The sequence below is a fragment of the Dryobates pubescens genome, chromosome 37, assembly GCF_014839835.1.
Source record: "Dryobates pubescens isolate bDryPub1 chromosome 37, bDryPub1.pri, whole genome shotgun sequence".
NCBI classification, from domain to species: Eukaryota; Metazoa; Chordata; class Aves; order Piciformes; family Picidae; genus Dryobates; species Dryobates pubescens.
The window spans coordinates 2,684,757-2,745,704 of record NC_071648.1 but is presented as its reverse complement, the minus strand read 5'-3'; the positions used below and the strand labels follow the sequence as shown (position 1 = coordinate 2,745,704).

The 60,948-nt window shown below is 50.2% G+C and overlaps 2 protein-coding genes across 3 annotated transcripts; both read right to left on the bottom strand.

The window, feature by feature from the left end:
- Positions 1–1,878: 1,878 nt before the first annotated feature.
- ACADL (acyl-CoA dehydrogenase long chain) lies at positions 1,879–26,774 on the bottom strand. The gene is made up of 11 exons (XM_054177044.1): positions 26,637–26,774; positions 22,307–22,468; positions 21,799–21,936; positions 20,660–20,824; positions 18,633–18,699; positions 17,655–17,819; positions 16,248–16,349; positions 13,563–13,676; positions 10,019–10,146; positions 6,748–6,834; positions 1,879–2,572 (listed from the first exon to the last, which is right to left on the bottom strand). Exons 1-11 carry the CDS (start codon positions 26,708–26,710, stop codon positions 2,479–2,481), a joined length of 1,296 nt encoding a protein of 431 aa, XP_054033019.1. The 5' UTR covers positions 26,711–26,774; the 3' UTR covers positions 1,879–2,478.
- Positions 26,775–38,358: 11,584 nt separating this feature from the next.
- On the bottom strand, positions 38,359–60,766 carry MYL1 (myosin light chain 1). Of its 2 annotated transcripts, none has more exons than XM_009898472.2 (7): positions 60,609–60,766; positions 48,447–48,474; positions 43,527–43,670; positions 42,311–42,484; positions 41,611–41,688; positions 41,020–41,075; positions 38,359–38,578 (listed from the first exon to the last, which is right to left on the bottom strand). In XM_009898472.2, exons 1-6 carry the CDS (start codon positions 60,726–60,728, stop codon positions 41,047–41,049), a joined length of 573 nt encoding a protein of 190 aa, XP_009896774.1. In that variant the 5' UTR covers positions 60,729–60,766; the 3' UTR covers positions 38,359–38,578; positions 41,020–41,046. The 2 variants fall into 2 exon arrangements, with proteins under 2 accessions (XP_009896774.1, XP_009896776.1); XM_009898474.2 differs by lacking the exons at positions 48,447–48,474; positions 60,609–60,766 and adding exons at positions 48,766–48,790; positions 49,667–49,767 and having other exon boundaries at positions 38,380–38,578.
- Between the last annotated feature and the right edge of the window lie 182 nt (positions 60,767–60,948).

Sequence of the window (60,948 nt, the reverse complement as noted above, 5' to 3'; positions counted from 1 at the left end):
CTGAAAGGTCCACACCAACGTTTCAGTTATGCTTTCGAATCACGGTGTTTGAAGAGAGTGCCATAAACCCCTGGTCTTGAACAACACCCATTCAGGCTCCCAGACACTGATTGAGTGGAATTTTAACTCCCCCAAACATTCAGAGGATTTCACAACACGGACCAGTAAGGACACAGATCTTTCTGAGTTGGCACATCTCCCCAACGTGACCATAGCTTTACCTGGTCTGATTTTTAATATTTCTCCTTTTACTAAATCAAGCAGGAAAAAAACTGAAGTATTTACCTCTTGACAAAACCCCAGACTTTGGATTTTCTCTCATTCTGCATTAGTTTATTTTGCTTGCTATTGCTGACAGATTCCAAGTACCTCAGCCACTGCTACATTTCCTTTGGGGAAATGCCTCAGCACTTTTACAACCAGGCAGCTGATGCACCAAAGGGGATGAGAAACCCAAGTGCTCAAAACCACACAGGAAACCTCAGCGAAGGCTGAGGGACACACCTGGATGCTAGCTGCTGTCCAGAGCTTTGCTAAGCCACTTTAGAGTATGCACTTTAGTGGGAAGCCAACTTGGTCAGAGCCACTTCAAGGTAAAGGAATCTGAGGCAATCTGATCACCCTGATTATCAGAGAGAGGTTTAAACCCAGAAATTAAAAGAGATTCACACATGAAGCTGCAGGCTAAAGTTTTCCACCTAAAAAGTCAAAGTCAAATGAGAAGAACCAGGCAGGAGGGACCCTGCAGCCGCTGCGCTGCAAGGAACCGAGCGGCACCACGTACCTCCCGCGCTCGGACCCCCGGGCACAGCGGGGCGCGGCCAGAAGGGCCGGGCCGGCAGCGAGCAGCCCTCACACGGCGCGGGGCGGGAGGGGACGGGACGCTGCAGCGCTTACGGGCGCTGGATTACCCCCGTGCAAAGCGGCAGCGCTGCCGACCCAGCCCTGCCCGGCGGCTCTCGCCGCACCCCCGCCTCACACGCCTGCGTCCCGCCCCCGCCTCAGCCCCGCCCCGCGCCCAGACCGTTAGCCCCCCCCCCCCGCCCCGCCCCCACCCCAATCTCCTCCTCACGCATGCGCACCAACTCCTGGCGGCGCCACCGCCGCTCCCGCCGCGGGAACCGCAGTCCGGCTCCGTTTTTTACCACCCCCCTCAATCCCGCGCCTCAGGGCGGCGCTCCCCGCTGCCCAGTGGCGGCGGCCAGCCGGCGGCCTTGCCGCCCTCCCCTGTCTGCCCCACGAAGCCCCGCGCTTGCCTCCGCCCGCCGGCTTCTCCACAGCGGCGCTGCCGCCTCCCGCCCGCGCGGCACAGCCCCCGGCGCGGCTCCCACTGCCGCTGTTGAAGAGTCCACGCCCAGCTAAAGCGCAGCTGGGCGGGCTGGGCGGAGCCCGCCCCGAGCGGGGGCGGGGCCATGCCGCTCAGGGGAGGAGCGCGGGCCAATCCGCCGCACCCGGGGGCGGTGCTCCGCGTGGGAGCGACGGCTCGCCATTGGCCGAGCGTCGAAGGAGGAGACCGACACCCCCCGGCCCCCCCTCTGGCCTCCCCCGCCGCGCGCGTATCCGCGGGGCGCGGCGGGAGGGGGCCGGCGGCGCGCGGGGCAGCGTCCTGCAGTCCTCTCCCCCTGCTGAGTCGGTGAGGGGTAATGCGCGCCGGGCTCCCGCAAAGCCTGAGCTCTAACCCTCACCCTGCGCAAAGAAGTAAAATGCAGTAAAAATTGAGCGCGTTCACGGGAGATAACAACTTCGAAATACCCGCAACTGTTCGCGTTCCCCTCCTCCAACCTCCACCTCGAAGCACGGCGGGGAATGTGAGCAGGGCGGAAAGGTCCCCTTTCTCCCTCAGGCTTTGAAGTCATGCACACAACCGTGAGACTGCAGAGAAATGCTTTATTACGTTTGTTTGAACAAAGTAATTAAAATAAGGCATTCTGGCTTACATGTAAACATCGAGGTCACCCTCCCCAGGCGGGGAAGGGAGGCTGCTGCACAGTAAGCAGGTGTAGGGCAGGAGGAGAGAAAGTTTCAAGTCCTGCTCTGACACAGTGCTAATTGTCGAGGGAAAATACAAATTCAGTGTTAATTATTTAACATTGAACTTCTGTTTAGTTAAGAACGTGGCTTCCCTGGAGAAGAGATTTGATTCTGAAAAGCAAGGGCTGGATTCATTGTCAGGGCATCAAGTCTGGAAGACTGAGCTGCTCGTAACGTTCCAGACAGAAAACTGCATTTCACTACACTTTTCAGAGCCCAGAGAACTCCAGTTTGGAAGTTCTGTTGTCCCAAGGATATTTAAATTGGAAGTGCATTAAGTATTAGCCAACCTACACATCAGTGTTGTTCCTCACACTTCTTAAGTAGTGCCACTTTCTTGAAAGCATAGGATACACCACTGTTATTTTACTTACATTCCGAGGATGTTGTGCCATCTATTAATACAAAAGGATTCTAGAAGACTCTCCAAAGTAGTAAACATCTGCCCTACTTGTCACTGACAATGTCTCTAGCAATAAGTTCTTTCATGATTTCATTGGTACCACCATAGATCGGCTGCACACGGGCATCCACGAAAGCTCTGAGGGGGAAAACAAAACAGAAGATTACAAAGAGCCTCCTCAGAAAGGCCAGACAAGCAAAATAAAAAGATACCAAGCTTTATCTTTGAAGATCCCTCTCCTCAAAGTACACCATTGCCATTTTTGAAGAGGTTCAACTTTTCAAAGAGGTACATTTTACCTTTCCAAGGTACGAGGAATTTGGTCAAGCATCTTTGCCCTGGTTTGTTTACACTGAGTTTTCACTACCTGTAGGTAGTTTTAGGCTGTGCCTAGGAAAATTTTCCACAGACTGAGGAGGAAAGTGGTAGAATGTTAAAAAACATTACCATTGGATGGAAAAGGAAAATAATGATAGGGTCTAAATATTGACAGCTGCCTAAACATGAGCCAGTAGTGTGCCCAGAAGGCCAATGGCATCCTGGCCTGCATCAGGAATAGTGTGGCCAGCAGGAGCAGGGAAGTCATTCTGCCCCTGTACTCTGCACTGGTTAGGCCATACCTTGAGTCCTGTGTCCAGTTCTGGGCCCCTCAGTTTAAGAAGGACATTGAGAGACTTGAAGGTGTCCAGAGAAGGGCAACGAGGCTGGGGAGAGGCCTTGAGCACAGCCCTGTGAGGAGAGGCTGAGGGAGCTGGGGTTGCTTAGCCTGGAGAAGAAGAGGCTCAGGGGAGACCTCATTGCTGTCAACAACTACCTGAAAGGTGGTTGTAGCTAGGAAGGGGTTGGTCTCTTCTCTCTAGCAACCAGCACCAGAACAAGAGGACACAGTCTCAAGCTGCAGCAGGGGAAGTTTAGGCTGGAGGTGAGGAGAAAGTTCTACCCAGAGAGAGTCATTCATCATTGGAATGTGCTGCCCAGGGAGGTGGTGGAGTCCCCATCCCTGGAGGTGTTCAAGAGGGGACTGGACGTGGCACTTGGTGCCATGGTCTAGTCCTGAGGTCTGTGGTGACAGGTTGGACTTGATGATCTTTGAGGTCTCTTCCAACCTTAGTGATACTGTGAATCCTCTTGGTCTGATTACTAACACAAAGTCAGTTGTATAAACTAACTCCTCCTCTCTTTTTGGCTCCTTCACTCTAGTAGATACCAGCTGGTATATTTTGCTTGGCTGTTGCTGCCCTTGGCTGCGTTCTTGTTGTGGCAAAGTACTAACAAGCTACTCTCTGGTCTTCTCTTTTGCCTTGTATAGGGTGGGGGAAGGGAGCAGGGAAGGGGAAGCTGTTAGCTCCCTGGTTTTGTCCAGGGGGGGTTCTGGTGCTGGTTATAAATTGTACATACAAGCAAATATTGTGTATTTTGTGCACATTCACTGCATTCCATGTTTCTAGATTTTAGTGTGCTTGTACATATAACTTCATTGCCTTCCACTGAGCCAGTCTGGCAAATTTTATTTTGGGGGGGAATTTCAACCCAACACACTACACTGTCCCCCAAGTCTTGTTCCCTCCTACCTCAGCTCTGGACACCAGAGCCCCTCTTTTGCCCACCACACATCCTGCAGAAGGGCAAGACCCAGGTGTCTTGATGTGAAGCAACAGCTGCTGCAGAGCCAAACTGATAGTTATCGTGGTAATTTGCTCTAATGCCCCAGCCTGTCTGATCCTGTCCAGAGGACTGCTAATGGTGCTGTCAGCTCTCTGAGGTGGGACTCCCAACGCCTTGGGAGGAACTGAAAGTGCCAACTGGTTTAACATCAGCTGCCTGGCTACAGCCTTCTCCTGACACCGCCTTCAGCAGCACGCAGCCAAACCATTTCCATCCCCGCGCTGGAACTGGCCCCAGAACGTGCCCACAGCTGGTGACAGCACACATGACAATGACAGTGTGCTTTTCCATCTTAATTCTGCCTCATTACACAGAGAGGAGCCCAGGAGCAATGCAGCACTCTCTACAAACACACATGTTGCTGAACCATGGGAATAATAAAACCTTACACGGAGAGGTGTACACCAGAAGGGGCTTGAGGATGTCCTGAGCAGGGCTTGCTGGTTAGGCTGCACCTCGAGAGGTGTACACCAGAAGGGGCTTGAGGATGTCCTGAGCAGGGCTTGCTGGTTAGGCTGCACCTCGAGAGGTGTACACCAGAAGGGGCTTGAGGATGTCCTGAGCAGGGCTTGCTGGTTAGGCTGCACCTCGAGAGGTGTACACCAGAAGGGGCTTGAGGATGTCCTGAGCAGGGCTTGCTGGTTAGGCTGCACCTCGAGAGGTGTACACCAGAAGGGGCTTGAGGATGTCCTGAGCAGGGCTTGCTGGTTAGGCTGCACCTCGAGAGGTGTACACCAGAAGGGGCTAGAGGATGTCCTGAGCAGGGCTTACTGGTTAGGCTGCACCTCGAGTCCTGTGTCCAGTTCTGGGCTCCTCCGTTTAGGAAGGAGGTCGACTTGCTGGAGCGTGTCCAGAGAAGGGCAACAAAGTTGGTGAGGGGCTTGGAACACAGCCCTGTGAGGAGAGGCTGAGGGAGCTGGGGTTGCTTGGCCTGGAGAAGAGGAGGCTCAGGGGTGACCTTATTGCTCTGTACAACTACCTGAAGGGGGGTTGTAGACATGCAGAGGTTGGTCTCTTCTCCCAGGCAGCCAGTAGCAGAACAAGAGGACACAGTCTCAGGCTGCGCCAGGGGAGGTTTAGGCTGGAGGTTAGGAAGAAGTTTCACACAGAGAGAGTGATTGCCCATTGGAATGGGCTGCCTGGGGAGGTGGTGGAGTCACCATCACTGGAGGTGTTCAGGAGGAGACTTGATAGGGTGCTTGGTGCCATGGTTTAGTTGGTTGGGTGGTGCTGGATGATAGGTTGGACACAATGACCTTGAAGGTCTCTTCCAACCTGGTCTATTCTATTCACTAAGGCAGGGTAGTGAACACTAACAAATCACACTCATTACAAACATGTAGGAAAAAGTTATCTCAAAGCAATACTTCATACTCTTAATGCATTCTGAATTAGAAAAAATAAATTCTAAACCTACTCAGTTAAACAAATTCCATTCCTGTACTGATGACAACTGCACAGCAAACCTCTTTGTCCCACTATCAGATTGCCCCCTTTTGATTTAAAAAACAGCACCAAAAACTCTGCTTAGTGTGGCCAAAGGAACACACATCAATGGAAAACACATCTTCACAGATAATAGAAGTAAATCACAGGCTCACAGGATGTTAGGGGTTGGAAGGGACCGCTGAAGACTGAGTCCACCCCCCTGCCAGAGTAGGGCCATGGAATCCAGCACAGGTCACACAGGAACACATCCAGACAGGGCTGGAAAGGCTCCAGAGAAGGAGATTCCACAGCCTCTCTGGGGAGCCTGTTCTAGTGCTCTGTCATCCTCACAGTAAAGAAGTTCCTCCTCATGTTGAGGTGGAACCTCCCATGCTGTACTTTCCATCCATCACCCCTTGTACAGGACAAGTGAGCAGAGGCTGTCCCTGGCCCCTCCCTCTTGACCCCCAGCCCTCAGCTATTGATAGACATTGATCAGATCCCCTCTCAGTCTTCTCCTCTCTACACTGAACAACCCCAGGGCTCTCAGCCTCTCCTCCCCAGGCAGTTCTCTATTTCCTTCAGCATCCTTGTAGCCCTCCCTTGGACACTCTCCAGCAGATCCCTGTCCCTCCTGAACTGGGGAGCTCAGAACTGGATGCAATATTCCAGGTGGGACCTCACCAGGGCAGAGTAGAAGGGGAAGAGAACCTCCCTTGATCTGCTGAACACACTCTTCTTAACACACATGGAGATTAATTCCATAGATGTCCTTAAATTCATAAAGTAAGGAAAAGAAGAATGGCAAATTTGCCTTTTAGTAGAAAGGGGGAAAGGAGGAGGAGGAAAAAGGGGGAAAGGAGGAGGAGGAAAAAGGGGGAAAGGAGGAGGAGGAAAAAGGGGGAAAGGAGGAGGAGGAAAAAGGGGGAAAGGAGGAGGAGGAAAAAGGGGGAAAGGAGGAGGAGGAAAAAGGGGGAAAGGAGGAGGAGGAAAAAGGGGGAAAGGAGGAGGAATACAGTAAGAGTTGTGCAACAGCTTATGAATTATTTGGAGAAGCAAAGCAGAGCCCTCCTGCAGCCATCTGGACAGGAGGCTGCCTTTCAATAAACACGATGAGAACAGGAACAGTAAATGAGTCCTAACTAGCAGCCCTACAGGAAGTGCCTCTGTTTACTCTGCTGGTGATCTTTCATCGTTGGAGTCCCAGAGATTACACTTACTTGGCAATGGGATACTCCCACATGTATCCCCATCCTCCATGCAGCTGCACACACTGGGTAGCTATGCTGTTTTGGAGATCAGAACACCTGAAATGGTGAAAGAGAAATTGGGGGTTAGAAGGGTGTCCTGCTGTGAAACTCTGCTAGAGATACAGGGAAGTAAATAAACCCAAACCAAGCAAAGTATTTTACTCCACAACTTAGACACTGGACATTAGAATGCCTCCTGTTCTCAGGATGAAAAAAAATACTGCTGTCTCCTTATGAGGAGAGACTCAGGGAGCTGAGGGCTCTTTAGCATGGAGAGAAACAGGCTAAGGGGTGACCTCATTCATGTTGATTAAGATGTGCAGAGTGAGTGTCCAGAGGATGGAGCCAGGCTCTGCTGGGTGATGCCCAATGCCAGCACCAGGGGCAGTGGTGGAAGTTGAGGCAGAGGAAGTTCCATGGAAACAGGAGGAAGAATTTTTTCCCTGTGAGGGTGACAGAGCCCTGAAGCAGGCTGCCCAGGGGGGTTGTGGAGTCTCCCTCTCTGGAGATCTTCCAACCCCACCTGGATGTGTTCCTGTGTGACCTGCTCTAGGTGCTCCTGCTCTGGCAGGGGGGTTGGACTGGATGAGCTTTCAAGGTCCCTTCCAGCCCCTAACATTCTGTGATTGTTCAACTTAACATACTGGAGATCTGTTCTCCTTATGGAAGAGCTTTCAGAGAAGGAAAGCTTTCAAAACAGACCAACTTGTTTACCTTTCTCACAGGCCAAAAGATTTCTTTTGTAAAGCTGGTTGGTGTAGTCTCTTTTCCTACCAAATCCTTCAGTTTTGGCAAAAATAAACAGTATCACAGGCACCCCACCCTCACTCCCCACCCCAGGATGTTCTTTGAGTAAAACCATGACCTGAGGATAAGTTATTTTTCCTCAGTTTTAGAGTTTTTTAACTCCAGAAAGTACTTTAATCCTTACACAGGATTTCTCACTGCAAAATGTGGCTTTAACTGCAAAATAAGATTTTAACTGCACTGGAAGTTCAAGATAAGGTTAAAAGACATGAAAAAAACCCACTTTCTAATCATCCAACTTTCAGAGTGGCAACAGAAGTAAAGAAAATGACCATTCTAGTTAATTGCTTCTGCAGCAGGGGAGGTTCAGCCTGGATGCTAGGAAATATTTCTTGCCAGGGAGGGCTCTCAGCCATTGGAATGGTCTGCTGAGGGCAGTGCTGGAGTCACCATCCCTGGAGGTGTTCAAGCAGCCTTGGAGCTGGTGCTTAGGGACATGGTTTGGGGTTGACCCTGCAGTGCTGGGTGGAAGGTTGGACTGGATGAGCTTGGAAGTCTCTTCCAACCAGATGTTTGCTGTGATTCTGGGATTCATCTTTATCAACATGAATGAGGTCACCCCTCAGGCTCCTCCTCCTCCTCTTCTCACAGAAGAATGTAAGAGTCCTTTTCCTCAAACCAACCCCCTCATCCAGTTAGATCCTTTACAGTTTATGACACTGTCCTGCAACTGTCTCCCCTAAATATACTTTCAAATTAATTTAGGTACAGAATAAAAACCTGTCCCCACAAAATAAAACCTACAGAGCTTTCATCAGGTATTAGAAGAGAGGCAGAAACTGCCTTGAAATCCTTCAGAGTTCTACACAAGTAACTGACTAAGCAAAAGTTTGAAGAAAACCAAACTGGAGATAGTCTCCTGAAACAGAGAATAAAGCAATTCTCCATGCAAGTGTGTTTTCTAGACCTCCTAAGAGAGTTTTTTGGAAGGGAGCCACAAGGGCTGTGCTTGGGACAAGTGAAATCCACTGCTGAACAGTCTGGAGGGCGAGGGAGTGTCAAATGCCTCGCTCTGGGAAATCTGTTGAGGAAGTAAGGCTGCATATCTGAGCTGGCACTAGCTCTTTCCTCCTCCTCCAAACTCAATGCCTCTGCTTGTGTACCTGGTACTCCTATGTAATCAGTGCCAGGAATAGCACTCAGCCAAAATCATTCCTCTTCACTGCAAATAATCTCTCTGCTCATTTTCTTTGTACTTATTTTTCCAAAGTCTGCAACCTGTAAATCTCTCCATCTGCCACAAAATCCTTTGTCTGTGTCTGATGTCCTTTTTTTTCCCCCCCATCTTTGCAAGCAAACTAAAACCAAATTCATATGCCATCACCTTAGCTGTCTCTACTCATCCAGCTTTCTCTGGGTCGACCCAAGCTACAGATAACAGCACCAAGTACAGGGAGAGGGAGGAGGAGTTCTGGCCAGTAAATGAAAGCACTGTTTAGATTCAGTCACAGCAACAGCTGTAGCAAACTATTTCTTCCCCAAACCAGACAGCTTCAAAAATTGGCTGGCCCAAACAGCTATTGCTGAGAGGCAGTAACTAAAAAGTACCCTCTGAGCTTCAAATAAATCTGGGTGTTAAAACCAGAAGCCAATAAGCAAACACACGCTCCCTGAAAACAAGCAAACAACAAACCAAACAAAAACACACACCCAACAATTTGCCAGAGTAAAATGCAAATGCTTGTGGCCAGGCACCAATCAAGTACTCATTTTTACTTGAAGCTGAGTGCTGATCTTGTTATGAATGAATGGAGGCCTATTTTAAAATCATGCTAATTATTTTGAAGTCATTGATCTGTTTAACCAACACTGGGATTCCATGTAAATAAGACCTCTGCTACATGACTGAACTGAGAGCCAGTAGCCCTCCCCCTTAGAAGGCTCAACTGAAAGCCAGTGGGCCCCCCTTTAGAAGGCTCAACTGAGAGCCAGTGGGCCTCCCCCTTAGAAGGCTCAACTGAGAGCCAGTGGGCCCCCCCTTAGAAGGCTCAACTGAGAGCCAGTAGCCCTCCCCCTTAGAAGGCTCAACTGAAAGCCAGTGGGCCCCCCTTTAGAAGGCTCAACTGAGAGCCAGTGGGCCTCCCCCTTAGAAGGCTCAACTGAGAGCCAGTGGGCCCCCCTTTAGAAGGCTCAACTGAGAGCCAGTGGGCCCCCCTTTAGAAGGCTCAACTGAGAGCCAGTGGGCCTCCCCCTTAGAAGGCTCAACTGAGAGCCAGTAGCCCTCCCCCTTAGAAGGCTCAACTGAGAGCCAGTAGCCCTCCCCCTTAGAAGGCTCAACTGAGAGCCAGTGGCCCCCCAGTGTCTGCCAAAGCTATTATTAATCAGGCAGTAATTTTCTCTCTTAATTCCATCAGAGCATTCTAGTGTTATCATCACTGAGGCTCCTGTTGAGACCATGCAAGCAACACTGCCCAGTGATTCCCCCCCCACATACCAATACTTTGCCATGGAAGCTGTGGCAGAGTCCAGACGTTTCTCTGCGTGCAGCTGCAAACAGTTGTCCATGAAAGCTCGGCCCACGCAGATCTGCGTCTTCATCTCTGCCAGCTTGTGCTGCACCGTCTTGGATGTCGATGGAGAAGGCAGAGGAGAGAGAGAGCAGAGGCAGCACAGTGTGTAAGTGATAGCTGAAGCAGCAAACACAGCGTTCTCTAGAAAGATTTCTGTTGGACATCACCACTTCAAACAACTTTGGCTCTGGACACCACAAGACAGCTTATTTCCCATGCAATTGTGTCTGTACCGTAGGATCACAAGAACATAGGATGTTAGAGGTTGGAAGGGACCTTTGAGGATCATTGAGTCCACCTCCCCTGCCAGAGCAGGACCATAGAATCCAGCAAAGATCACACAGGAACTCAGCCAGACAGGGATGAAAAGGCTGCAGAGAAGGAGACTCCACAACCTCTCCAGGCAGACTGGTCCAGTGCTCTGTCACCCTCACAGTGAAGAAGTTCCTTCTTGTGTTGAGGTGGAACCTCCTGTGCTGTAGTTTCCATCCATTGCCCCTTGTCCTATCCCAGGGTGCAACTGAGCAGAGCCTGTCCCCTCCCTCTTGACACCCCCAGCCCTGACATATTGACAGACATTGATCAGATTTCCTCTCAGTCTTCTCCTCTCCACACTAAACACCCCCAGGGCTCTCAGCCTCTCCTCCCCAGGCAGGGCTCCAGTCCCTTCAGCATCCTTGCAGCCCTCCCTTGGACTCTCTCCAGCAGATCCCTGTCCCTCCTGAACTGGGGAGCCCAGAACTGGATGCAATATTCCAGGTGAGGTCTCAGCAGCACAGAGTAGAGGGGGAGGAGAACCTCCCTGCATCTGCTGGACACACTCCTCTCAATGCCCCCCAGGATCCCATTGGCCTTCTTGGCCACCAGGGCACAATGCTGTCCCATGCAGAACTTGTTGCCCACCAGCACTGCCAGGTCCTTCTCCATAGGGCTGCTCTCCAGCAGATCCCCTCCCAACCTGTACTGCTGCAGTTTCTTCTTCCTTCCAGGTGCAGGACTCTGCACTTCTCCTTGTTGAACCTCATCAGGTTCCTCTCTGCCCAGCTCTCACTCTGTCCAAGTCTCTGAATGGCCACACAGCCTTCAGGTGTCTCAGTCAAGCCTCCCAATTAGGTATCATCAGCAAACCTGCTGAGCAGACACACTGTCTTATTAGAAAGAATTACTGCCTTTTAGTTGTCAAGACCAGCTCCAAAGATAACCTGCAGAGAAAAACCCCAAGAGCCTAAATAAACTTCCTAGAGAGCACAGAGCAGGAGGCTCTGTCTGCTCTGTCACTCTCAGCTCCCTCTCGTGGGCAAATGTCCTTTCACTCTGCAGAGCCACTGATGACCCAAAGCAGTAACATTTCATCATGCTCTGAAGGCTTTTTCTGTGCATCCAGTTCTTCAGAGTTTAAGCCATAGAGAGACACAAAAGAAATCCCAGACTAACTCTCTGAACGTTTTTCAGGGCTGACTTCTGTCACACTGTAAAAGAGTTTCTAGACAGAAGAAATAAAATCCATCATTAAGGTTTTGTAAAACCAGGCCAGGAAAGCACTCAACCATCATCATGCAGTCCTGGTAGCAGGGAAGATAAAAGTATCACCCACTTCATAAAGCTTTTTTAACCTTAGAGCTCCAAAATTGTACAGACAAGCTCATCTTGATTCTCTTGACAATCAATAGACCAGGTTGCTGTTGCAAAGCAATGGGTTAGCCCTGTGGAGAAGGAGCTGGCAGTGCTGGTGGACAACAAGTTCTGCATGGGACAGCAATGTGCCCTGGGGGCCAAGAAGGCCAAGGGGATCCTGGGGTGCATTGAGAGGAGTGTGTCCAGCAGATCCAGGGAGGTTCTCCTCCTCCTCTACTCTGCCCTGGTGAGGGCTGCCCAGAGAGGTGGTGGAGTCACCATCCCTGGAGGTGTTCAAGAGGGAATTAGATGTGGCATTTGGTGCCATAGTTTAGTCCTGAGGTCTGTGGTGACAGGTTGGACTTGATGATCTTTGAGGGCTCTTCCAACCTTAGTGATACTGTGAAAGAGCCAGGAGAGTTTCTGCCTGAGTGCACTTCTCAGAGCGCTGCTGAGAAGTGTCTAACTGAACTGTAACACACATACATTAAGGCTTCTGGGGGGGGTGAGGGGGGAGTGTTGGGGTGGGTTTGTGGTTTTTTGGTGGTTTTTTACTATTTTTGCTTCTCAAAATTGAACAATGAGCATGGAGGTAAAGTAAGCAACAGCTACAGTCCAACAGTGAAAACTGTGCAAACAGTCCTTGGAAAGCAGCCCAGAGATTTTAGTTTGTTCACCAGTTCACAGATGTCCCAGAATCACAGCATCACCAAGGTTGGAAGAGACCTCAAAGGTCATCAAGTCCAACCTGTCACCACAGACCTCATGACTAGACCATGGCACCAAGTGCCACATCCAATCCCCTCTTGAACACCTCCAGGGATGGTGACTCCACCACCTCCCTGGGCAGCACATTCCAATGGCTAACAACTCTCTCAGTGAAGAGCTTTCTCCTCACCTCCAGCCTAAACTTCCCCTGGTGCAGCTTGAGACTCTGTCCTCTTGTTCTGCCATCGGTTTGGAAGGGACCCTCAAAGGTCATCTTGTCCAATCCCCCTGCACTCAGCAGGGACATCTCCAACCAGATCAGGCTGCAGAAGTCCCCAGCAAGTTTGATCTTGAATGTCTCCATGGACAGCCTCAACCACACCCCTGGGCAACCTGTTCCAGTGTGTCAACACCCTCATGGTGCAGACCTTCCTCCTGATGGCCAACCTAAATCTGCCCTGCTCCAGTTTCAAACCACTGCCCCTCCTCCTACCCCCCACAGCCCCTCCCTAGCCTTCAGATAGGGAAATGCAGTTCCAAGGTCTCCCTGGAGACATGAAGCAAATTCACACTGTGTGGCAGTTTTAGGCTATGCCTTTAAAAGATTTTTTTTCCACAGATCTTGAACAGAACAGTAGTAAAATGTAAATCAATCACTCTTGGGTGTAAAAAGGAAACTAAAGGTAATCCTAAACAACCCCACTGGAAGAGATAAGGGACTAAAACTGGTTGTGCCAAAGCAATCTTTCTTCTCTTCTTGCTTCTTCACTGTGGGAGAGATACTCACTCACTTCTGCTTGACCTTGGCTGCACTGCTTTTGTTGTAACTGGCATTAACTTCTCTGCTCCTTTCTCTTCTCATTTTTGTACAGGGGGGGTTAAGGAGGAGGCAAGGAGGGAGAAGCTGGTAGCTTCCCCTGGTCAAAGACCAGGGGAGGTCCTTGTGTTGTTTATTAATATTGTAAATCCTGTACATTTTGTACATACTCACTGCATTCCAAGGTAGATTGCAGTTTTGCTTGTAAATACAGCTTTCACTTGCTTCCAACTGAGCTGGTCTGGCAAACTGAATGGTGGGGGGTGGGAGGGGGAATTTCAACCCACCACACACTGAAATCTTACCCAAGTCTCTCAGTTCCAACTCACCTGCAAGTGTGCAATTGTCTTCCCAAAGGCTTTTCTCTGCTTCACGTAGTTCCTTGTTTCCTCAAACATGAACTCACAGCCAGCAAGAGCCATATCAGCAATCAGCAGCCTCTCCTTTGGAAACACAAAGGTTGGAATCCAGCTCAATTAGTCCTGCATGTCTCTGCATCAGCTGCACAATTGGGACACAGATGTTCAGTGTTGTTCATGAAGGGGGGAGAGGGCAGCAGTCATGCTAACCATCAGCCCAGACACACTGCATTACTGAAATTAATGAGTGGGACAAATGCTTTGCTGCCCTACAGCTCACTTCTAAGTCTTTTCTGGGGCAATGTCCTACCACAAGGGCTCAACAAAACAGCTACAAGTCAACAGCAAGATGCTTACTGACTGTGAAATTCCCATTAAATTGTTTCAATTATTGGTTTTCACCATTCAAAAACCTGCATTTAACAATTTCCAAAGGACTCCTCTGGAAGAAAAACAAACAACACAAACCTACCCAAAAAAACACCCCTATTTTTGTGTCCTTTCTCATGCCGGAAACCAGAAACTAGACAACAGTTAACTTCTAGCACCATTAAAATCATCTGATGCACCACCTTCAATCCATTCATAGAATCACAGAGCTGTCAGGGTTGGAAGGGACCTCAAGGATCATCCAGTTCCAACCCCCCCTTCCATGGGCAGGGACACCTCACACTACAGCAGCTTGCTCACAGCCACATCCAGCCTGGCCTGAAAAACCTCCTGGGGTGAGGCTTCCACCACCTCCCTGGGCAACTGTTGCAGTTTGGGCTGGGTGCCCTCTGCTACATGAGGTCCTTCCTGTGTCCAGAGGTCCAGCCCAGTGGGTGGACACAGGAAATTAGGTATTTCCCACCATGTTCCCCTGCACCACTATAAAATCCACAGCAGGGTCTGGCACTTCCTCTTTCCTTCCTCTCCGCCAGCCGGTAACTGGGGGAGATGTCTGCCGGCCATGGGCCTGGCCAGGCCCAAGGCCACAGGGAGATGGGCAGTCTCAGATCTGGCCAGCTGAGACTAGCCTTGCCGGGGGGGGGGGGGGGGGGGGGGGAGATAGGAGGAGCCCTGGGGGTCTTGGGTGCACCCTCAGGTGGGGATGGGATGTCTCTGGGGGTTTCTTTTGTCACTGTGCTTCTGGCTTTCTGCACACACTCACTGCTTTCTATTTAAACTTTCCACCACTTTTGCAATCCCTTTGTCTGAGTCGGCATTTCTGCCCGTGGTGAGAAGGGGGTTTGCCCCAACCCATTACAGCAACCTCTGCCAGTGTCTCACCACCCTCATGGGAAAGAATTTCTTCCTAACATCCAATCTCAATCTACCCATTTCTAGTTTTGCTCCATTCCCCCCAGTCCTGTCACTCCCTGACACCCTCAAAAGTCCTTCCCCAGATTTCCTGTAGCCCCCTGCAGATACTGGAAGGCCACAAGAAGGTCTCAGAGCCTTCTCTTCTCCAGATTGAACAGCCCCAACTCTCTCAGGCTGTCTCCATAGCAGAGCAGCTCCAGCCCTCTGCTCATCCTCGTGGCCCTTCTCTGGGCACCCTCCAGATCTTTCTCATAATAGGGACTCCAGAACTGAGCACAGCACTCCAAGTGGGGTCTCAGCAGAGTGGAGCAGAGGGCATCTATTTCTTTAAATCAGTCCAAGATTCCCTTTGATCAGGTCTTGTATTTCCCCACAGTATGAAATTAAATAACCATGATCCCTCCCAGATGAGGCCAACACAGAGTTCTGACAAAGCACAGTCACGTTTGGAAAAACCCACATTGGCTCTTTGTCCTCCCAAATCATTCCCAGACTTTGTGAATGAAGTTGTAAACTGTTATTTCCACTAGCAAGATACTTTGGCAACTTAAAACAATCTCTCTATTCTGCTACATGGACAGAGTTCCTTTTAATATGCTTCTGCTGGTGGTAGAGTGCTGCCTTGTTTCTTTAAAGTGAATACCAAAAGTATTGGAGACCTCCAAGCTAGACTTAATTTACTAAGCAATCTGGTTCCATGCTAGAAGTGTACAAGAAAACCCTCAGTAGCTGGGTTGCTGATGAAGAGATCTGGCTTTGGGCTTATGGGCGATCAACATTTTTACCAATGCTCAATGAATCATAGAAACATAGTCAGGGTTGGAAGGGACCTCAAGGATCAGCCAGTTCCAACCCCCCTGCCATGGGCAGGGACACCTCACATGAGAGCAGCTTGCTCACAGCCACATCCAGCCTGGCCTTCAAAACCTCCAGGGATGAGGCTTCCACCACCTCCCTCTTCCAGTGTCTCACCACCCTCATGGGGAAGAACAACTTCCTAACATCCAATCACAATCTACCCATTTCTAGTCTTGCACCATTGCCCCCAGTCCTATCACTCCCTGACACCCTAGAAAGCCCCTCCTCAGCTTTCTTGCAGGCCCCCTTCAGATACTGGAAGAACACAATAAGATCTCCTAGGAGCCTTCTCCTCTCCAGACTTGCACCCTCAGCAGTGGGACTGTATCGTGTGGTGACAAGGCAGAAGTGTCACCACAATGCTGCCTATGGACATCCCAACTCTGAGCCTACAATGGGCTCATGATCTCCAAGATTACCACAGATTCTTGCTGTGGCAAAACTTGTCTCTGAATTCTTCCTACAGAGAGCAAACACTCACGTTCCTCTTACCTGAGGGAGCTCTGCCATCAAATAATAGAAGCCTCTGTTCTCTTTTCCAAGCAAGGCACTGGCTGGCAACCGCACATCTTCAAAAAACAGCTCTGCTGTGTCCTGAGAGGATTTGAAACACAACACTTTGTAGCCTTACTTTATTCCAATTATCTTGACCCTTTTTTTCCCCCCCTCTCCCCCCCTCTTGCTATTGTACACTTGAACTTAAAATCATAGAATCACAGAATTTAACAGGTTGGAAAATACTTTTGAGATCATCGAGTCCAACCTACCACCCAACACCATCCAATCACCTAAACCATGGCACCCAGTGCCTCATCCAGGCTGCTTTTAAATACTCCACCACCTCCCTGGGCAGCACATCCCAATGGCCAATCTCTCTGTCTGGGAAGAATTTCTTCCTCACATCCAGCCCAATCCTCCCCTGGCACAGCTTGAGACTGTCCTCTCCTCCTATCTCTGGGTGCCTGGGAGAATAGACCAACCCCCACCTGGCTACAACCTCCTTTCAGGTAGTGTTAGAGAGCAAGAAGGTCTCCCCTGAGCCTCCTCTTCTCCAGCCTAAACACCCCCAGCTCCCTCAGCCTCTCCTCATAGGGTTGTGCCCCAGCATTTGGGCTGGAAGGGTCCTCCAGAGATAATCTAGTTTATCCTCTCCTCAAATTCAGCTCCAGCAAAGCAGGCAGCTGAGGGATTTGTGCAGTTTTACTTTTTGAAGGCAAAGAAAGGCTCCACAACCTCTCTGGACCTCTGTGCCAGTATCTGACCATTTTTATGGCAATTATTTTTCTTAATACCTACTTGGAATTTTCCTTAAGTAACTTGTATCCCTTGCCACTCTCCCTCTCACTGTGCTCCAAGACATCTCTACAGCCAGCTAGCTGTCAGGTAGCTAAAGACATCAGTAAGCTCCTGTCCTTCCAGACTTCTGCAGAGTGAACAAAATTCAGCCTTCTCAGCACCTCCTTACACATCATATGCTTCAGACTTCTACAGGCAGACTCAGTGTATACTTTGTATGTACATTATCAGTGCTCTAAAGCCTAAGAACCAGAATAGCACCACAGTTCTGTTGTGCTAATCACAGAATGTTATAGGTTGGAAGGGACCTCCAGAGACCATCCAGTCCAACCCCCCTGCCAGAGCAGCACCACCCAGGGGAGTCTGCACAGGAATGCATCCAGGTGAAAGGCTCCAGAGAAGAAGACTCCACAACCTCTCTGGGCAGCCTGCTCCAGGCCTCTGTCACCACCACAACTGCAAAGAAGTTTCTCCTCACGTTGTGAGCTGAAACCTTCCACACTCAAGCTTGTACCCGCCGTTCCTTGGCATACTGCTGCCAGGCAGGGAGAGGTTTTAGACTTCCTCTGAGTGTGTGCCACATGAAAGGTTGTATGGACTCACCTGAGCTTTCAGGCCGATTTTGTGCAGCTTGCGCCCCTTGATGAAGCCTTTCGTTCCGTTTTCCACCAGGAAAAGGCTGATGCCGTGCGCAGGCGACCGAGCTTCCCGGTCCGTCACGGCCACCACGATCACCACGTCGCTCATCCAGCCGTTGGTGATGAACACCTGCGGGCAAGCGCAGCCTGGGATGAGGCAATGAGCTCGGTGGAGAGAAGCTGGAATATGTCATCAAGAAGGTGCTCTGGACACGGGCAGGCAGGGTGAGCTTGCAGCACAGAAGGCCAAGGGCAGCCTGGGCTGCATCCAAAGCAGCATTGCCAGCAGAGCCAGAGAGGCAATTCTGACACGGCGCTCTGCTGAGACTTCACCAGGACTACTGTATCTGACCCTCCCTCACTCTTCCCCCACCTCACTTTCCCCATTGCCATGCCCCTCCTTCCCTTCCTCCCTCTCCCAGGGCCCCTCCCTCCCTCCCTCTGTGTCCCCCCCTCCATGTCCCTCCCTCCCCCTTCTCCGTGTCTCCCCCCTCCATGTCCCTCCCTCTGTCCCCCCCACGGCCCTCTCCCCGTGTCCCTCCTTTCCCCCAAGGCCCTCTCCCCCTCCATCTCCATGTCCCTCCCCACCTCCCTCCCTCTCTCTCAATATATATATAGCTATTTAACCTCAGCACTGCTCCTGCTTATACTGTGGAGGACTTCTTTGACCCACCTCCCCACTTCTTCCCAGTTTAAGGGATAGGAAGCCTTTTCAGAGGGGTATTTAAAAAAGGCAGCAAGAAAACCCCAGACAAGCCCTTCCATAAGCTGCCAGCAACACAAGTTATCTTAAACCTTATAAAACCAAAACCAAACCCAAACCCCCACAACCTAACCCAGAAAACCCACAGAAGTGAAGCAAAAGGACTGGAGGAGATGCATCCTTCCCTGTCTAAATGCATGCAGCTCCCAAAGCCTGTGGGCAGCGTGGCTGTCCTCTTACCTTGCTCCCATTGAGAATCCAGTCACTCCCATCCTTTCTTGCATATGTTCGTACTCCCTGCAAGTCACTGAAAAGAAATCCAAAAGGTCCTTCCAGAAGCCACCTCCCTCCTTGGGCAACCTCTGCCAGTCTCTCACCACCCTCATGGGGAAGAATTTCTTCCTAGCATCCAATCTCAATCTACCCATTTCTAGTTTTGCTCAATCCCCCCCAGTCCTATCACTCCCTGACACCCTCAAAAGTCCCTCCCCAGCTTTCCTGTAGTTCCCTTCAGATACTGGAAGGCCACAGGGAGGTCTCCTTGGAGCCTTCACTTCACCAACTCTCTCAGTGTGTCCTCATAGCAGAGCAGCTCCAGCCCTCTGATCATCCTCATGGCCCTTCTCTGGACACCTTCCAGCACCTCCAGATCCTTCCTGTTATAGAGGCTCCAGAACTGGACAGTGCTCCAGGTGGGGTCTCAGCAGAGTCAGGCCCTCTTCACCCAGGTGTGTCATTTCCTCCTGACTACATTTCATGCTAAATTTGTGTTCATGACAAGCAAGTTAGGGACTATGAAAGCAAGCACAAAGCGAATCTGCCCCCACAGGAGAATACCAACGTGGATTCTGAGCAAGCCTCTTGAGATGACAACGTTGTGATAAATTAATCTGTAAGTAACAGCTGGTTTTGAGGGACTAACTGTTCTAGAATACTGTCTAGTCACTAAGAGAACCAACCTTCTGACCAGGAGGGGGTGGCAGTTTTAGTCTGATGCCCAGGAAAATTTTCCACAGAGTGGATAGAAAAGTGGTGGAAGGTAAATAAGACCTTTAATGGGGAAGGTCGTGAGTTCAAGCCTGCAGTGGGCACTAGTGTCCTCCCTACTCTAGTCATGAGGTCTGTGGTGACAGGTTGGACTCGATCTTTGAGGTCTCTTCCAACCTTAGTGATACTGATACTGATCTTCCTGAACTAAATAAATTACCATTGGATGTAAAAAGGAGAATAATGGCAAGGCCTAAATAATCCCATGACTAACAAAGTTAGTTGTGGACACTAATTTATTCTCTTTTTCATTTCTTTGCTCTGGCTGATACTAACTGATGGCTTCTGCTGGCTTGCTGACCTTGGATGCATTTCTTGGTTGTGGCTGAGTACTAACAGCTACTCTCTACTCTTCTCTCGAATTTACCTTGTACAGGGAGGGAGAAGGGAGCAGGGAGGGGGAAGCTGTTGCTAGCCCCCTGGTTATAGAATAGAATAGACCAGGTTGGAAGAAACCTTTGAGATCATCAAGTCCAACCTATCATCCAACACCACCTAATCAACTAAGCCATGGCACCAAGCACCCCATCCAGTCTCTTCCTAAACACCTCCAGTGATGGTGACTCCACCACCTCCCTGGGCAGCACATTCCAATGGGCAATCACTCTCTCTATGAGGAATTTTTTCCTAACATCCAGCCTAAACCTTTGCTGGCACAGCCTGAGACTGTGTCTTCTTGTTCTGGTGCTGCTTGCCTGGAAGAGACAAACCCCTGCCTGTCTGCAACCTCCCTTCAGGTAGTTATAGAGAGCAATAAGGTCTCCCCTGAGCCTCCTCCTCTCCAGGCTAAGCAACCCCAGCTCCCTCAGCCTCTCCTCACAGGGCTGTGCTCCAGACCCCTCACCAACTTTGTTGCCCTTCTGTGGACACCTTCCAGCAACTCAACATCTTTCCTACACTGAGGGGCCCAGAACTGGACATAGCACTCAAGGTGTGGCCTAACCAGTGCAGTCTACAGGGGCAGGCTCTTGTCCAGGGTGGCTCTTGTGTTGCTTATAAATATTGTGTAATTTGTACATATTCATTGAATTTAGATTCACAGATTTTAGTGTGCTTGTAAACAGAGCTTCATTTGCTTTCCAACTAAGCTGGTCTGGCAATTATATTTCAGGGGTAATTTTAACCCAGCACAGAGGGTCAGGCATTTTTTTTTTCCCCACTTAGAACATTATTATGTGCTGCCTAGTGATTTAAGAGCAGTGGTTTAATACTCTGCTTACCTGCCAGCCCCAGGTTCTGTCATGGCAATAGCTCCAATGCACTTGCCTGCCACCATCTGAGGGATGAAGCGTTTAATCTGCTCTTCGGTGCCATAGTTGGCAATGTAGGGCATGACTATATCTGAATGAAGGCTGAATCCTGGGCCAGTGCAGTTAACATACATCCTTGAGGAGAGGGAATGCAAAGGAAAAACATTCAAACAGAAGGGCTACAAAGATTTAAACCCTGAACTTTGCACAGTTACAACAGAACCTACGATGAAGAAAGCCCCACCATGCAGAATGGCAGACATAAGCTGAGCTTGGGGCACCTGCAGAATGTGTTTTCACAGCCAAATGGCTGTATAACTTGCTAGGCTAAAATGCTTCCCACAGCCACAAAGTCCTAACAGTGGAGTGCAATAACATTTGCAGGATCATAGATCAGAGGATCTTAGGGGTTGGAGGAGAACTCTGGAGATCGAGAGCAGGACCATAGAATCCAGCACAGGTCACACAGGAACACATCCAGACAGGGCTGGAAAGGCTCCAGAGAAGGAGACTTTACAACCTCTCTGGACAGCCTGGTCCAGAGCTCTGTGAGCCTCACAGTGAAGAAGTTCCTCCTCATGTTGAGATGGAACCTCCTGTGCTGCAGTTTCCATCCATTGCCCCTTGTCCTATCACAGGGGAGCAGAGGCTGTCTTCACACCCAGTACTCAGATATTTAGAAACACTGATTAAATCCCCTCCCAGTCTTCTCCTCTCCACACTAAACAGCCCCAGGGCTCTCAGCCTTTCCTCATCAGGCAGTGCTCCAGTCCCTTAATCATCCTGGCAGCCCTCTGTTGGACTGTGCAGCAGATCTCTGACCCTCTTGAACTGAGGAACCCAAAACCGGATGCAGTATGCCAGGTGTGGCCTCACCAGGGGCAGAGCAGAGGGGGAGCAGAACCTCCCTGGATTCATTACTTAACCATCTGAAATGCTCACAACAGTAGGGATTTACATATATCCAAATTACTGTTAGCATGGGGAAGATGATCACCATTTTCTCTCAGCAAGCATATTCCATGTTCCCATTTGATGGAAAAAATAGTAATAAATACAGTCTCTTGAGAACAGAACTGAAATTCTTCCCAAAGCTTCTAAGTACTTACTGCTCCTCCCAGACCACAGCTGAAGAGAGAATGTCTGCTCCAATGCCTCCATGCTTTTCAGCAATAGCAACACCCAGCAATCCCTGCTGTCCAGCCTTTTCCCAGAGCTCCCTGCTCACCTGGCCGTCCTTCTCCCACCTGCAAAGGGAACACAACAACAGAGTTGCACAGCGATTCCCCAACGTGTTGCCATTTATTTGTCATGGCTGCTACAGCACTTGCAGCCAGATTTCACTCCAGAATAGGAGGGGAAAAGATCTGGTTTTATGGCAGGGATGCCAGAGTATCTGGAGCTCAAAGAATGCAGTAAATTGATTAGGTGTGATTTCCCCCCACATATGATCATCATAGGCACACTTGTTTCAACTGAGCAAGTCTGCAATAGAAAGCTTGTAAATGGAAACAAAACCCAGCCTGTTTATGCTGTCAGAGTAATACCTCAGAACAGCATTTTGGGGGTGAAAACATCCATTATTTGGCAAAGCAGAAGGTTCAAGAGGTGTCTTACTCTGCATGGAAAGGCAACACTTCTTCCTGAAAGAACTTCCTGGCGCTTTCCCTGAAGATATCATGTTCTGATGAGAAGATCTTCCGAGTGCCTATATCAACCAAGGTTTTAGCAGAAGACGGCTCCAGGCGCTTTGAGCCATGCTGCTCAGTTTGCAGAGGGCTAAAGAAAGAGAAGGGAAAGCATTTGTTACAACACAGGCACCTCCACCTACTGACTCTTCAAACAAAAGAAGCATCTGGATGACTGGGGAGTGAGGTGGATGGGAAGTGGTTGCAGGAAAGAAGCCAGAGAGTTGTGGTCACTGGGACGGAGTCTAGTTGGAGGCCTGTGTCTAGTGGAGTCCCTCAGGGGTCAGTATTGGGATCAGAGCTGTTCAATATATTTACCAATGACCTGGAGGAGGGCACTGTCAGCAAGTTTGCTGATGGCACCAAACTGGGAGGAGTGGCTGACACAGGAGGCTTGTGCTGCCATGCAGCCAGACCTGGACAGGCTGAGAGCTGGGCAGGGAGCAATGGAATGAAGTTCAACAAGGACAAGGGGAGAGTCTTGCACCTGGGAAAGAACAACCTCATGGAGCAGGAGAGGTTGGGGATTTCTCCTTCACTGCTCTCTGGCAGGTCAAAAGATGTGGGGGTCCTAGTGAATGGGAGGTTGACCATGAGCCAGCAATATGCCCTGGTGGCCAGGAAGGCCAAAGTCATTCTGGACTGGATTAGAAGGGCTCTGGTTAATAGGTCGAGAGAGGTTCTCCTCCCCCTCTACTCTGCCCTAGTAGGGCCACATCTGGAATAGTGTCCAGTTCTAGGCCCCTCAGTTCAAGAAGGACCTCAGTGAACTGCTTGAAAGAACCCAGTTCAGACCCACAAAGATCATTAGGGGAGAGGAACATCTTCCTCATGAGAAGAGCCTGAGGTAGCCTGATGGCTCTATAGCTTAGAGAGGAGGAGCCTGAGAGGTGACCTCATCGCTGTTGATAAAGATGTGCAGAGTGAGTGCCAAGAGGATGAAGCCAGGCTCTGCTGGGTAATGCCCAATGCCAGCACCAGGGGCAGTAGAATAGAATAAACCAGGCTGGAAGAGACCTTTGAGATATCGAGTCCAACCTATCACCCAACACCGTCTAATCAACTAAACCATGGCACCAAGCACCCAATGCCAGTCTCTTCCTAAACACCTCCAGTGATGGTGACTCCACCACCTCCCTGGGCAGCACAACCCAATGGCCAATCTCTCTCTCTGGGAAGAACTTCTTCCAGCCTAAACCAGTGGTGAAACCTGAGGCATAAGAAGTTCCATGGAAAGAGAAGGAAGAATTTTTTCCCTGTGAGGGTGGCAGAGCCCTGGAGCAGGCCGCCCAGGGGGGTTGTGGAGTCTCCCTCTCTGGAGATATTTGAAACCCAGCTGGATGTTTTCTAGGTGACCCTGCTCTGGCAGGGGGGTTGGATTGGATGATCTTTTGGGGTCCCTTTCAGCCCCTAACATTTTGTGATATGTATAGTTAAACACAGTATCCAACCCATGTTTAGTGTACCATCAGGTCCAATTGATACCCACAAAAACACAAGAAGTAAACAGTAAAAGTAAAGACTTAACACACACTGAGCTTCAATAGGAGGCAAAGCAAGACAGTCTTGGCATTACAAAACAAACACACAATAATGGTAACACATAAGAAGATAGAGGTTCTGCTCATTAGAGCTGCTGAAAACCATCACTACATTCTCCCCCTACTACACAAAATGGAATTTAGTTCAACTTAAACTGAGGGCTTATGTATTTGAACAAGTTAATTCTTTTGGGTGTTTTGTTCATTCTGCACACGAACTCTCAATTCAATCCCCAGTTCAAGAGAGACAGAGACCTGCTGGAGACAGTGCAAGGGAGAGCCACAAGGATGCTTAGGGGACTTGAGCATCTCCCCTGTGAAGAGAGACTGAGAGCCCTGGGGCTGTTGAGTCTGGAGAAGAGAAGGCTGAGAGGGGATCTGATCAATGTCTATCAATAGCTGAGGGCTGGGGGTCAAGTGGAGGGGGCCAAGCTCTTTTGGGTGCTGCACAGCAATAAGCCAAGGAACAGTGGATCTAAACTTGACCAGAGAAGGTTTCAGCTCAACATAAGGAGAAACTTCTTTGCAGTGAGGGTGAGAGAGCCCTGGAGCAGGCTGCCCAGAGAGGCTGTAGAGTCTCCTTTGCTGGAGCCTTTCCAAACCCACCTGGATGCATTCCTGTGCAGACTACCCCGGGTGTCTTGGCAGGACGGGCTAGAGGGACGTGGTGGAGTCACTGTCACTGGAGATGTTTAGGAAGGGACTGGATGAGGTGCTTGGTGCCATGGTTTAGTTGATTAGATGGTGTTGGGTGATAGGTTGGACTCGATGATCTCAAAGGTCTTTTCCAACCTGGTTAATTCTATTCTACTCTGTTGAGCTGAGCTGTATTAAATGGAAAAGGCCTCCACTCTTCCTTTCTCAATCTGTTTCGTTCATCTCTTCTCAGTTCTTCAGCACAGGAACTGTGTGTAGTCCCACTGAGCTGAGCCAACACTTATTTACTCCCATACCACGATGAAGGCCTTTATTTACAGCCACATGAAGCTGCTCACATGCTTCCTGGCATGCAGGATTAAACACCCCTCAAGCACACACTGTTTACTTCTGCTGCTATTTGGAACTTCTGTAACTTGTTAAAGAGTTCTGTATCTTGGACCCTCAAACACAGGCTACCCGTGCCAGGCACACAGTGACTGCCACAAAGGCTCCACCTTATTTTTAAAGCTGTTTATGTAAGAGGATACTGAGCTTTATTTCACACCACTCTTGTACTGAATCGTGGCTGAGAGTCCACACTGAGCACGGGGAAGAGCCAGGCTTCTCCTTCACACCACCCACAGAGGAGACACAGCTTGTAGGTCAGAGGTGACGAGAGCACACTCCTGCGTGTTTGCTCCTCAGCACCCCACCCCCGAGCCCTTGATGTCACCACTCGCGGGTCACCAGGTGACCCAGCAAGAACATATTCACCCCATCACCTGCTGCCATCACAGGACTCGGTGTCCCCAAGCAGGGGCAGGCAGTGGAGCAAAGGTCAGCCCCGTCACGGGGATGCACGGAAACATCCCGACCAGCCGGGCACAGGGGCAACTCACCTATCTGCCGGGCACAGGGGGCTCACAGGAGGGACTCACACACACATCTGCCGGGCACAGGGGGCTCACAGGAGGGACTCACACACACATCTGCCGGGCACAGGGGGCTCACAGGAGGGACTCACACACACATCTGCCGGGCACAGGGGGCTCACAGGAGGGACTCACACACACATCTGCCGGGCACAGGGGGCTCACAGGAGGGACTCACACACACACATCTGCCGGGCACAGGGGGCTCACAGGAGGGACTCACACACACATCTGCGGGGCACAGGGGGCTCAGAGGAGGGACTCACACACACATCTGCCGGGCACAGGGGGCTCACAGGAGGGACTCACACACACATCTGCCGGGCACAGGGGGCTCACAGGAGGGACTCACACACACACATGTGCCGGGCACAGGGGGCTCACAGGAGGGACTCACACACACATCTGCCGGGCACAGGGGGCTCAGAGGAGGGACTCACACACACATCTGCCGGGCACAGGGGGCTCACAGGAGGGACTCGCACATCTGCCGGGCACAGGGGGCTCACAGGAGGGACTCACACACACACATCTGCGGGGCACAGGGGGCTCAGAGGAGGGACTCACACACACACACCTGCCGGGCACAGGGGGCTCAGAGGAGGGACTCACACACACATCTGCCGGGCACAGGGGGCTCACAGGAGGGACTCACACACACACATCTGCGGGGCACAGGGGGCTCAGAGGAGGGACTCACACACACATCTGCCGGGCACAGGGGGCTCACAGGAGGGACTCACACACACATCTGCCGGGCACAGGGGGCTCACAGGAGGGACTCACACACACATCTGCCGGGCACAGGGGGCTCACAGGAGGGACTCACACACACATCTGCCGGGCACAGGGGGCTCACAGGAGGGACTCACACACACATCTGCCGGTCGCAGGCCGCAGTCAAGAGGCCTAGGGGACGTTTCTACACCTGCTGGGCAGCAGAGCCCGAGTGCCTCCCGCACACACGCACACCCCTATGCCTATAGGCACACCCCTGTGCATAAAGCCTTCCGGCCACACACTACCGAGTGCAGCGGCAGGGGTGCGCGGACCCCCACAGACGAGGAACCCCCCCCAGCCCGGCGCACACCCGCCTCCTCACTCACACCTCAACACCCCCTCCCCACCCGCAGCGGGGCCCGCTAACCTGGCCTGGGCAGAGAAGAGCCGGGGGCCGGCGGCCCGCACCAAGCCGCTGAGGCGGAGCAGCCGTGTCGCCATCTTGCACCGCAGCAAGACAGAACAGAACAGGGGCCGCACAGGGCGGGGCCGCCGTTAACAGCCGCCGCTGGGGCGGTAGGCGGGCAGCGGCGGCGGGTGGGGGAGAGTGGCGCTGGGTTGGAGGGAGTGACTGGCAGGCGGGGGGGCAGTGGCGACGGGCGGGGAGTGAGCGGCAGGCGAGGAGTGAGCGGCAGGCGGGGAGGAAGCGGCAGGCGAGGAGTGAGTGGCGGGCGGGGAGTGAGTGACGGGCGGGGAGTGAGTGACGGGCGGGGAGTGAGTGACGGGCAGAGAGTGGAGGGCGGGGAGTGAGTGGTGGGCGGGGAGTGAGTGACAGGCGGGGAGTGAGTGACGGGCGGGGAGTGAGTGACGGGCGGAGAGTGGAGGGCGGGGAGTGAGTGGTGGGCGGGGAGTGAGTGACAGGCGGGGAGTGAGTGACGGGCAGTGAGTGGAGGGCGGGCAGTGAGTGGAGGGCGGGGCAGTGAGTGAGGGCGGGGAGTGAGTGGAGGGCGGGCAGTGAGTGGAGGGCGGGCAGTGAGTGGAGGGCGGGCAGTGAGTGAGGGCGGGGAGTGAGGGGAGGGCGGGCAGTGAGGGGAGGGCGGGCAGTGAGGGGAGGGCGGGCAGTGAGGGGAGGGCGGGCAGTGAGTGAGGGCGGGCAGTGAGTGGAGGGCGGGCAGTGAGTGGAGGGCGGGCAGTGAGTGAGGGCGGGCAGTGAGTGGAGGGCGGGCAGTGAGTGGAGGGCGGGGAGTGAGTGACAGGCGGGGAGTGAGTGACAGGCGGGGAGTGAGTGACGGGCGGAGAGTGGTGGGCGGGGAGTGAGTGGAGGGCGGGCAGTGAGGGGAGGGCGGGCAGTGAGTGAGGGCGGGCGCCGTCCTCGCCGTGTCGTGGGTCCGTAGGTCGGACACGGGGTTGCCTTTTTCTTTTCGTGGCGTGTGGCGGCAGCGCTGGGGTTCGGTCGGTGTGGCTGCTGTGCTCGCTCGGTGTGGCGAGGGGAAGGGTTTCTGCTGCCCAGCACCTCTCCCGCAGCCCCCTCGGGCATCCCTGCGCCCAGCTTCCTGCAGTTACCATCTGCGTTTGCAGCAGGGTTACGATCACACGTCTGTACCATTTGTGGAGATACTTTAAAATTAATTTGGATGGGGTTTTTTGTATACTTTCTTATTGTTCTGTAGGGTTTCTTTGTATACTTTGTATCTCAGTTTCGGAAGGACATCGAGATACTTGAACGTGTCCAGAGAAGGGCAACAAGGCTGGGGAGAAGCGTTGAGCACAGCCCTGTGAGGAGAGGCTGAGGGAGCTGGGGTTGCTTAGCCTGGAGAAGAGGAGGCTCAGGGGAGACCTTATTGCCCTCTACAACTACTTGAAAGCTCAACAGGAGCCAGCAGGGAGCACTTGCAGCCCAGAGAGCCAAGCAGAGCCTGGGCTGCAACAAGAGAAGTGTGGCCAGCAGGGCCAGGGAGGGCATTCTGCCCCTCTGCTCCACTCTGCTGAGACCACAGCTGGAGCTCTGGGTCCAGTTCTGGAGCCTCTGTTCCAGGAAGGCTCTGGAGGTGTTGGAAGGTGTCCAGAGAAGGGCCACGAGGATGAGCAGAGGGCTGGAGCTGCTCTATGATGAGGACAGACTGAGAGGGTTTTGGTTGTTCAATATGGAGAAGAGAAGGCTCCGAGGAGACCTTGTGGCCTTCCAGTATCTGCAGGGGGCTACAGGAAAGCTGGGGAGGGACTTTTGAGGGAGTCAGGGAGTGATAGGACTGGGGGGAATGGAGCAAAACTAGAAATGGGTAGATTGAGATTGGATGTTAGGAAGTTCTTCCCCATGAGGGTGGTGAGAGACTGGAAGAGGTTGCCCAGGGAGGTGGTGGAAGCTTCATGCCTGGAGGTTTTTCAGGCCAGGCTGGATGTGGCTGTGAGCAAGCTGCTGTAGTGTGAGGTGTCCCTGCCCATGGCATGGGGGTTGGAACTGGCTGATCCTTGCGGTTCCTTCCAATCCTGACAATTCTGTCATTAGGTTTAAATTGTGTCCACTTTCCTCACTCCCCATGTGATGCTGGACAACCTTAAAGCATTACCTAGTCATGAGATATCACACACATTACAAGCAAAAAGTGAGTTTTGAGCCCTCATGTTTGTTGAGAAATAAAAGCTGCAGAGCAGGATTGTAATGGCTCCAAATGCAAAGTAAAGCAGTTTTCAAAGTCTTGTCACTTTAAAACATTTATTGGGAATTTAAGTGTTCATAATCTGTTCAGAGAATTCCTGTGGTTTAGGTGTTCCACTATACTGACCCATAGTGTAATCCTGTTGTAAACTCTTCCTTTTGCTCAGTCCCATTTTCAGCTGTGGTGCTCCTACAGCCTAAACCAGGAGATGGCACTCCAGGAATAGTTATTCCCACAGCAAGAAGGCTCTGCCTGAAAGCAGCCTTGCCATTCGAAGGGGATCACAGAAAACACCTGGTTGGAAGAGGCCTCCAAGTTCAGGGACACCTCACACTACAGCAGCTTGCTCACAGCCACATCCAGCCTGGCCTTCAAAACCTCCAGGCATGAGGCTTCCACCACCTGCCTGGGCAACCTCTTCCAGAGTCTCACCACCCTCATGGTCCCTGCACTTCCACTCCTCATGTTGGCACAATCACAGAATGAGTCTTTCTGATTTTTCTTCTCTTCATGGTGCTGCTTTCTCTTTGTTGTGGTCATCTCCCATACCACTCCTTGGCCTGGCCATGCTTCCTGACTTCGGGTGCAGATGGCTCAGGAGAGGGATATGGTTTGGCCTTGGTTGTAAGGTGTAAGTTCTCCCTAATTAGACACTCTCCTGCTCTCACACCACATAGTTGGTGGCCAGCTTTTTCCTTTGGGACCCCAAACTGCTGAAGATCTCTGTATTACCTTGGTAAGAACTTTATTCCTCAGTCATACCCAGCACCAACAATATCAACCCCTCACATAGGAAGGGTCTTCCCAAGTAAAAGAATGATAGAATGGTTTAGCTTGGAAGTGACCTCCAAAGTCATCCAGTCCAATCCCCTCTGCAGCCAGCAGGGACATCCCCAACTAGATCAGGCTGCCCAGAGCCCTCTCCAGCCTCACCTTGAATACCTCCAGGGATGGGGCTGCAACCACCTCCCTGGACAACCTCAACCAGTGTTCCACCACCCTCATGGTGCAGAACTTCTTCCTAACATCCAATCTGAATCTACTTTGCTCTGGTTTGAAGCCATTGCCCCTGGTCCTGTCCCTGCAGGCCTTTGCAACCAGTCTGGCGACAGAGGCCTGGAGCAGGCTGCCCAGAGAGGTTGTGGAGTCTCCTTCTCTGGAGGCATTCCTGTGCAGACTACCCTGGGTGATCCTGCTCTGGCAGGGGCATCGAACTGGATGATCTCTGGAAGTCCTTTCCAACCTCTACTGTTCTATGATTCTATGCCTCTTGAGCTGGGACAGCGTCAGTCCTGTTCTGTCTGCAGAAGCAGTTTTTGCAGTGCTGGAATGTTCTCCTGCAAGGGTGTGTTGAGTTTGATTTTGATAACAGATGACTTCCTATGGATAACTACCAGTCAGTGCCATCCTTGGATGCAAATGTTGTTCTTTGTTTTTTTCTCAGAGCTTATCCTGTGCCATTGGGATGTGCTTGGCTTTTACATCATTTTTGATATGGAATGTACAGATCTGATGTGGAAGAACTGCCGCTGGGTATGTTCCTCTTGGCTGATCAGTCATTCAAGAAAGACCCTCTGACAGCTGGTAAACACCATGCAGAAGCCCTGGAGGTGCCAGCCCTGCCAGATGGCTGTCTATGTGTATCTGTTAAAAGAGCTATCATTACCTGACACACTAAAAAGTCCCTCCCCAGCTTTCTTGTAACCTCCTTCAGATACTGGAAAGACACAAGAAGGTCTCCTCAGAGCCTTCTCTTCTCCACACTGAACCTCAACTCTCTCAGTCTGTCTCCACAGCAGGGAGGCTCCAGCCCTCTGCTCATCCTGTGGCCCTTCTTTGGACATGTTCCCCCACTCCTTTATTAGCTTCCCAATAGCAGTAGTTCCAATCCCCTGCTTTTCATCCATTGACTCCAATAGCTTAGCCTGCCACTGAGCAGTCTGTGCAGTCAAAGGCTGGATTAGTGTCTTGTAAAACCAAGGAGTAATGATATCAGCACTCCCTTCCCATACAGCCCATCACATTTCTCTGCCTTGCTGCAAGTGATGGTGATACCATCTGAAGCCAAGCTGCAGATCTGACCAGAGCTTCTGAAAACACAGCAAGGGACTGCACTGAGCACTCTCACAAAGCATCTTATCCCCTTTTTAGGCTTTCACATGTTGCCAAGAGGGTGCCTGACTATTCTGGTCTGATATGCATAGCCTAGAGGTTTGGTTTCTGAGTAGGATATTTAAAGCTTATGTGCTGGCTCCTTTCAAGAAGAACCCAGGTGCCAGTTCAGCACATCTGCCCATCAGGGGACCTGCATGTCCCTCCTCCAACAATTTCATGCTGGCGTTCTAGTGCAGGACAAGCTGGAACAAGATGCAGAGCTCTCAGCTTACTTCTCCCTTGATACATGACTCTCCCCATGTACCTTTGCATGGGGTTACACAGTGTTAGTCATGTGGGTGTGAGGTGATGTGACAGAGAGAGATGGGTTGCAGCTGATGTGTGTGCCTTCAAGCAGGCCTCCTCAGGGTATGGGCCCCTGGTACCCAGCTCCATGCCTCTAGCCTGATGGGAGCACCACAGCTGTGCTCTTGCCCTCTGACCACGGGTGTTACAAGTACAGGTATGAAGGATTGGGGTGCAGTAAAAAATATACATCTGGACACAGAATCACAGAATGTTAGAGGTTGGAAGGGACCTCCAGAGATCATGCAGTCCAACCCCCCTGCCAGAGCAGCATCACCCAGGGGAGTCTGCACAGGAATGCATCCAGCTGGGGTTTGAAGGGCTCCAGAGAAGGAGACTCCACAACCTCTCTGGGCAGCCTGCTCCAGGCCTCTGTCACCCTCACTGCAAAGAAGTTTCTCCTCATGTTGAGCTGCAACCTTCTCTGGTCAAGTTTGTCTCCATGGCTCCTTGGCTTATTGCTGTGCACTATTACATATTTTAAATATAATTTATTAACTATACTAAGATAGCAAATGCAATTTTGTTACTTGTTACTCATCATTTAGTATAACAAAAGGGGCACTGGATGTAAACTGCTAGGACCAAGGACAATGGATGGAAACTACAGCACAGGAGGTTCCACCTCAACATCAGGAGGAACTTCTTCACTGTGAGGTTCACAGAGCACTGGAAGAGGCTGCCCAGAGAGGTTGTGGAGTCTCCTTCTCTGGAGCCTTTCCATCCCTGTCTGGATGTGTTCCTGTGTGACCTGTGCTGGATTCTATTGTCCTGCTCTGGCAGAGGGATTTGGACTGGAAGATCTCCAGCGGTGCCTTCCAGTCCCTAACATCCTGTGACCCTGTGATGCTGTGAAAAGCATAACACTTACAAACATGCTGTCAGCCCCAATTGTTGGAATAGTGCAGAGTGGAGCACAGTGCAGGCTTCAAATCCCCAGTTCTTAGGGGACATCTCCACTGATGCTGATGCTGACTGCAGTTGGTTACCTCACTGCGTCGCAGCCCTGGCTCTGCATCCTGGCACATTAGGGCCTGTACATGCCAGGGGCAGGCAAAGCACAACCTTAATGATGCAGTGGACTGGGGGGAAAGGAGCAAAAGTAGAAGTGGGTAGATTCAGATTGGATGTTAGGAATGATACACACCATGAGGGTGGTGAGATACTGGAAGAGGCTGCCCAGGGAGGTGGTGGAAGCCTCATCCTTGGAGGTGTTTAAGGCCAGGCTGGTTCACAGGATTGGAGGACATTAGGGATTTGAAGGGACCACAAAAAATCATGGTGGCCTTCCTGGCCACCATGGCATGTTGCTGTCTCATGCAGAACTTGTTATCCACCAGCACTTCCATGTCCTTCTCTACAGGGCTGCTCCCTGGCTGCTCTCCCAGTTATCATTACCTGACACTCTAAAAAGTCCCTCCCCAGCTTTCTTGTAGCCTCCTTCTGATACTGGAAGGCCACAAGAAGGTCTCCTTGGAGCCTTCTCCTCTCCAGACTGAGCAACCTCAACTCTCTGAGACTCACCACCCTCATGATGAAGTAGAAGCAGCATTATGCAGTCCTCTTCACTTCTGACTCTCTTAAGGATCTCCCTTCTTGGGAAATTGATGTGACCTGTGCAGCATAGCTCTGCCCTACGAGGTATGTTCAAAAGAGTTTGGAAATTGTTCAAAGCTGCATGCTCTGATGTAGAGCAGAGGCACAGATGTCCACCCTTCGGCTGCCTGGCATGCAGCAGGGAGGTGAGGAAGGAAAAGGTCATCAGGAGAACAGTGCACCAGGGAGAAATGCCTCTTGGCGTAACTGAGGAGCTGCTGTGAGTTGCCACTTTTGTCATTCTCAGGACTGTGCCATCCACCTGTTCTGGTCTCTCTCTTACTGTGCTCCTCATTGCCCAGTTTCACTCCTGAGACCCTGAGGAGTCCACATCAGCTTCAGCAGATATTTGTAAGGATGGGCAGGAACTAATTCCCTCAGAGCAGTGTGCTCTGTGAGAGTTCTCTCTGGCTGAACACCTTTCAGGCAGGAGCAGACTGTGCACCCTTCAGGGTATAACCAATCTGTGTCAGCTATGGAGACCTTTGTGAAGCAGACAAATCCATTCTTCCTGTAATGCCAAATACCAATTGCCATTGCTGTTTCCTTTAACCACCATGGCCACTCTTGAAATACCTTTCCTGCTGCTGGGCAAATACACAGACACATTCTTACTGCTTGCACCGATGGCCCAGGCCAACCTCATGAGGTTCAGCAAGACCAAGTGCAAGGTCCTGCAGCAGGGTCAGGAAAATGCCAGGCACTGATACAGGCTGGGCAGGGACTGGCTGGAGAGCAGCCCTGGAGAAAAGGCCTTGGGGGTGCTGGGGGAGGAGAAGCTCAATAGGAACCAGCAGGGAGCACTTGCAGCCCAGAGAGCCAAGCAGAGCCTGGGCTGCAGCAAGAGAAGTGTGGCCAGCAGGGCCAGGGAGGGGATTCTCCCCCTCTGCTCCACTCTGCTGAGACCACAGCTGGAGCTCTGTGTCCAGTTCTGGAGCCTCTATTCCAGGAAGGATCTGGAGGTGCTGGAAGTTGTCGAGAGTAGGGCCACGAGGGTGAGCAGAGGGCTGGAGCTGCTCTGCTATAAGGACAGACTGAAAGAGTTGGGGTTGTTCAGTCTGGAGAAGATAAAGCTCCAAGGAGACCTTCTTGTGGCCTTCCAGTATCTGAAGGGGGCTACAGGAAAGCTGGGGAGGGACTTTTGAGGGTGTGAGGGAGTGATAGGACTGGGGGGAATGGAGCAAAACTAGAGATGGGTAGATTGAGATTGGCTGTTAGGAAGAAGTTGTTCCCCATGAGGGTGGTGAGAGACTGGCAGAGGTTGCCCAGGGAGGTGGTGGAAGCCTCATGCCTGGAGGTTTTTCAGGCCAGGCTGGATGTGGCTGTGAGCAAGCTGCTCTAGTGTGAGGTGTCCTTGGCCCATGGCAGCGGGGTTGGAACTGGAAGATGCTTCCAACCCTGACAGTTCTAGGATTCTATGCTTTCTTAGTGTGAGGCCTTTCTGGAGGCTTGGTAAGAGCCTTTCTCCTATGACAAAGAGTTTGATTTAGTGAAGAAATAAAACATTTATGAACTAATCTATACCACCCTCCCAAACCATAGATTTTGGTAGTGGAAAGTTCAGCTGAATGCTCTAATAAAGTGTTGTCTGATAGTGTGTTGTGCCAATTAATCTAGGAGGTAGAGGTGGGAGTGAGGTTCTATACTTTCAGCAACATTTCAGATGTCATTTTGATGTAGATGTAAGTGGTTGGTTAAATGAGAAAGTATTGCAGGTTTTTTATCATAAAACAAATGAAAAGTGGGTTAGTGAGGATGCAGGTTTCCTTTACTACACATTTGTGCCCTTGTTTGTATCTCCATAAAAGTCAGAACCTCTCTGGCATAAAGAGGGCACAGAGGGCACTGCCAGCAAGCTTGCTGAGGGCACAAAGCTGGGAGGAGTGGCTGACACAGGAGGGTTGTGCTGCTATGCAGCCAGACCTGGACAGGCTGAGAGCTGGGCAGGGAGAAATGGAATGGGATTCAATAAGGGCAAGGGGAGAGTCTTGTACCTGGGAAAGAACAACCCCATGGAGCAGGAGAGGTTGGGGACTGAGCTGCTGGAGAGCAGTGAAGGGGGAAGGGACCTGGGGGTCTTGGTGGACTGAAGGTTGACTGTGAGCCAGCAATGTGCTCTCCAGCAGAAGTCCCTCTTGAAGTGGGGAGCCCAGAGCTGGATGCAGTATTCCAGGTGGGTTCTCACCAGGGTAGAGTAGATGGGGAGGAGAACCTCCTTCAATCCTACCTTTCCACCTTGGTTTTGTAGGCTGCCTGCTCCATGGTGCTGGTCCCCAAGTCTAGCACTGCATACCAAGGACAAATGCCCTGCAGCTTGACCTTCTTTGGGGATTTCAGCCTGCAGCAGAGGAGTTAAACTGTCAATTGCGTGGAGCAATGGAAAGTATGTTCCCTAACAATGTTCTATTTAAAATACAAAGCAAATGTAAGGTTGGCAGGAGGTGTCAGATGGCAGGAACTGAGAAGCACTTTTTCTATTTGGAGCCTCAGCAGATGCAGGATGGCTTTCCCCAGCTGCCTGGGGCTTCAGTCCCTCTCTGTGGGTAAAGAAGGAGCTCGAGCGTGGTGCACCATGTGCCATGCAGCAGTACAGTGGTACTTGTTGTGTGGAGTATTTCTTTCTCTAGGTGAACAAAAAAAAAATAAGAGGAGGAAGCAGCCTTTTATAAGCAGAGCTCCAAGGGAAGAACAGGCAGTGTGAGCTTGCAGCACAGAAGGCCAAGGGCAGCCTGGGCTGCATCCCAAGCATCATTGCCAGCAGAGCCAGAGAGGGGATTCTGCCACTTTGCTCTGCTCTGCTGAGACCTCACCTGCAGTGCTGTGCCCTTGGCCTTGTTGAACCTCATACACTGAGCCTTGGCCCAGGGGTCTGACCTCTCCAGGTCCTGCTACAAACTCTCCCTACCCTCTAGCAGATAGACACAGCCACCCAGCTTGGTGCCATTCACTGAGCGCACCTCCATCCATCCCTTCATCCAGATCTCTTTCATGTGCCTCATACATTTTTTCATTGCTCCTTCAGTATAGGCTTAAACAACTATATTTTTTGATTTTTTTTTCTTTTCCCCCTTCTCTCAAAGGGTTTTTCCCATTGTGCATATACCAGCTGCAACCCCCCCTGTCAACTACCTGCTGGCATAAGTCTCTGGGCAGGATATAATTTGAGGTTCATATGGCCCTGTCTGCCAGCATGGTGAGGGTTTAAATGGGAGATTTTTATTTTGTTCTTGTTGGGAAGCCTCAGAGAAGAGGCAGCTGCTGTTTGAATGGCTGCAGTTTATTCTGGTGCCAGCTGCCCCCTCTGTGCCCTGCTGCACCTGTTGGCACTTGAACCGTAGGCATTTTGTGCATAGTAACTCTATAAGGTGAGGGTGGGTTTTTATAGAACAAGATTAAGGCAGCTTCAGCAAGGCTTAAGGAAAAGAGAGAGGAACTGTGCTGAAGGGCAGGGATGTGCAGGTAGCAACACTTCACAGGAGCAGAGGATGTTAGGGATTGGAAGGGACCTCTGGAGGTCTTCCAGTCCAGCCCCACTGCCAGAGCAGGACCATAGAATCCAGCACAGGTCACACAGGAACACATCCAGACAGGGCTGGAAAGGCTCCAGGGAAGGAGACTCCACAACCTCTCTGGGCAGCCTGCTCCAGGGCTCTGGGACCCTTGCAGTAAAAAAGTTCCTCCTCATGTTGAGGTGGAACCTCCTGTGCTGGAGTTTCCACCCACTGCCTCTTGTCCTGTCACAGGGTGCAACTGAGCAGAGCCTGTCCCTGTCCCTTCCTTCCTTCCCTCCAGCCCTCAGATACTGATAGACATTGATCAGATCCCCTCTCAGTCTTCTCCTCTCCACACTAAACAGCCCCAGGGCTCTCAGCCTCTCCTCCCCAGGCAGGGCTCCAGTCCCTTCAGCATCTTTGCAGCCCTCCCTTGGACTCTCTCCAGCAGATCCCTGTCCCTCCTGAACTGGGGAGCCCAGAACTGAATGCAATATTCCAGGTGAGGTCTTACCAAGGACTGAAATATCTATTCCCAGTGTCACTGCTGAAGAGCCAATGGAACCCTTCTTGCCACAGCCTGGGTGTGATGGCCTCAGGGCCAGTTCCCACATACACAGCCTCTTGGGGTGGGTGATATTTCTGAGTGCTATTTTAGTCTTCCATAAAGCTCTAAATACAGGCAGTAGCTAGGATCCCTTCTTCACAGTGCTGGGGAACTGCTGTTGCAGCATTTTGGAAGAGATTTGACTGTGAAGAGTGATTTTGCCTGGTTCCACACAGCAGGGCCAGCAAGTCCCTTGATTTTGGCTCTTGCCTGGTGCACCAGGACAAGTGCCACCTTGGGAGCTGCTCTCACAGCAGCTACCAGGTCTCCTTCCACCAAAAGTGTCTTGAGTGCTGTTGTAGGAGGTAATTCCCTGCTTACTCCTTCTCCCAGTCCCCAAAGAAAGCACTTTACACTAGGACTGAGTAGAGTGACCTCCTGGAGATGTGTGTATACCTTTATCTGTATTATCTATATTATCTATATCTATATCTATATCTATAACTATATCTATATCTCAATCTCATCTATATCTATATCTATCTAACTATATATATGCCCCCATTACAGGAAGGATCTGGAGTTGCTGGCAGATGTCCAGAGAAGGGCCATGAGGATGAACAGAGGGCTGGAGCTGCTCTGCTATGAGGACAGACTGAGGGAGTTGGGGTTATTCAGTCTGGAGAAGAGAAGGTTCCAAGGAGACCTTCTTGTGGCCTTCCAGTATCTGAAGGGGGCTACAGGAAAGCTGGGGAGGGACTTTTTAGGGTGTTGGGTAGTGATAGGACTGGGGGGAATGGAACAAGACTAGAAATGGGTAGATTGAGATTGGATGTCAGGAAGAAGTTGTTCCCCCTGAGGGTGGTGAGAGACTGGAAGAGGTTGCCCAGGGAGGTGGTGGAAGCCTCATCCCTGGAGGTTTTTCAGGCCAGGCTGGATGTGGCTGTGAGCAAGCTGCTGTAGTGTGAGGTGTCCCTGGCCATGGCTGGGGTATTGGAACTGGATGATGCTTGAGGTCCCTTCCAACCCTAACAATTCTGTGATATCTATCTATCTATCTATCTATCTATCTATCTATCTATCTATCTATCTATCTCTATCTCATCTATCTCTATCTCTATCTCTATCTCTATCTCTATCTCTATCTCTGTTTTTGCTTTAATAGAACTTTTATTTTGTGAAATCCAATCTACTGTGAAAAGAACTGAAGTGCTGAGTGCTGCTTTCCGTGGGTTTGAGCAGCTGTAGAGGGGGGAAATAAATAAATAAAACTATAGCCCAAAAGTGACCACAGGGATTTATTGATGCCTTTTTTTCCCCCCCAAGAGATGACATTCTTTCAGTGCAAACAGCATGGAAGGAGATGATCAAGATGGATGGATGGATGGATGGGTCCTGGATGGTAGCAGCTGAATCCGTTTAGCTTGCCTCGGTGAATGTTCAGGCTCTTCAACTGAATGTAGTCACCCAGAGGGGATGCCTATGGATGCACTGGTTGAAGGAAGAAAAGTGTTGGGGTTGGAGGCTCCTCATCCAGTTCTATGCAGCTTCCATGCTGGTGGTGACAGACTGAGCAAGAATCTCAAGTGCCCTCTGGTCGTTCTGATTTGGAGTTGTTCTGAGAAGGAATAGAATAGAAATAGAAATAGAAATAGAAATAGAAATAGAAATAGAAATAGAAATAGAAATAGAAATAGAAATAGAAATAGAAATAGAAATAGAAATAGAAATAGAAATAGAAATAGAAATAGGAATAGGAACAGGAATAGAATAGAATAGAATAGAATAGAATAGAATAGAATAGAATAGAATAGAATAGAATAGAATAGACCAGGTTGGAAGAGACCTTCAAGATCATTGCATCCAACCTATCAACCAATCCAACCCACCTAAATAACTAACCCATGGCACCAAGCACCCCATCAAGTCTCCTCCTGCACACCTCCAGTGATGGTGACTCCACCACCTCCCCAGGCAGCCCATTCCAATGGGCAATCACTCTCTCTGTATAGAACTTCTTCCTAACCTCCAGCCTAAACCTCCCCTGGCGCAGCCTGAGGCTGTGTCCTCTTGTTCTGGTGCTGAGGTGAATAAGAAAGGGAGGTCAGTGGTCACTGAAGAAATGCAGAGTGACAGAGCCCTTGGTTTCTCTTTGGAGGGGGTTGCTGTTTCATACAGGAGTTAGGACTTTGCTTTCCTGGTACAGGATAACTAACACTGCAAATAAGCCCCAGGCCCGCTCTGGCTTAATGTCTGCATTTTAAAGACAGCTGCTGGTGGGGTATTTTTTATTAAACAGCAGCATATCAAGGTTGTGGGTGGGTGGGTGAGTTGGGTTGGTTGTTTTGCCCTGCTTGTAGCAGAACTGCTAAATGAGTGTGTACTTCGGATGCCCTCTTTTGGCTATTGATCATGACTACTTGAATAGTCTTTTCAGATGAGTGCTCTTCTCCCCTGGAGTACTGCATGCAGCTCTGGAGCCCTCAACACAGGAAGAACATGGAGCAGGTCCAGAGGAGGGCCACAAAAATAATCAGGGGGTTGGAGCAGCTCTGCTCTGAGGACAGGCTGAGGGAGCTGGGGGTGTTCAGCCTGCAGAAGAGAAGGCTCCAGGGAGACCTAACAGCAACCTGCCAGGACCTGAAGGGGGCTACAAGAAGGCTGCAGAGAGACTGCTTTCAAAGGCCTGCAGGGACAGGACCAGGGGCAATGGCTTCAAATCAGAGCAGAGCAGATTTAGATTGGATGTTAGGAAGAAGTTCTGCACCATGAGGATGGTGGAACACTGAAAGAGGTTGCCCAGGGAGGTGGTTGAGGCTCCATCCCTGGAGATATTCAAGGTGAGGCTGGAGAGGGCTGTGGGCAACCTGATCTAGTTGGGGATGTCCCTGCTGACTGCAGAGAGGTTGGACTGGATGACTTTGGAGGTCCCTTCCAGCCCAGACCATTCTGTCATTCTATGAGTCTATGATTCTTTGATTCTTTTGGTTGAAGAGCAATTCTCAGCAGTTCATGCAAGTACCCAGGCTGCTCTGTATTTGCAGGAATCTATGAATTACTGGGAAGTGGTGCTTCAATTTGTCTCTTTTATTTAAACAAACACACACACAAAAATCAATGTATTGATAGCATTAATGTCTCAGGCTGGTGGTTTGCATAGCTTAAACTCTAACTTTGTATGACAACAGAGGTAAGGGAGTGGTATTCAAGCCTGAGTGTTTCCAGGCTCATGAACAAACTGAGCATTTCTTTTCACAGTTTGGGTATGCTTGAAAAATCTACCAAACAGTTTCCAACCAATTATAAAGCTGTGAACAAGACTCAGGAATCTGCATTCCTATTTGCTTTTGGAGAACAGCTTCACAGAATTAACCAGGTTGGAAAAGACCTTTGAGATCAAGTCCAACCTATCACCCAACTCACCCATGGCACTGAGTGCCTCATCCAGGCTGATTTTAAACACTTCCAGGGACAGTGACTCCACCACCTCCCTGGGCAGCACATTCCCATGGCCAGTCTCTATGTCTGGGAAGAATTTGTTCCTCACATCCAGCCCTAACCTCCCCTGGCACAGCTTGAGACTGTGTCCTCTCCTTCTGTTGCTGGTTGCCTGGCAGAAGAGACCAACCCCCACCTGGCTGCAACCTCTCTTCAGGTAGTTGTAGAGAGTCATAGGGTCCCCCCTGAGCCTCCTCTTCTCCAGGCTAAATGCCCCCACCTCCCTCAGCCTCTCCTCACAGGGCTGTGTTCCAGACCCCTCCCCAGCCTTTTTGCCCTTCTCTGGACACCTTCAAGCATCTCAACATCTTTCTTAAACTGAGGGGCCCAGAACTGGACACAGTACTCAAGGTGTGGCCTAACCAGTGCTGAGTACAGGGCAGAATGACCTCCCTGCTCCTGCTGGCCACACTCTTCCTGATCCAGGCCTTACAGCTTCATTTTGTTCTCTTTGTGCTGCTGGGAAGCTGGTGTCCTGTTGCTTTCATAAGCTCTGTGTGGCCATGAGCACATAGAAGCTTTTAATGATAGCAAAGAGGCAAGGTGCAAATAAGAACATACCCTTGGTGGTGTCTGGGGGAGGTCCACTTAGACAGACAAGATGTGCTTTACAAATGCTGTGGGAAAACACAGATGTGCTGGTTAGAAGGAGCAGCAAAGAAGGAGCAAGGTTAGAAGGAGCAGCTGGTTAGAAGGAGCAAGGCACTTTGGGAACTACCTTTGAAAAGAACAGATGTCCCTGAGCTGATGGCATCAAAACCACCTTTGCTTTCTTAGATTTCATCCAACAATGTGATTTAAAAGGTCTGTGTGTTTCATGATGGACAAATCAAATTCTCCTCCTGTGTAAATGTGATAAAAGCTAAGTAGATGACAAACAGAGCACTTAGTCTGAGTATTAGTGACAGGATTGGTTCCAGGCACTGCTTCTGACCCACATAAATTCAGTCTGGAGATCTGGTCCTGAATGAAGAAGTCTTCTCTGCTGTGATTCAGTCTAGTGTGGTTTTGGGGTGGGGGGAGTGACTGTAGGCTAGGCAGTTGCAAGAGCTGTTACCATGTACCCTAACTCAGCTGTAGCTTTGTCTAACTGATTAGTCTGAGAAGCTGAAAGCCATGTAGGATGAGAGGGCACTGAACCCTTGGACCTACCCTCATAGTTGATGCAGCCATTGGAGTCTTCCTGACCTTTCATGAGTTCATCTACTTCCTCTTCTGTCATCTTCTCACCTGGAGAGTGGAGACAGCTATGAGTCACGCAGACACCCCCTCACCACCCCAGGTGAGCCCTACATCTTCCCTTATTTTTGGGGTCAGTAACAAAAAGACTTATAGATGACCTATGGATGATGAAGGGACAGGAGCACTGACTTATGAGGAAAGGCTGAGAGCCCTGGGGCTGTTTAGTCTGCAGAGGAGAAGGCTGAGAGGGGATCTGATCAATGTCTATCAATAGCTGAGGGCTGCGGGTCAGAAAGGAAGGGACAGGGACAGGCTCTGCTCAGTTGTGCCCTGTGATAGGAGAAGAGGCAATGGATATAAACTACAGCACAGGAGGTTCCACCTCAGCATGAGGAAGAACTTCTTCATTGTAAGGGTGACAGAGCACTGGAGCAGGTTGCCCAGAGAGGTTGTGGAGTCTCCTTTTTTGGAGCCTTTCCATCCCTGTCTGGATGTGTCCCTGTGCTGGATTCTCTGGTCCTGCTCTGGCAGGGGGGTTGGACTCCACGATCTCCAGAGGTCCCTTCCAACCCCTAACATCCTCTGATCCTGTGACAGTCTTTCCTACCTCTCTTATGCCTTCAAAAGAGCAGCAATTCCTGAATTTCTCACCGAGCTAATGGTCACTCACCCAGAGTAGCCAGCACGTGGCGGAGCTCAGCCCCCATGACTGTGCCATTGCCTTCCTTGTCAAAGACACGCAGACCTTCAACGAAGTCCTCATAGGAGCCCTGCTCCTTGTTGTTAGCAGCTGCTTGCAACATTGGCAGGAACTCTTCAAAAGTGATTTTCTTGGCATTCATCTCTGGAAAGAAAAGCACCAGTTGCTGTATGTTAGAGACTTCTCTGGGTGTTCCTCCAGGATGGCTGTCTTGGCATGTGGGAGAGCCTCCCACCTGATTTGCACAGCTCGTTCTAGCCTTTAGACTTAGCTGAGCTTTGAGTGGATTTGGGGAGGGGAACTATAGAAACCAAGAAAACCCAGCAAAACAGAAGTCTTTAGCCCCAACAGTCTGAAAAGGGATGTCCTTGCTGACTGTGGGGAGGTCAGACTAGATGACCTTGGGAGGTCTCTTCTGGCCCAGAACATTCTAAGATTCTATGGTTCTGTGATTGATTCTATGGTTCTGTGATGAGCCCTTCAGTGTCTCTTAGACATGATGACAGAGACTATTCTTCTAATTACAAATAGGAATGTCCAGTGGGAATGGTGTCCTGTCACTCCCTGACACCCTCAAAAGTCCCTCCCCAGCTTTCCTGTAGCCCCCTTCAGATACTGGAAGGCCACAAGAAGGTCTCCTCAGAGCCTTCTCTTCTCCAGGCTGAACAACCCCAACTCCCTCAGTCTGTCTCCATAGCAGAGCAGCTCCAACCCTCTGCTCATCCTTGTGGCCCTTCTCTGGACACCTTCCAGTACCTCCAGCATCTTCTTGTAATAGAGGCTCCAGAACTGGACACAGTGCTCCAGGTGGGAACTCACCAGAGTGGAGTGGCAGGGGAGAATCACCTCCGTGGCCCTGCTGGCCACACTTCTCTTGATACATCCTAAAGATGAGGTTTCCCTCTTTCTGAGCACCATATTCTGCATCACCTCACTCAACAGGGCTCTGGGCAACCTGATCTAGTTGAGGATGTCCCTGCTAACTGCGAGGAGGTTGGACTGGATGACCTCTGGAGGACCCTTCCAGCCCGGACCTTTCTATGATTCTCTGATCATCCTCTTCAAAAGGGACTGGAGGGTTGCAGCAGATGCCCCCAAGCTGCCTCCTCCTGCTGGGACTATGGATGTTGCTGAATTACAACTCTCCCTCCTGAGAGGGGCCCATAAGAGGCTGCAGGGTACTTACCCTCTTTGCTGGGGTTGCCCAGGATCTTGTTGATTTCGGCATTTGTCGGGTTCTGCCCCAGCGCCCGGACGATATCGCCCACCTGGCTCAGGGTGATCTTGGCATCACCAGTCCTGTCAAAGAGGAGGAAGGCCTCCTTGAAGTCTGCAAGGGAAGAGCAGCAGTTAAACTGAGGCAGGCAGCTCCATATTGATAAAGACGTGCGCCAGCTGTCTCCTGGCACTGGTCCACCAGCTCCCGGGGGAGTTAGCCACGGGAATCTTTGGCCCACAATGCCAAGAAGTTCTCCTCCCCTCTGACATTTTGGTTTCACTATTTTTAAATGTTTATATGTACCTTTCACAGCTCTCCCTGGCTCTCCCAGCCACGGGTAGCATTGTGATTGACCCTGTGCTATTTTGAGCACCGGGCAACACAAGCCCTCCGCAAACTTTGCCATTCAAGAGCAGGTTTCTTGATGCGGCACAGCAGAAGGCAAAAATCTTATCATCCATTTTAGCTTACCAGAGGAGTGAGACTCATCTAAGTACCCAGCAGTGCCAAACATCTGCCTGCTTCCACTGCTCTTGCCAGCAATCCTAGCATCACAACCACACAGTGCTTGTGGAGAAACTCAAAAGTGAATTTCAAATGTGCCTACTTCTACTTTCCCTTTATAGCGACCTTGCTACTTGTGTTTGTTTCCTCTCTTCTCTCCCCTGTGCAGTCTGTCCCTGCTGCTTTCAGCTTTTCCAGTGACACTACTTGTGTGGTGCCTTGTTCCAGCACATTTCCAGCAGGCACACTTGGAGACTTTGCTTCTTTCAGCGCTACTGAAAGATCAACCTTCACTTAGTTCTCTCTTGCTGATGACAAAGAACTTGGGGCACAGACAATTCACCTATAAGGATAAGCACGGAGAGTTGTCTTCATTGCATTGCCAGTCTTCATCTTCTGTTGCAAAGCTCCATGTTAATCACCTTACTAGGTTTTATTTCAGGGGCTTAGAGTATTTGTGGCAAAGAAGAAAAATACTTAAAGGTTTTGGAGTTGCTCTTAAAAGGAGAAGGAGCAGGAGTCAAGAGTCTTGTTCCAAGATTCAGAGATGGCTTTTTATGACAAGAGCATCTTGGGCTGTGCTGTTGATCTTTCCTACCCTGCAGTGTCTGAAGATGCTCTGGTTTGGGTGCAAGACTTTCCTACCCTGCAATGTCTGAAGATGATGTGGTTTAGGTCCAAGTCCTTCCCACTCTGCAGTGTTTGAAGGTGCTGTGTTTTAGGTCCAAGTCTTCTCCACCCTGCAGTGTCTGAAGATGCTGTGGTTTAGGTCCAAGCCAACCAAGGAAAAATGTCTTTCCCTTGGCTGTGATGCACTTCCAGAAGCTTAGAGAGGCTCTGTTTCACAGCTTGTGTAGGTGGCAGTTTCCACGCCTTGGGGCAGGTTTAGGAGTAACAAACCACATTTGAAATCACATCTTCATTCCTCTTCTGCTGGGGACATGTGACACAGAGGCATTTAGGTTCTTGCTTCAGCCATCCATATGCTTCTTTCATTGGGAGAGCTGCTGGCACCCAGTCAAACTGCTGATGCAGGATGTCAGCCTGGGAGGCTGTAACCTAATACATCTGAAACTAACCCTCTGACTGTCTGGTGTAAGAGACCTGCAGCCCTTTACTGCTATCTCCCCTTACAGCTTTTATTCCAGGCTATGAAATCAAAGCCTTCTGGAGCTCTGTAGATCTTCCCCTTACAATACACCAACTGGCTCTCAGCTCCTGCTCCAGCAGCTGGGGCTGACAGAGCTACAGTGATTCATATCCTATGATCCCATCTTTTAGCTGAGGCATTAATGGCACTTAAAGCCAGGTATAAACCAGTGCCAGTTTGCTATTAGCAAAGCCATCAGGAGAGTGTCTCTGTTTTGTAAATCTCCTGGAATTCTATGTTCACTTAGTTCTGAGCTCAGACAAATTATTTTAGTTCATAGAATCATAGATCTATCACAGGGTTGGAAGGGACCTCAAGGATCATCCAGTTCCAACCCCCCTGCCATGGGCAGGGACACCTCACACTAGAGCAGCTTGCTCACAGCCACATCCAGCCTGGCTGCAAAAACCTCCAGGGATGAGGCTGCCACCACCTCCCTGGGCAACCTCTGCCAGTGTCTCACCACCCTCATGGGGAACAACTTCTTCCTAACATCCAATCTCAACCACTCCACTTCCAGTTTTGCTCCATTCCCCTCGAGTCCTATCGCTCCCTGACACCCTCAAAAGTCCCTCCCCAGCTTTCTTGTAGCCCCCTTCAGACACTGGAAGGCCACAAGAAGGTCTCCTCAGAGCCTTCTCTTCTCCAGGCATGAATTTCACTGCAATAGGTCTTTGCTGTGGAGTGTGTATTTGAATGTATTTTTATATAGACATAGATATAGATATAGATATAAGTATAGATATAGATATATAGATATAGATATGATATATAGATATAGATAAAGATATAGATATAGATATGATATAGATATAGCTATGATATAGATACAGATATATAGATATAGCTATGATATAGCTATGATATAGTTATGATATAGATATAGATATAGATATAGATATAGATATAGATATAGATATAGATATAGATATAGATATAGATATAGATATAGATATAGCTAGTCCTAGTTTATGCCTCTGCTGGAATAAGCACAACTAAAACCCCTCAGTGAGGAGGGTGCTAGGCAGCTGCTGGCAGGTGAAGCCTGCATGGATGGAAATAGTTCCTGAGGGTGGGACATCTCTGTTCCTGGGAATTTCTCCCCCCCTCTTAAGTAGCTTTAACTTGCTCCACTGCTTGGTTCTGTCACTGCAGCCTTACAGCAGCTGGATGATCTGAAATACATAGGGAAGCTGAGAGGAACTTTTGGCTTTGCTGTCGATGCCCACAGCTTAGAATCAGATGGCATTTCCTCCACAAACCATCCCAACCTTTCTGTGAAAGCTTTAGCATTTCAAAGTGAGGAAGAGTCACACAAATGGATTTCTGTGCCCAGGAAGGAGTGTTTGCACTGCAGGACAAATAAATGCTTCCACAGTTTCACTTACTGCACTGTCTCTTTCCTTATTGCTCTCCTCATGGAAGCCAAGCAGGCTGCTGTTCAGGAAGTTCAGGACTTTCTTCTCCCTGCTTCTAGCTGTTCTTTTCCTTCTGGATTTCTGGTAACTCCTTGTATCTCCCATTCTAAATCCTTAGTAGGCTTCTGGCTGTAAATAATTTGCTGCTGAATGTTTGACACTTGGTAAAGCCTGCATTATTTACTCCAGTCCAAATGCATTTCTTGGGGTGTTTAAAACAATTCCAGATTAGCTTTCCAGAGCTTCACTGAGGATTTTTGGTCCATGCCAGAATTCTTAATCAGACCTTTCTAACAAGTGTGGGGGGGTGAAATCATGTGGAGCTTGCTGGTGATCCATGAAGCAGAGAACACAGCAAGATGGTCAAGAATTGCAGCATATCCACACTGCTGTGTTTATAAGCAGCAGTTTAAGCACATCACTCACTTGCTAACTATTTCACAGAACCACAGAATGTTAGAGGTTGGAAGGGACCTCCAGAGATCATCTAGTCCAACCCACCTGCCACAGCAGAGGTCACCCAGGGTAGGCTGCACAGGAATGCATCCAGGTGGGGTTTGAAAGTCTCCAGAGAAGGAGACTCCACAACCTCTCTGGGCAGCCTGCTCCAGGCCTCTGTCACCCTCACTGCAAAGAAGTTCCTCCTCATGTTGAGCTGAAACCTTCTCTGGTCAAGTTTGTCTCCATTGTCCCTTGGCTTATTGCTGTGCAGCACCCAAAAGAGCTTGGCCCCCTCCACTTGACCCCCAGCCCTCAGCTATTGAGAGACATTGCTCAGATCCCCTCTCAGCCTTCTCTTCTCCAGACTCAACAGCCCCAGGGCTCTCAGTCTCTCTTCACAGGGGAGGTGCTCAAGTCCCCTAAGCATCCTCATGGCTCTCCAGCAGGTCTCTGTCTCTTGACCTGGGGAGCCCCAAACTGGGCACAGTATTGCAGCTGTGGTCTCAGCAGGGCAGAGCAGAAGGGGAGCAGAACCTCCCTAGCCCTGCTGGCCACTCTTTTCTTGCTGCCCCCCAGGATCCCACTGACTCTCTTGGCCCCAGGGCACATTGCTGTCCCATGCAGAACTTGCTGCCCACCAGCACTCCAAGGTCTTTCTCCATGGAGCTGCTCTCCAGCAGAGCATTCCCTAACCTGCCCTGGTGCCTGCTGTTGTTCCTCCCCAGATGCAGGACCCTGCACTTGTCCTTGTAGAACTCCCTGAGGTTTGGCTGCAGCCAGCTCTCAGCCTGCCCAGCTCTGCTTGGATGGCAGCACAGCCTGACAGAGCTTCCACGCTTCATGAGTATATTCATGCCTTTGTTCCTCCCCTTCTACCACACCTCCTGGTAAATGTGACCTGTAGGCCTCCTGCATCTTCACTTCATGTAAAACTGGAATGCTGCTGCAGCTAAGTTAAATTTTCAGCCAGCTCCTTCTCTTTTTTGGCCCTTCCTTTATTTTCCCTGTCACTTTCAGTTGCAAGCCCCTGTTCTCAGCATCCTTGAGCGTGGTCAGTACAGGAGGAGCACAACTGGAAAACGTTCAGTAGGTAGAGCTGGCAACAGCAGCAGAGTTCCTCTCCTTACCATGGCCCAAACTCCTCAGCTTGGGCAGCACACAAGCACCCAGATAAGCTCCGTGTCAGGCTCTGCTCAGGTGCTTGTTTAGCATAAGTCAGCACTTGCTGCTCTGAAGTCAAGAGCGTGGAGATTTATCCCAGCTGGAGTCCTAGCTCCCCTTTTTGCCACGGTTAAGAGCTCTGAGCCTGTAGCTCCTCCGTGAACCCACGCACATGAAAAGAAAACACACCACATTGGCTCTCTTGTAACTTACCATCCTGCTGCTCCTTGGAGAACTCGATCTGTTGGAAGGAAATCAACCACAAAAAATAGCTTAGGAAGGGGGGGCTGGGGAGTGGGGGGCGGAGAACCTGCTTGTTTTCTAAAGCATCCAGCTCAAGCCGTGAGTCATCTTCCAAAGCAGCAAAAAGAGCCTCTCAGATTCGCAGGAGGGATGCAAGCAGCAGAAGAGTTGTTAAGAGGGGTGAACATTTAACATTCCTTAGCAGTTCTGTGTCCCCACCCTCCCCAACGTCTGCCCCCCCTCCCCTCCCCCCCCAGCCCATTAGAAGTTGAACTTTTATTCCACTTACCATTAATTTGGTCAGGAGTGAAGGACTGCAGTTGGAAAGGAAGAGAGAGAGAGAAAGAGAACTATACTTCCGAAAATGCACTGAGAGAAAGCAAATAGCACTGAGTGCTCTTACATCTCTCCTGCCTCCTACCTAATTAGGCCTTGGCAACCTAAACTAGCAACTTCTCTTGTGAAAAATGCATCATTGGCTCTGTTCTTGAAGCTTCCCTTAGAACCTGCCACCCCCCGCCAGGGAAAGCCCTGAAGTCGTTGATGCACCGTCAGGTCATGTTTAGTATAGCCCTGCTTCGTTAAGGCCCTTGCTTTTAACCATCAGCTTTTCTTCACACTAAGGCAGGAATTAAACCCAATGCCTTTGTGTTCCAAATTGAGCTCTTGGCAGCACACTGTTTCGCTGAATCGCAGCATTAAGCGGGTTGGAAGAGACCTCCAGGATCATCAAGTCCAACCTATCACCCAGCCCTAACTAAGCACCTGGACCATGGTGCTAAATGTCTCATGCAGGCTGTTCTTAAACACCTCCAGGAACATCACCCCCAGCCCTTCCCTGGGCAGCACTAAACTGAGCTATGTACTTCCATAAAAATAGTGCTGTTTTCCTTCTCTGCTTTGGTAGTTTCCATCCAACTGGAGAGTTACAAAAGGCTTAGCAGGCAGCACTAGCAAACTGTAACCCTTCTGCCTGGAGCTGCATGTGCGCCCGTTAGCCTGCTGAGGAACTTGAGGCTACCTGGAAAAAACCTCCTACAGTCCTTCAGGTTTTGAGGAGGAAACCCAAGCAATCCTGAGCTGCCTTCTGGACCCATCCTTCCCCACCCTCCCTCCTCCCACAACTCCCAGTTTGCTGCCCTAAACTAGGCTGCCTCGCTGCTAACCAAGGAGCTTTCCAGTGGACCCACCATGGCTTAGAGCTGGAAAAGCAGAGCAGCAGACGGGCAGGAGGGATTGGCTTGAGAGGTCTTGAGAGTGGTCCTGCTTCCCTGGCCTGCCTCCCCCTTATTTATGTGGGGGTGCTGACGGCATTGCCTGGATTAGGTGTCAGAAGGAAGTGGTCCCTCCCCTTGGCGAGTTCTTTAGCTTTCTTAGGGCAAAGTGACAGGAGGCTCCGTGTCTTGATCGACGTCTCAGGAGGACTATTTTTAGGAGGCTGGAGAGGGGCAGGGAGTGTGGCAAGCAGTAAGTTTGATTCATGTCAGCACTTTCTGGGTCCATACTTCTCCAGAGGAGGTATTCCATGTCCAAACTTACCAAGACTTCCTTACAGGGAAGGATTCTATTTCACCAATGAGCCTTGAAGCGTTGAGGGTGAGAGGTGCCATGTTTGCCCAGCTGGCTGCTTTCACATGTGGCTTGCAGGTTGTGTTGGATGCAGCTGGATGGTCCTTGCACCTTGGCTGGGCTTTGCTCAACCTCTTGTATGGGCAACAAAGGTGAACATTAGCTGAGTGGTGCTGCTGCTTGGCTGCTCAGCTTGAGCCATTGTTGGCTCTGAGCAGACTAACCTGTTGGCAGAGGTGGTGCCTGACTGAAGCTATTCTGGTCACCCTCTGAATACTTTCAAGGGTGGTGAAATTCATCTGTGTGTTTTGGACCCAGCTGTATTGCTGGGGTAGTAGCTGAGGGGTGGGCAGGGGAAAAGAATGCCACAGAGTCAATCCAGGACACTCTTCCTCTAGGTCTGGGGTTCGGCAGGCCAGCAGCTCCTGTGATAGGAGGTGCTGCCCAGACTTTTGCAAGTGTGGAGGCAAGGAGGAAGCTGGGATAGGAGTTAAGACCCCCCCCAGAAGGCTTTGTGAGCTAAGAAGATGTTCCTGAATTACAGAATAGAGGGGTCAGGGTGGGACTACAAGTGGGCAGTTTCCAGGTAGATTGCAGGAGGTAGAGGCTGATCTTCGGTAGCAAAGATCTCAGCTCTCCAAGCCCAGGTCAAGCCTCCAAATCAATGCTGTGACTCAACGTAAAACTTTGCTCCAAGCTGCTTTTTCCTTCCTTGTCACCTCAGCTGGGCCAAGATTGTCATGGAAGCAGGATGGGAATGGTTGTGTGACAGTAACAGGTCCCACCATGGATCTCCTCTCTAATTTCTATTGATTCCCTCTGCTGCTCATTTTTCCTTGGCTTATTACTGTCCACCACCCAAAAGAGCTTGACCACCACTTTGAGATAGAGTGGCACAGAAAATGTTACAAACACTCCTTAAAAGAAATTAAAGTTAAGATTTCTTACTCTGTAAGGAGGTTCCATAAACTTCAGGAAATAGAAAGAAGTAATTTGCAGTGATCTGAGATTTGTTCTGATCCACACAGTGTTCTCTGCATGGTCAGAGGCCATGCTGAGTCTCTGGGCTTTATGGGAGGTAGTGAAACTCCAAGGAGCTTGGTTTGAAATAGCCACCCCTCATAGCTCCAGAGAAGTAATGGGAGGTTGAAGGAACCAGAAGGACCTGAATTTCTCCAACTTGGCTGAGCCATTATGTATGAGTTGTATGACAGAGTTATTATTGTTGTTGTTCTTCTTGTTGTTATTATTACTCTTGTGGCCAAGAGAGCCAAGGGGATCCTGGGGTGCAGCAAGAAAAGTGTGGCCAGCAGGGCTAGGGAGGTTCTTCTCGCCCTCTGCTCTGCCCTGCTGAGACCACAGCTGCAATCCTGTGTCCAGTTTGGGGCTCCCCAGGTCAAGAGAGACAGAGACCTGCTGGAGAGAGTCCAAGGGAGAGCCATGAGGATGCTTAGGGGACTTGAGCATCTCCCCTGTGAAGAGAGACTGAGAGCCCTGGGGCTGTTGAGTCTGGAGAAGGCTGAGAGGGGATCTGATCAATGTTTATCAATAGCTGAGGGCTGGGGGTCAAGTGGAGGGGGCCAAGCACAGCAATAAGCCAAGGGACAGTGGAGACAAACTTGAAGAGAGAAGGTTTCAGCTCAACATGAGGAGAAATTTCTTTGCAGTGAGGGTGACAGAGGCCTGGAGCAGGCTGCCCAGAGAGGTTGTGTAGTCTCCATCTCTGGAGACTTTCCAACCCCACCTGGATGCATTCCTGTGCAGCCTACCCTGGGTGATGCTGCTGTGGCAGGGGGGTTGGACTGGATGATCTCTGGAGGTCCCTTCCAACCATTAATGCACTGTGGTACTGTGATACTGTGTATGCCTTTACACTGTGACATGTAGTTATGAATAGTGCTTCCATTTAAACTTCCAATTCTTTCCAATGCTGTGTGGAGCATTTTATATACTCCTTTGGGAAGGGGTGAAGAATACCTGTCTCACTCCTTAAACCAATGAAAATTATTCCCTCCCCCTTTTTTTTTTCCCTCATTCCTTTTTTCCACTGGAGATAAGCTAGGATTGTGCCTACAGCAGTTCTCAGGATATCTGCTCACCATCAGTGCCTGCTCCTCCTTGAATACAGCTGCACACATCTTCTAGCAGACATCTCTGAGTGCAGGATTACACAGCTCTCAAGTCCCTCTGAGAAGTGAGTTGTCATTCTCTCATCCCTCACCACGGTTCAATAGCTTCTCTGATTGATGCCACACATTTTAGAGAGGCAATTTCTCATTGAAGTAAGAATCAACAGCCTGATGGATTTAGCCTTTTATGAGGTGGAGGAGCACTAGGAGCAGATGAGCTCTTAGGAAACAAAGATCTGTTGTGAGAGGAGAGCTGCCCAAAGAGGTGGTGGAAGCCTCATCCCTGGAGCTTTTGAAGGCCAGGCTGGATGTGGCTGTGAGCAAGCTGCTCTAGTGTGAGGTGTCCCTGTCTGTGGCAGGGGGGTTGGAACTGGATGACCCTTGAGGTGCCTTCCAACCCTGACAATTCTATATGCTCTAGCCATGCTGTTGATCATTTTGAACATCAGCCTTCTTGGGGGGGAGGAAGGGGGGAGGAGGAAAGTATTTGGGCAGGGGAAGGGAGAAGGGCTTGCACGTAAAAAAGACCCTTTCCACACAAAACTAAGTGCAGTTAGAGGATGTGAGAGGCAGTGTGAGGCTCTGGAGCCCCTGCCCTGGGAGGGATTTGTTGTTTGAATGTGCCTCCCAGCGGCCGTGCTGTGGCATCAATGTCACTGGAAGTGTTGCCCTGCGGTATCCCAGCCAGGCCAAAGTGCTTGTTGGCAGTGGGGATAAGATGTGAAAAGCCTCAGCCAAGCCAGGGCAAATTTCCAGCTGGGCTGTTTCATCTTTCCTTACAGACAACTTCTTTCTTTACTCGTCACTGGCTAAATTGGTCACCTTCTTGTTGCCTTATGTAAGGAGCTCAAAGATCCTGTGACTTATCTGTCACAATCTTTAAGGTGGTTTTAAACAGCCTGGTAGAAATATTGTGCCTTTGATCTGGTTTGATCTCTTAATGGATGGAGGAAAGCTTTGCCACACAACTTGAAATGACTTCAGGCGGCTCTTGAAATGTTACTCTCTGTAGTTTTCTTTAAACCCCACTGTTTCTCCCCAAGCTTGACACTTTCCACAGCCTCTCCAAAGGCTGCAGGCAGTGTGGTTGTTTAAAATGCTGCTGAAGCTGTGGGTGACTAAAAAGGATCTTGTTAAAAAAATAAAAAGGATCTTTAAAAAGCAAATCATTAATTTCCCAATTAATTCTACAGAGAATCATAGAATAGGCTGGGCTGGAAGGGCCATCTGAAGGGACATCCAAAGGTCAGCCAGTCCAACCCCCCCTGCAGTCAGCAGGGACATCCCCAACTAGATCAGGTTGCCCACAGCCCTCTCCAGCCTCACCTTGAATATCTCCAGGGATGGAGCCTCAACCACCTCCCTGGGAAACCTGTTCCCGTGTTCCACCACCCTCATGGTGCAGAACTTCTTCCTCACATCCAATCTAAATCTGCTCTGCTCTACTTTGAAGCCATTGTCCCTGGTCCTGTCCCTGCAGGCCTTTGCAAACAGTCTCTCTGCAGCCTTCTTGTAGCCCCCTTCAGGTCCTGGACGGTTGCTCTTAGGTCTCTCTGGAGCCTTCATTTCTCCAGGCAGAACACCCCCAGCTCCCTCAGCCTGTCCTCAGAGCAGAGCTGCTCCAACCCCCTGGTCATTTTTGTGTCCTCCTCTGGACTTGCTCCATGGGGTCCATGTCCTTCCTCTGCCATACCTTGCCTGTCCAGTGGTTTATCAACTGCCACTGATGTGGGTCTGGCATCACTGCTGGCGTTCACTGGAGCAAGGGATTTGGCTGAGGTTGCTCTGCTCAGGTGGATCCCCAATGGTTCTGTGTCTCAAAGTGGTAGCTGGAAGATGGTCTGGATGGTGTCAGAGGGGCACCTTTCCATCTCTTAAGGCTAAGTGACACTTGTCCCCTTCCTACCCACAAGGGTAGTGGGGACTGGTGACCTTGTCTAGCTGGAGTATCAGCCTCAGTGAATCCTCCTGGATCAGACATAAGCTGAAGACCTGTGCCAAAGCTTTCAGGCAGAAACTCTCCAGTTCCAAGAAAGAGGCTCCCTCAGCAGTGGGAGCAAAGCTACTGTCAGCATTCCTCTTCTCACTCCACAGCTCCACATGGGCTTTGTCTGCAGCTTTAACAGTTCTTTGAGTGCTTCAGCTGACATCTGCAGCCCTGCTTGCCCTCCAGCCCAGAAGCTTTCTGTCAGTGCATTTTAAGGGATTATTTTTTCTCTCTCTCTCTGGTTACATCCAATGCAATACCTGTTCAGAGATGACCTACTTGAGCAGTGAATGTAATCAGGATTAAGGACACTTGAAGAAACACTTTGTACTGCCTTCAGAGCTCTGTAGGTAAAAACCAAATGCTTCCATGCAGCAAGCTTTAGCATGCATCACACAGCTACCCATGGCCTCAGCAAGTTCCTAGCTGATAATGTTGAATTATTTTCTCAAGTCCTTCCTAGCTGATGATGTTCAATTATTTTCCCAAGTCCTTTGTAGATGATAATGTTAAACTATTTTCCCAAGTCCTTCCAATCTGATAAGAAGAAATTATTCTCCCAAGAACATCCTGGTTGATAATGTTCAATTATTTCCCCAAGTCCTTCCTAGCTGATAATATTAAATTGGTTCCCCAAGTCCTTCCTAGCTGATGATGTTCAGTTATTTCCCCAAGTCCTCTGTAGCTGATAATGGTACATTATGTTCCCAAGTCCTTCCCAGCTGATGATGTTCAATTATGTTCCCAAGTCCATCCCAGCTGATGATGTTCAATTATGTTCCCAAGTCCTTCCCAGCTGATGATGTTCAATTATGTTCCCAAGTCCTTCCCAGCTGATGATGTACAATTGTTTCCCCCATAAAGATATAGGTAGCTTGCCTGCAGTTGGCCATGGCCTGATTGGTGTCCTGGGATTTCAGCCTTAAAGACATCAGCATGGAAAGCCTTGTGTACCAAGTGAGCATCACTTACACCATGGAGCCTTGCAAGAACCCAAGTTTCTCCTCAGAGAGGGTACTCAGGTGTTGTTACAGTTGGAGGGAGAAACTTTAGCCTAGATCATGACTGCAAAGATTGAGAGTAAAACAAATTACCATTGGATGCAAAGGGAAAATAATGCTAAGGTCTATAGAATTCATTGGCTTGCTAATGGGGATATAGAGTAGAGGCATAAAGAGTTCTCTCTGTTCTCTTTTCTTCTTCTGTTGCTTCTGCTTGCAATGTTCCTCCCTCTCTTTCGTGGTCTTGCCACCAGGGGATCTCTGTTTTGACTACTATGTGAGGTACTGGGAAGGAGGGAGGGAGGGAGGGAGTGGGAGGAGGAGGTGAACTGTCCCCTGGACCAGAGAGGCTTCATTTCCTTCCATCCCAAACAGATCTAGTCTGTCAATTTTATTTTGGGAGGGTAATTCTCTCAAATTAGTTGGGGGAGGGTAATTTCAGCTCACCACAGGTGTGAAACCCATCAGGGTGCTACATGTTCTGATCATCACCTGAAGAGCAGAAGCCTATGGATCACTGCCCTCCCCCAAGGTCCCAGTGAATGCTATGGGCCTGGTCTCAGCCCAAGGGCTGGTTCCCTGTGCTGGGAAGGGCTCTGACATTTCCAGTGAAAAAAACCAACACAGGGTTCCTGTTAGTTCAACTGATGTGAGCACTGTGAGGTTGACCATTGCACACTGCCCCAGTTGCCAAACCAAGCCTGAGATGTTGCTCACCATCGGGGTCTCATCTCAGCTGTTGCAGAGGCAGATCTGTAGTAGCACTGTTCACTAACTCAGCGTGGGAGAAGGAGGCTGAAGCAGCAAAGATCTCTTTAGAAGTGTCCTTGGCCACAGATTTGACTATAGAATTCTCGGGGTGGGGGCAGTCTCTTTAGAAAATGACTCCTGTGCTCATTTTGCCTTTGACCAGGGCTAGTTTCTGCTGGTAAGATGAAGCCATCCCCCTGTTCTCTTCTCGCTTACAGTTGTCTCTTTTAACCTTTCTCCTTCTTCTGCAAATCCAGGCCATGTAATAAGGGAAACTGGAAACAGGAGCTCAGTCTGGAAAGGTTTGTGCAACATTTTTGTGTTGTTGTTTCCTGAACAGGGGGAAAAGGGCCTTTACATTTCCATTTAAAGACTTAATTCTTCCTCCCTGCCTTGGCTCTCTTCCTGTGGTGGTTGTACTATAAAATAAGGGGAGCTGAGAAAGAGCCTAAGTTGGATTGATCTGAGGCTTTAGCAGCTTGATGTTCCTGTTACTTGCTTTTAGAGTCAACAGATGGTGCTCAAAAATAGGAAATCCCCTACCAGCTGCTATTGGTGCTAGCAAACTATCAAATATTTGCTTTAATTGGGTCAATTTAAAGGGAGGGGGGAGGGAGGAGGGAGGGAGAAGAACAGCAAAGGGTGAAAGGTCTGTCATGGCAACAGGCAGTTTTGGGGTGCCTGCATTTACAAGACCCCCCAGCTTCTGAGACCTCTTAAGAGAGGGGAGAGAAATCTGAGTTTCAAAGTGGTGCACCCCACGAGGCTCAGACAACAGATTCCCTGAAGCTGGGCCAAGCAGGGCATCCAAGGGGAGGGATAACACCAAAACAATCACTACCCACGCTGGCAACCCCCTCACCTCGTTTGTTTTGGAAAATATTGTCATCTCTGCTGCCAGTTTCACGCAGGCAGCACTGCCAAATGTAACTTACTTGGCTGCTGGGAACCCTTATCAGGCAGCCCTACCCTTCCCCACTCCAGCTGTAAGCAGTTAGAAGGGGCTTGGATGTCTCTTTCTGAAAGCCACCAGAGCCTTTCTGTGGGCTTGCCTGGTGTGGGACTCCCCAGGCCACGGTGGTGCTGCAGCCTGGTGCTCCCCAGCCACCTCCTCAGCAGCAGGCTCCGGGTGGCTGCTGGTCTCCCTGAAGAGCAGAGGGGAGCCCACCTGATGCTCTTCTTCAAAGTGCTGGGGTCTTTGGCTTGACACCTGATAAATCAGTGCAAAGAGCCTCAGGACAGGGTTGTTCACTGATCCTGGGCACAAGATTAGTTTTTAAGTGCTCTTTGGCTCTAGAGCTTTGCTGGAAGTGGTGCTGTGTCTTTTTCATGCTGAGACTTTGGTGGTTGGAGGGAGCAATGGGAGATTCATTAAGGGACTGGGCTAAGACTCCGAACATTTGGCTTCCTGACTCTGCCACATTTCCCAGGCAACTCATTTATGAGGAGACACTGATTTCCTTCACTGCCTGAACTCTCAAAGGATGAAAAACCATCCTGGCTGATTGAGACCTTGGGAAGTTGTTGAACCCTAGCCCCTGCTCCAAGGCGGCGCAGTGGTTTGCCGGTACCTTCTCAAACTGCTCAGCACCCAGGGTGCCACAGTCTGCCTGGACAGCCCTTGAGCCACGTGAGGTCTCAGGTGAAAGAGGTAACGTGGCAGCTTTAGGCTGTGCCTAGAAAATCCTCCACAGATCTTGAGCAGAAAGTAGTAGAATGCAAACAAACCACCACTGGATGTAAAAAGGAAAACACTGAGAAGTTCTAAATAACCCATGGGACAGATAAACATAAAAGCTAGTTGAGGATACTAACTTTCTCTCACTCCTTCACTCTAGCAGCTATTAGCTCTGGCTTCTGCTGGCTTTGCTGACCTTGGCTGCATTGCTTTGCTGTGGCTGAGTCAAACAGCTCTCTGCTCTTCCCTCTCCTTTATCGTGTACAGGGGGGTAAGGGAGCAGGGAGGGGGAAGCTATTAGTAGCTCCCTGGTTTGTCCAGGGGGATTCTTGTGCTCTTTGTAAACTGCAAATACTTGGATGTTGTGTGTTTTGTCCAGGTTTAGTGCATTCCATACTTTAGGTTGTAGTTTTGCTTGCAAATAGAGCTTCATTCGCTTCCACTGAGCTGGCCTGGCAAATGTTATAGTTGTGTGTGTGGGAATTCTCAACCCACCACAAGTAAGATAGGGCATAGAAGGGATTTGTGTCACCCTTGCCAGCAGCATGGGTTTCTGTACCACTCTGCAGCCTCCTTTGCTGTGGTGAGCTCTGTCTTCCCCTGGGAAGCACCTTCCTCCCTGCCTGGTAAGGGCATGACCAAGAATGGAAGAGAGAGTTGTGGGGAGATAACCATGCTAGCAACAAGCATGCAGGGCAGGGGGCTGTGCCACCCCCCACGTTGCAACCTCTATCACTCTGCTCTTGGCTTACCCTCTTCCCTTATTTGCCAGCAGGGACAATCCTGCTGACCTGCTGCCCTTAGTGCTGCAAGAACAGTTTTGCCTTTACCAACCAGCCCAGGTTTTGCTTCCCCCACTGACAGAGGGAAATACTTCAGTTGCTGTTCTCTTTCAAAAGAATTCAGGGGGTTAGTCTCTTCTTACCAGTCTGAATATGACAAACCCTGGAGTGTTCTCTCTCTGCTACCACCATATGGATTTCCTGCCAGGGTGAAGGAGTGGAGCTGCAGAGGATGCTTCAGATTTTTCAGCTGCTAATGTATTAGTTAAAGTCTATTTATGTAAAGGCACATTAGCTAGGATCACTGGAGCTGAAAATTCTATTTCCTCCTAATGAACTGGGCACAGAGAGCTATCCAACCCTGTGAAATTGTTTAGTAGGGAATCCAGCTTGCACTCCCCTTCATCTCTGGAGCTGTGTGCAATAGGAGGTCTGAGCTGATTTTTAGACAGTATGCTCAGCAGCAGTGACCTCTTCATGCAGCCTGGACTATGATCACTCAGAGCATTTAAAAATGGCATTTATTTTTTCCCCCCCTTCTTGCTCATGTTTCAGTGGCTTCAGCCTCAGCCTGATGAGAAGCTGCTGCACTGCTTCACAAAAAGGCTGAGTCACAACGGTGAAAATTGAAATGAGCTTCAAACAGGTCCTGACCTTGGGACTCCAGGTATTAAGGTACCTGGAACAGAACTTATCATCAGCTGAAAATTAAGAGGTGCTATTAGGAGCCTTTGTAGCCCTTCTTTTCTCCACAAGGTCCTATTAGGAGCCTTTGTAGCCCTTCTTTTCTGCACAAGGTCCTATTAGGAGCCTTTGTAGCCCTTCTTTTCTCCACAAGGTCCTATTAGGAGCCTTTGTGGCCCTTCTTTTCTGCACAAGGTCCTATTAGGAGTCTTTGTAGCCCTTCTTTTCTCCATAATGTCCTATTAGGAGTCTTTGTAGCCCTTCTTTTCTCCATAATGTCCTATTAGTAGTCTTTTTGGCCCTTCTTTTCTCCATGAGGTCCTATTAGGAGTCTTTGTAGCCCTTCTTTTCTCCACAAGGTCCTATTAGGAGCCTTTGTGGCCCTTCTTTTCTGCACAAGGTCCTATTAGGAGTCTTTTTTGCCCTTCTTTTCTCCATAATGTCCTATTAGGAGTCTTTTTGGCCCTTCTTTTCTCCATAATGTCCTATTAGGAGCCTTTGTGGCCCTTCTTTTCTCCATAATAGGCACGATTCCTTACACAGAATCCAGCAAATTGCTCTAAGGACCAATCAGCTTGCCAGGGAGGTGGAGAATAACTATTTATAGTCCTACTCTGAGAAACTGCTCTGTCTCTTCATCCCTTTAGCCACTTGACCTCCCTCTTTTCCCTCCTAGGTAAATGATTTCCCAGATGGGAGAGTTCTCTCTGAAGGCAAGGGTCCATGATGTTGGTTAGCACACAAAGCCCACAGCCAGTGTGAGATACTGGGATGGAAGTGCAGTCAGAGGGAAACCCCACGAGGCTCTTCCCCCCCTCTTGCTTGCTTTCAATTTGCAGCACATTGCACATGTTGAGCAAATAGGTAAGGGTGACAGCAAAGAGCTGGCAGTGCTGCCATCCATGGCTTCCCAGCTGGTGGTCTCGCTCAGTGTTTGCTTTGCTGTGCAAAGACCACAGAGGGAAGTGCCACAGCCCTCTTGTTTGAAACCCTCTTTCCTTTCTGCTGTTCAGGGTAAGCCCTGCTGCTCTCAGGACACCTCACCCAAGCCTCAGCAGGTGGTTGCCAAACTTTGGGAAGGAATTTGAGGGGAAACTGCAAACTGAGGGTTGGTTTCAACAGGGTACTGTGGGAAACCCATTGCATTTCAAGTGTCAGTAACCCTTTCCTCTCCTCATGTATCTACTTTTGGGGTTGTTCCCTCCTTTTTCTTCTTCTTTTGTATTCCCCCCACCCTCCCTTTTAAATGTAGCTTTGTCAAACATCTGAGTGCTGCTGACCTGTCAACAGATTCTAAGGGCCACACTCCAAACCACTTTTGAAATCCCCAGGCTTCACTGGTGGGTTAAACCACGTGTCATGCCTTAGTAGCCCCTCCAGCCACTCAAACAATCAAAGCAAGCTCAGGCAGGTCAGCACATCCATCACCTGAGGTTACTCATTCATTTCACCGCAGTCCCCACACGGCAGCTGAGCGCAAGCAGCCTTCCCCTGCAGGTCTCAGCTGCCTTTGCCCTCTGTGTCCACACTCAGCACATGTTCATCCCTTTACCTTGATGCTCTTGAGGTCGATTGTAGGCTCTTTGGGCTTAGCTGGGGCAGGTGCTGGCGCTGGCGCAGGTGCTGGCGCTGCTGCTGCTGCTGGCTTCTTTACATCCTTCTTTGGTGCCATTTTGTGGTGCTTAAACTTGAAAGTAAAGGTGTCCCAACCCCCCCCCAAGAACAAAAAGCCACCAACCCCCCAAACAAACTTAAAAAAACCCCAAGCCAAAAACCTTAGGAGTGCTTCCTGGGAGAGGAGCAGTGGTCAGAATGAGCTAGAGCCTGTGCCCTGGCGCTGGACCCGAGGCGCTAAACTCTTAAGGGCATATATATATTTCACTTAGTGCCTC

Bases quoted from the DNA above. Each gene is read 5' to 3' on its own strand.
- ACADL (XM_054177044.1), bottom strand. From the start codon at position 26,710: ATGGCGACACGGCTGCTCCGCCTCAGCGGCTTGGTGCGGGCCGCCGGC. The intron at 22,469-26,636 runs GTTAGCGGGCCC...CTCTTTCTTTAG, and splicing joins CTCTTCTCTGCCCAGGCCAG to CCCTCTGCAAACTGAGCAGC. The intron at 2,573-6,747 runs GTAAGTGTAATC...TTTCCCCCTCAG, and splicing joins TGGGAGTATCCCATTGCCAA to AGCTTTCGTGGATGCCCGTG.
- MYL1 (XM_009898472.2), bottom strand. From the start codon at position 60,728: ATGGCACCAAAGAAGGATGTAAAGAAGCCAGCAGCAGCAGCAGCGCCA. The intron at 48,475-60,608 runs GTAAAGGGATGA...TCCTTCCAACAG, and splicing joins TCGACCTCAAGAGCATCAAG to ATCGAGTTCTCCAAGGAGCA. The intron at 42,485-43,526 runs GTAAGTACCCTG...TTTTCTTTCCAG, and splicing joins GGGCAACCCCAGCAAAGAGG to AGATGAATGCCAAGAAAATC.